We start from the raw sequence: 72089 nt of genomic DNA on the forward strand, positions 1-72089 counted from the left end.
AAGGGAAGATGTGGTGAGGATGTTTTGTATGGTGGGTGGTATCCAGAACTAAAGGGCACAGCCTCAAAATTGAGGGGCGACCCTTTAGAACAGAGGTAAAGAGGATTTTTTTTTTAGCCAGAGAGTAGTGAATCTGTGGAATGCTCTGCCACAGACTGCGTCATTGGCCATTAATTAGTCAGAGAATCAAAGGATAAGGCAACAAACCAGGTGTATGGGGTTGAGTGGAATCCTGGATCCTGGATCAGTCATGATGGAGTGGTGGAGCAGACTGGATGGGCTGAATGGCCTAATTCTGCTCCCATGTCTTACAGTCTGGGCTGCCATGCTGGTTTGGTGGCATTTATGAAAAAAAGAAATTCCAAGTCTGTGTGTAATCCATTGTGTAGTTTACTGTCAACATCTTGCAGCCAAAAATCTCAGAAGTGACATTTCTGACATGACTCTTGTAATATCTGTTATCAACAAAATTAAAGCTCATCCATTAAATAGCAGAATATTTCACCAGTTTTGCCAAGATATTGATGAAGAATTTGAATGCTTTCTTCTTCACACTGAAGTGGGTTGGCTGTCAAAAGGCTGCCGCTTAAAATGTTACTTTGACCTTTTTGACACTGTGGTGATGTGGCATACCTAGCCGATCTGTATGACCAAATGAACATTCTAAATATAAAACTACAGGGTGAGAATTTCAAATTAATCCAGGCAAAAAGTGCACCATCTGCTTTTATTGGAAAAATATAAGCAAAACATTCCAAAAAGAAAAATGTTCTCAGTTTCCCTGCATGGAAAGTATGACACTCTCTTTCAGACAATGACTTGCAAGAGTACTGCTTACATCTGCAGTCAATGAGGAAGGATTTTCGGAATCGATTCAAGGATTTGAATGATCTGGAAATTCTGGAAAGGGCAATCAATGCATTTCTTTGCAAGGTAGAAGAACAGGAAGAGAGCTTCCAAGAAGAAATTATTGAAATTCAGAATGACAAAGAAGCAAAATGTTTTTCAAAAATGTCAGCTTTTGTGGTATGTGGCACATTGTCATACAAAGTTTCCTGGTCTTTGGAGAAGAGCCAAACTGCTCTTCATTGCATTTCCATCTTCCTCCCCGTCACGGGGAGAACGTACTGATTCCTTACAGGCAACGGCAGGGATTGAATGTGGGTCACCTGTACTCCAACATTTATATCACCAATCACCGTGGTGCACCATTGGACACAGGTTACCAATCATAAATGCAATCTTCCACTGCCACACTCTGCCTCTTATTGCCGAGTCAACTTTTGACTGAAAGCGTAAACTTGCCATGGATCCTAAGTGCTCAAAGCTTTAGGACCTTCCCCCATATGGAAAGTTGTGGAATTCCTTCTTGAAGTCAATGTACACAACATCAGCACATCTACCCTTATCAACACATGTCATTAACTTATGATCCGTCTCCATGCTCCTTCAAAACTCACTTTATCTCTGTTTCCCACTCTCCCTTGAAATCCACTGGGTTTTGTTCACATCCCCCTTTTCAACTCTTTTGGCTTATTGGAAAGTCTGTTATGCTCCAGAATAATGTAGAAAACCTACAGCACAATACAGGCCCTTCAGCCCACAAAGCTGTGCGGAACATGTCCTTACCTTAAACATTACCTAGGGTTACCCATAGCCCTCTATTTTTCTGAGCTCCATGTACCTATCCAGGAGTCTCTTAAAAGGCCCCATCGTATCCGCCTCCACCACTGTCGCCGGCAGCCCATTCCACGCACTTACCACTCTCTGCGTTAAAAAAAAACTTACCCCTGACATCCCCTCTGGATCTACTTCCAAGCACCTTAAAACTATCCCCCCCTCATGCTAGCCATTTCAGCCCTGGGAAAAAACCTCTGACTATCCACACAATCAATGCCTCTCATCTTCTTATACTCTTCTATCAGGTCACCTCTCATCCTCTGTCGCTCCAGGGAGAAAAGGCCGAATTCGCTCAAGCTATTCTCATAAGGCATGCTCCCCAATCCAGGCAACATCCTTGTAAATCTCCTCTGCACCCTTTCTATGGTTTCCACATCCTTCCCGTAGTGAGGTGACCAGAACTGATCTACGAAAAAGTGAATTTAAGTTATATAAGTGGAATATTAGCCATTGGTCTAGAATATCTGACAGTCTAACATTACTAAAGTTCTGATGGCGCCAGATGATCAGTTTTTAATTATACAGCACAGAAACAGACCATTTGGCCCATCATGTTCACTGCCAGCCATCTAGTAACCATATACACTCACCAGCACGTGACAGTTCAAGTGCTTATCCTGATATTTTTTTCAATGTAGTGAGAATACCTGCCTCCGCCATCTTCTCATGCAGTTTCTCATTGCAAGTATCCTTGGGATAGCATGCCTTGAGAGATGCTGCCTGGCCTGCTGCGTTCACCAGCAACTTTGATGTGTGTTGCTTGAATTTCCAGCATCTGCAGAGTTCCTGTTTTTTGCGTTTTTAAAATCCTTGGGATAATTTTGTTTTGTCCTTACTAACTCCCTTACTCCTCACTCAAACTGCAATCTCTAGCCCCGTAATGGATGTTTGTAACTACCCTACCCTTTTAATATGAAAGATCTGAAAGAGAAGTCAGAAATGCACTATGGAAAGCTAAGGGCGGCGTCAAAATAAGTAGCAAAAGTCATAATTTTTTAAAAATTTGTATGAGTGCAGGAAGTATCAGCAACGTAGGAAAAAAAATAAGGAAGAGACTTGAGTAGGACTGAGAAAAATACTATTCCGTTATCCTGTAAGAAAAAAAATACAACTTGAGCCCATGAGTTCTCTTTGGTCTGGAGGAAGTTTGTCGAAGGAGACTTCGTTCATTATGAGGATGAGCTCAGCTAGGTGAATGAGTTGGCTGGTGAGGGAGAGAAGACCAGGACTCCACTTATTGAATGTGAATGAGGAAGACCTCCTAGGGTAGTGTACAGTTATAGAAGGATTTTATGTCCATGGTAAAGACTGGCCATAAAATTGCAAACTGGCTAAGTGATGAAGGGCAAAGTGTCACAAATGTAAGCGCAAAGGAATTGGTCTGGGAAGAAAGGAAAGAGTCATGGAATGAAGTAATAGTCTTGGTGGGGCAAAACAAGGCTGAAACATTGGCTCTGTCTCGACAGTCCTTTTTGTGAATCTTTGGCAGAAAGTAAAAACAGGCTGTGCAGGGCTGCGTACTACAAGGATTAAGTCTGTGAAGGGGAGATCCCTGGAGGAAATAAAGTCCATGACAACGTGCCAGACAAGGTCTTGGTTGGTAATGAGATCGGGTGGTATGGTAACATGGTAGTTAGCACAATGCTTTACAGTGCAGCCGCTGCCTGTAAGGAGTTTGTACGTAATCCCCATGACTGTGTGGGTTTCTTTCCTCAGTCCAAAGATGCACCAGTTGATAGGTTAATTGGTCATTGCAAATTGTCCCGTGATTAGGCTAGGCTTAAATCAGGGGTTCCGAGGCAGTGCAGCTTGAAGGGGCGCAAGGACCTATTCCACACTGTATCTCAATAAATAAAATCATGGCCTAGAACAAGGTATGAAGACGTTTCTGAAAGATGAAACAGGTCAGTTTGCAGGCTACAACAGCGCCACTTTTCCCACCATTGAGTACACTGATAGTACGTGCTCCTGAACTGGCATAGATACTATACATTATTGTCGCCAGACAATTGGTACTAGAACGTACAATCATCACAGCGATATTTGATTCTGCACTTCACACTCCCTGGATTACAATTCGATAGTAAATATTAAAAATAGTTAAAATTGGTAAATATTAAAAACTTAAATTATAAATCATAAATAGAAAATAGAAAAATGGGAAGTAAGGTAGTGCAAAAAAAAATGAGAGGCAGGTCCGGATATTTGGAGGGTACAGCCCAGATCCGGGTCAGGATCCGTTCAGCAGTCTTATCACAGTTGGAAAGAAGCTGTTCCCAAATCTGTCCATATGAGTCTTCAAGCTCCTGAACCTTCTCCCGGAGGGAAGAGGGACGAAAAGTGTGTTGGCTGGGTGGGTTGTGTCCTTGACTATCCTGGCAGCACTGCTCCGACAGAGTGCGGTGTAAAGTGAGTCCACAGACGGAAGATTGGTTTGTGTGATGTGCTGCGCCCTGTTCACGATCTTCTGCAGCTTCTTTCGGTCTTGGACAGGACAACTTCCATACCAGGTTGTGATGCACCCTAGAAGAATGCTTTCTATGGTGCATCTATAAAAATTAGTGAGGGTTTTAGGGGACAGGCCAAATTTCTTTAGTGAGGGTTTTAGGGGACAGGCCAAATTTCTTTAGTTTTCTCAGGAAGTAAAAGGTATGGATTTACTATGAAGTAAAGATAACTTCATTCACCATTACTCTGAACTAATTCCGCCTGCAGACTCACTTTCAAGGACCTTTAGAACCCCTGTTCTCAGTATTATTTTTATTTGCAGTTTGTCTTCTTTTGCATTTGTTATTTGTCAGTCTTTGCTGTTTATATATAGTTTTTCATAAAATCCTGTTGTATTTCTTTATTCCTGTATTCAAGAAATTGAATCGTGGTAGGATATAGTAACATGTAGTTTGATAGCAAATTTACATTGACTTGTTGGCTTTGATGACAATATCCGGATGAGATTCGATGGGCTAAATGGCCTAATTCTGCTCCAATATCTTATGGTCTTATGGTTTAAATCGCAATGAGCAAAGCTCTGATAGCTCAGAAGAGCGTTTACTGGGGTGAATAAAAGAAGTGGAACATTTAAAATGGTCCTCAATTCTGAAGGACAGATTCGTAAAGAGTCATAGATTTTATCTTGGAAAGGTACCTGCAAGACACCAGCAAGAAGTGCATCCAGCTGCAGCTCCTGACGAACCGCATTAGGGAACTGGAGCAGGAGCTAGATGACCTGCGGATCATTCGGGAGAATGAGGAGATTATAGATCGTAGCTATAGGGAGGTAGTTACGCCAAAGGAGCAGAGGACAGGAAATTGGGTCACTGTCAGGCGAGGGAAGAGGAAAGGGCAGGCAGAGCAGGGTTCCCTTGTGGCCATTCCCCTCAGCAACAAGTATACCGCATTGGATACTGTTGGGGGGGATGACTTACCTGGGACTAGCTGCAGTAGCAGGCACTGAGTCTGGCTCTGCAGTGCAGAAGGGAGGGGGGAAAAGAGGAGAGCGGTAGTGATAGGGGACTCGATAGTTAGAGGTGCAGATAGGAGGTTCTGTGGTCGTGACAGAGAATCCAGGATGGTTTGTTGCCTCCCAGGTGCCAGGGTCAAGGATGCCTCTGATCGATTGCATGACATTCTGAAGTGGGAGGGTGACCAGCCAGATGTCGTGTTGCACATAGGCACCAATGACATAGCAAGGAAGAGTGAAGAGGTCCTGAACAGTGAGTATAGAGAGCTTGGTAGGAAGTTGAAAAGCAGGACCTCAAGGATGGTAATCTCAGGATTGCTACCTGTGCTAGGTGCCAGTGAGGGTAGGAATAGGATGCTCTGGAGGAGGAACAAGTGGCTGAGGAACTGGTGTAGGGGGCAGGGTTTCAGATTTCAGGATCATTGGGACCTCTTCTGGGGCAGATGGGACCTGTACAAGAGAGACAGGTTACACTTGAACTACAGGGGGACCAATATCCTTTCAGGGAGGTTTGTTAGTGCTATTGGGGAGGCTTTAAACTAGATTTGCAGGGGGATGGGAACCAAAGTGCCAGAGCTGACAGTTTGGCTGGGGTGAAAATAAATGATATTGAAAGTTTAAGCAAATCCGCTGATAGAAAGGTTGTGAGTGGTGGTAAAAATCTTCTGAGGTGTATATATTTCAATGCCAGGAGTATTGCGGGGAAGGCGGATGAGTTGAGGGCGTGGATTGACACGTGGAATTATGACGTTGTAGCAATTAGTGAAACTTGGCTACAGGAGGGGCAGGACTGGCAGCTTAATATTCCAGGGTTCCGATGTTTCCGATGTGATCGAGGCAGAGGAATGAAAGGTGGGGGAGTAGCATTGCTTGTTAGGGAAAATATTACAGCAGTGCTCAGGCAGGACAGATTAGAGGGCTTGTCTACTGAGTCCTTATGGGTGGAGCTGAGAAACAGGAAAGGTATGGCCACATTAGTGGGGCTGTATTACAGACCACCCAATAGTCAACGAGACTTGGAAGAGCAAATCTGCAGAGAGATAGCAGACAACTGCAGGAAACATAAAGTTGTGGTGGTAGGGGATGTAAATTTTCCATACATTGATTGGGACTCCCCTACTGTTAGGGGTCTAGATGGTTTAGAGTTTGTAAAATGTGTTCAGGAAAGTTTTCTAAATCAGTATATAGAGGGACCAACTAGAGGGGATGCAATATTGGATCTCCTGTTAGGAAACAAATTAGGGCAAGTGACGGAAGTCTGTGTAGGGGAGCACTTTGGTTCCAGTGATCATAACACCATTAGTTTCAATTTGATCATGGATAAGGATAGATCTGGTCCTAGGGTTGAGATTCTGAACTGGAAGAAGGCCAAATTTGAAGAAATGAGAAAGGATCTAAAAAGCGTGGATTGGGGCAGGTTGTTCTCTGGCAAAGATGTGATTGGTAGGTGGGAAGCCTTCAAAGTGGAAATTTTGAGAGTGCAGAGTTTGTATGTTCCTGTCAGGATTAAAGGCAAATTGAATAGGAATAAGGAACCTTGGTTCTCAAGGGATATTGCAACTCTGATAAAGAAGAAGAGGGAGTTGTATGAAATGTATAGGAAACAGGGGGTAAATCAGTTGCTTGAGGAGTATAAGAAGTGTGAGAAAATACTTAAGAAAGAAATCAGGAGGGCAAAAAGAAGACATGAGGTTGCCTTGGCAGTCAAAGTGAAGGATAATCCAAAGAGCTTTTACAAGTATATTAAGAGCAAAAGGATTGTAAGGGATAAAATTGGTACTCTTGAAGATCAGAGTGGTCGGCTTTGTGCGGAACCAAAGGAAATGGGGGAGATCTTAAGTAGGTTTTTTGCGTCTGTATTTACTACGGAAGCTGGCATGAAATCTATGGAATTGAGGGAATCAAGTAGTGAGACCATGGCAACTGTACAGATTGAAAAGGAGGAGGTGCTTGCTGTCTTGAGGAAAATTAAAGTGGATAAATCCCCGGGACCTGACAGGGTGTTCCCTCAGACCTTGAAGGAGACGAGTGTTGAAATTGCGGGGGACCTGGCAGAAATATTTAAAATGTCGCTGTCTACGGGTGAAGTGCTGGAGGATTGGAGAGTGGCTCATGTTGTTCCGTTGTTTAAAAAAGGATCGAAAAGTAATCCGGGAAATTATAGGCCGGTGAGTTTAACGTCAGTAGTAGGTAAGTTATTGGAGGGAGTACTAAGAGACAGAATCTACAAGCATTTGGATAGACGGGGGCTTATTAGGGAGAGTCAACATGGCTTTGTGCGTGGTAGGTCATGTTTGACCAATCTGTTGGAGTTTTTCGAGGAGGTTACCAGGAAAGTGGATGAAGGGAAGGCAGTGGATATTGTCTACATGGCCTTCAGTAAGGCTTTTGACAAGGTCCCGCATGGGAGGTTAGTTAGGAAAATTTAGTCGCTAGGTATACATGGAGAGGTGGTAAATTGGATTGGACATTGGCTCGATGGAAGAAACCAGAGAGTGGTGGTAGAAAATTGCTTCTCTGAGTGGAGGCCTGTGACTAGTGGTGTGCCACAGGGATCAGTGCTGGGTCCATTGTTACTTGTCATCTATATCAATGATCTGGATGATAATGTGGTAAATTGGATCAGCAAGTTTGCTGATGATACAAAGATTGGAGGTGTAGTAGACAGTGAGGAAGGTTTTCAGAGCCTGCAGAGGGACTTGGACCAGCTGGAAAAATGGGCTGAAAAATGGCAGATGGAGTTTAATACTGACAAGTGTGAGGTATTGCATGTTGGAAGGACAAACCAACGTAGAACATACAGGGCTAATGGTAAGGCACTGAGGAGTGCAGTGGAACAGAGGGATCTGGGAATACAGATACAAAATTCCCTAAAAGTGTCGTCACAGGTAGATAGGGTCGTAAAGAGAGCTTTTGGTACATTGGCCTTTATTAATCGAAGTATTGAGTATAAGAGCTGGAACGTTATGATGAGGTTGTATAAGGCATTGGTGAGGCCGAATCTGGAGTATTGTGTTCAGTTTTGGTCACCAAATTACAGGAAGGATATAAATAAGGTTGAAAGAGTGCAGAGAAGGTTTACAAGGATGTTGCCGGGACTTGAGAAACTCAGTTACAGAGAAAGGTTGAATAGGTTAGGACTTTATTCCCTGGAGCGTAGAAGAATGAGGGGAGATTTGATAGAGGTATATAAAATTATGATGGGTATAGATAGAGTGAATGCAAGCAGGCTTTTTCCACTGAGGCAAGGGGAGAAAAAAACCAGAGGACATGGGTTAAGGGTGAGGGGGGAAAAGTTTAAATGGAACATTAGGGGGGGGCTTCTTCACACAGAGAGTGGTGGGAGTATGAAATGAGCTGCCAGACGAGGTGGTAAATGCGGGTTCTTTTTTAACATTTAAGAATAAATTGGACAGATACATGGATGGGAGGTGTATGGAGGAATATGGTCCGTGTGCAGGTCAGTGGGACTAGGCAGAAAATGGTTCGGCACAGCCAAGAAGGGCCAAAGGGCCTGTTTCTGTGCTGTAGTTTCTATGGTTCTATGGTATAGATTTTTTTTAAACAGAAGATCCTGTCTGACCAATTTGAATTAATTATTTGAACAGCTAATAAAATGCATCTCCCATAGTCTCCAAATAATCTCCAAATTTTTCCTATCCATCCAAATATCTTTTAAAGATTGTAATCATACCTGTCTAGTGCCCTCTCTGGCAGCTTCTTCTATTGTCATGTGTGACGCCAAGCAGAGCTACCAGATGGATGATGCTAATGAGAGAGATAACAGAAGACAATGGAGAAATATTCAAAATGCTAATGAGAGAGAAGAGAGAGATTAACGGGAAAGAAACACATTTCAGATGTTGACAGACCGGTTGCTTTGAACCTGAACTGTTTGAAGTTTGGTGGACAGGCGATACCCCAGCAGGGGAATAAAAGGAGCATGTTTGCTAAGGCACGACACACCACAAGACCCTGGAAAGAGGAGTGTGCCCCACAAGTTGGTGGGAGTGTGGAGGACCCGTTCGCGGGAACCGACCAGAGGCTCACAGGGTGTAAAGGTACGATCTGTGGGAACCTGGGGTGTGTGTCCGCCCTTGCCTGGGTGCCGGGTTCACCGCGGAAGAACGATCGTATCCAGAACAGAGGGGGTCACAGTCGGTGACCACAGCGGGATAGAAGACATCAAAAGGTCTGCCTGAAACCAACTGCAAGGACATCAAAAGGTCTGCCTGAAACCAAATTGCATCTCTCTCTCTCTCTCCAACGGTACAACAGCGATTACTGCGAACTGCACTAAACTGAACTGAACTCTGCTTTACGTAAGACTGATCATTTTACCCCTATACTGCGGTAGAGCTTGGTTGATTCCTATTACCCTAGTTCTGTGTATAATCATTGCTAACCTGTTACATTTATATCCTTACGATTAGTGTACTGTATTACTTATTTCTTTAATAAAACTTTATTAGTTCCTGGTAATCCAGACTTCAACGAGCGTTCCATTTCTGCTGGGTTGGCAACCCAGTTACAGGGTACGTAACACTATGTACCCACCACCTATGTGAGAATCCTGCCCTTTAGGCCCCTTTTAAATCTTTCCCTCTCACCTCAAACCCATGCAGTCCAGATTTTGATTTTACTGTATACCCTTGGAGAAACACTATGACCATTCACCGTATCCATGCCCTTCATCATTTTCTTAACCTCTAAGAGATCACTTCTCAGCTTCCTTCTATTCAGGGTAAACAGTCCAAGCTGTTCAATGCTCTCCCTATACTGTAATTCAAGCCCTCCGGTCCCAGCAATGACCTAGCGTACATTTGTTGCCCTCTCTCTAGCCTGATCACTTAGTTTCCATGTCATGGTGACCAGAAATGCACACAATGCTCTCACCAATGTCCTGAATAGCTGTACCAAGGTTTCCCAACTTCTGTACTCAGTGTTCTGACCGATGAGTGCATGTGTGTCATTCTCCCTTCTTCACCACTCTGTCTAGCTGTACCACCACTTTCAGGGAGTCATGTACTTGTACCTTAAGGTCTCTCAGTTTTACATCACTCCCTAAGATATTTCCGTTCACTGTGCATGTCTGATCTTGATTTAACTTGCAAAATGTATCAAATTACACACTTGTCTGAGTTAAATTCCATCAGCCCATTTCCTCCTCCCCATCTTCCCCAACACTCCTCTTCCTCCTCATCATCATCTCCCTGTCCCCTAGCCTCCCCTCATCAACCATTATAATGCAGGTGAAGTTTTTATATATAGTCATAGTCAAAGAACACAACAACACAGAAACAGATCCTTTGGCCCATCTAGTCCGTGCCAAACTATTAATCTACCTAGTCCCATCAACATGCACCAGACATATGCCTTCATACCCCTCCCATCTATGTGCATATCCAAATTTCTCTTAAATGCTTAAATTGAAACTACATCCACCAATGCCTTGGGAGCTCGTTCCACACTCTCACCAAACACTGAGTGAATATGTTTCCTTTAAACATTTCACCTTTTACCCTTAACCCATGACCTCTAGTTTTAGTCTCACCCAATCTCAATGGGAAAAGCCTGCTTGCATTTACCCTATCTATACCCCTCATAATTTTGGATACCTCTGTCAAATTTCCCCTCATTCTTCTATGGTCTAAGGAGTAAAGTCTTAACCTATTCAACCTTCCACTACAACTCAAGTCAAGTGCTGGCAACATCCTTGTAAGTTTTCTCTGCACTTTTAAAAATCTTATTGACATCTTTCCCATAGATAGGAGACCAAAACGGCACACCAAATTAAGCCTCACCGAAGTCTTATACAACTTCAACGTAACATCTCAACTCCTGTACTCGATATATTTTTTTTATGAATGGTAATGTGCCAAAAGCTTTCTTTACAACCCTATCTACATGTGACGCCACCTTCAGTGAATCCTGGATCTGTATTCCCAGATCCCTTTGTGCCCCCGCACTCTTCAGTGCCCTACCGCTCACCGTGTAAGGTTGGTCCTACCGAAAAGTGCTCCTCATGGCATGCACCTCAAATAGCCTCTGACAACTAAGTCCAACTCCTGGCCTTCTCGTGTGGCTTAGCCTCTAAGTCCGGCGGAACTGTTTCTACTGACAGGAGAAGGGGTGAAGGCGTGTCCTGGCGCCTTAAAACCAGTGTTTCGGGTAGATGGAGCTCGTCAGTCTGGGATGGCAGTCCATCTAAGAGAGGGAAACTCTGATTTCAAACCTCTGCTGCATTGCGGCCATACCCACTGACGGGAAAGGCTTCGGGAGTAAACCCCGAGGACAAATTCGGAGCTGGAGTCCCTAAGGCAGTCCGACGTTGCCTTCAACCTCGTTCTGGCAACTTCTTCAACACTGGTGCCAAGTTGTATCAGCCCTTGCCCTTCCCTTGGACAACATTGGTGGCATGGAGAGGGGAGACTTGCAGCATGGGCATCTGCCAGTCTTCCATACAACCTTGCCCAGGCCTGCGCCCTGGAGAAGAAGACCTTCCAGGCGCAGATCCATGGTCTTGCAAGACTAATGGATGCCACCACCACCGAAAAGTGCAACACCTCACACTTATCTGCATTAAGTTCCATTTGCCATTTATCAGTTCATTATTTCAGCAGGTCCAGATCCCTCTGCGAGCCATGATACCTTCCTCACTGTCCACTAAAGCCCCAATCTTGGCATCACCGGCAAATTTGCGGATCTACGTAAACATATCAGGATCGTTAATATTGATGGCGAGTAACGACTGACCCAGCAAACAACGACTGCGGCACTCCACTTGTCACAGGCATCCAGTCAGAGAGGGAACCATCTACCACCTCTTGCTGCTCCCACAAAGCCAATGTCTAATCCAATTTACCACCTCATCTTTAATGTCCGTGACTGAACATTCTCGATCAACCTCCCATGCGGGACCTTCTCAAACGCTTTGCTATATATGAAACAGGTAATATCCAATCCTTCCCCACACCACACCTAATAATAATTCAAAAAGAATAACTTAGAAGCGAGAAACATGAAACTCCACTTAAGAAGAAGCCCAAACGACAACTTTCTTTATTGTCGCAGGGCGTCTGCAGGGTGCGATGACGTTGTACGCAAAAGCTGGTGACGCCATGCACGGGTCCGGATGACGCTTCGCCCAAGAACTGGTGACGCGGCACGCAGAAGTGTTTGAAAGCGCGTTGTCGAGCCCTAGCCGCCTCCATTTTGTGGTCGTGTCTGAGGGGACGGTCGGCGCTTGCCATACTTTGCCTTGCCTTTCCTTTCCTTTCCTTTCGTTCCTTCAATTTGCAGCCTGACCATGGCAGAGTACATCCGTGTTGCTGAAGAGGAGTCAGAGGAGCCGATGGAGATCCCGTCGGAAGACGACGGCACGGTGCTGCTCTCTACGGTGACGGCGCAGTTCCCGGGGGCATGCGGCCTTCGCTACCGCAACCCCGACAACCAGTGTATGCGCGGGGTGCGCCTGGTTGAGGGCATTCTGCACGCCCCTGATAACGGCTGGGGCAACCTCGTCTATGTGGTCAACTACCCGAAAGGTGCGGCCTTGCCCGATGGGGGACGGCGGCGGCGCCATCGGTGGCCCCGGCACAGGCCGCGCTTGCTAGTGCTCCTAGTAAAATTTATGTTGGAAATTATCTGTAAATCGGGGAGAATCTGAATGGGAAAATATTCCTCCTTTTCCAGCCCCTTCATGAAAGATAGTTTATTTTCCTTCCATCTCTTTATTGGCTGCAGGAACAGCTTTGGTTTATGATTGTCATAGCAGCCTTTTGTTTTGCAGCAGTTCAGACAGGTCGTGCTATACACAATTACTTCGAGGTAGTATAGAACAAAAAGGGGGAAATGCAGAATATAATGTGCTGGTAATAAGTAACAGATCTCTCCGGTTCCCGACACCAGATACTGCAGATGCTGAAATCTGCAACGGCACACAAAAGTCGTGCATCGTGCAGCATATATGGAGGGATATTGATTTAAGCCAAGACCCTTTCCTTTGCACATCCCTCACACTTCTGGACGTTATCTTGCATCTATCCCAGTTGCTAGGTAATGTGACACTAACCTTAGGTTTGTGCAGTGAGTTGTTGATGTGGGGAGAAAAAAGGTAGCTTTCAATAGATGAGAAAGGGATGTTTCCTTCTCCGAAGATTCTGACTGATTTCTGGACGTTCCCAGCATTTTTATTGTAGGAGAGACGTTATTTTTTCTTTGTTTCAGATTTCCACAATCAGATTTTTGTGGATAATCCACTGTTTTCTGAGTTCTAGTATGAGGTAGACACACCAGATTGCAGATACTGTAATTTGGAGCAACAGACGAGCTGCTAGAGGAACTCGGGATTGGGTAGTGCTTGAGGGTGGAATTGTTAATGTTCCAATAGTCCTGATGTAGGTTTGAACCTGTGATGTTGAGTTCCCACCTCCCACCCCCCACCCCCAACAGATGCTGCTTGCTTCAGTTCCTGTTCAGAGGTGGTTGCTTTTGCTTGAAAGTTTTTGACCTGAAACGTTTATTCTGTCTGGATGCTGCCTGATGTCCTAGTTTCAGCATTCTGTTCCTTTGATTATTTGTTTGTCCTTTTTTGTTAAAATATAGAATGTGCTACTGTTCTTGTTGTTTGTGTCCAGAAAGCCCTTCCTGTGAGTTGTCTCCTTCCTTCTGCATCCATTGCTGCAATGTCAGACTGGCATTATGTAGCTAAACAATGGCTTGAGGTTTCTCCAACCAAGTTATCCCTTGTGGGATTTGTTAGTGTGCTCTGAGGGTGCAAGTCACAGAAACTAGGGGCCTTAGGGCACTTCACTTGATGTCAGTTGGTGACACAGTGGCAAATTCACTCATCAAAAGGGGCACCCTATTCTGCATTGAGGATTTTTGGGGATATACTTTATAGGGGGAAGTGCAGGGCAATTGGTGAGGGTTCTTATAACTAAAGGAGACTTGATTAAGCAAAGGAAGAAAGTGGGGTTTTGTTTTCATTTGACAGATTTGTTAAAACCCAACTGAACAAGTTTGCCAACAATTCAGAGCCATATGGGAAAGTGAGTTGGAGGATAAATCAACTTTTTGCAAAGGAATGCAGTTAGTTTTAAAAGAAAATGGGCACAAATGTCAGGTAGACCTTTAATAAGAATCCATCTGGAATGATACAAATGCAGGATAATTGATAAAATAACAAATTCTCTGTGCATTTGCTGCAACAGATGTGGGAAATAATTTCAGAGTGATGGAAAATACTTTTTCATTATTTTTAACTGGTAACTTATTGGAAAAAGGATATGGAACCCAGTTTAAATGCTGCACGAGCATAAATATTAGTGCTGATGTTTTCTTTACATGTGTATGTCTATAATTTAATGACTCGTACACTGCTCCATTTTCCATGATGTTTTATGATATTGAAAATGTTTTCATTCCATAGCAATCTAAAAGTTGAAATAGTCTTTTCCAATAGCAATCCAAAAGTGCTGAACACCTTCTAAACACTTAAATATTTGTCACTGTATTTAGACAACAAAAGGAAAATGGATGAAACGGATGCATCTTCAGCTGTGAAGGTGAAGAGAGCAGTTCAGAAGACATCAGACCTTATTGTTCTTGGCCTTCCCTGGAAGACAACAGAGCAGGATTTAAAAGATTACTTCAGTACTTTTGGTGAAGTCATTATGGTGCAGGTGAGATTCATGTCTCAGGTGACATTGTATTGTTCTAGTATATGTGCTTTGGCAGCAAATTTTCCTCAAACCTGTATTTCTGCTTTCTCAATGATAAGTGCCGATCAATTTAATTTAAAGTTTTCAGGGTGTTTATAAGTTTGTGATGTTGACCAGATATACCAGAAATGAACATGTGCATCAACACAATTGAAATTTTAACTCTATTTTACTGCTGTATCATGTAGATTTTGCAGTTTATGCACTTTATTGAGTTTATTCAAAACTGGGAAATCATTTCTGCTTGCAAATTTTTTTGTTATCTGGTAAGGGAGGAAGGTAGCATATTTAATTTTGAGTACTTTAAAACATTTTTTGGCCAAATTGTTTATTACGTATAAATGATATCTGAGATTTTGTTCATACTTCAGATCATAAATATTTTTTTTAGGATTTTACTGCTTTTGAAGCATCTTGGTTTTTCTAACAATGATGTAGAATGAGACTGTTGGTCCTGTCGGTCTCCACATTGACTTGTCCCATTTCCCAGCTTGTTGAACTCCAATCTTGCAATTTATTCTGTCACAGCCCATCATCCTTTTGTGTATTAATTTACATCAAAGGGTAATTTACAGTAGCCAGTTAATCTGAATCATTTACATATTTGTGGAGGGGGGGGAGAACTCAAATGATGCAGTCATCACAAAAACATGGACTTATAGCACCAAAATTTGGACGGATATTGGGTTTCTAAAGCTGTGAGGCAGCAATGTTACTTGCTGCTAGTGTTGTCATTTATTTTGATTGTATTGCAGTTTGTACAAACTCAAACATGGGTTTGTGTTGAATAGATTTTATTCTTCCTAATTGGTGTGCTGAGATTGAAATTGTTTTTGAATTTAGACTTTAAATAGAAATGATGAAATTAGTTAGTACTTGCTGTACACAGATTTCTAGCAAGTTGTCGCCTATTTATATTTTTTAAATACTTATTCTCACAGGTGAAAAGAGATACCAAGACTGGGAATTCAAAAGGCTTTGGCTTTGTCAGATTCACAGAATATGAAACTCAAGTGAAAGTGATGTCACAGCGACACATGATTGATGGACGATGGTGTGATTGCAAACTCCCCAATTCCAAGGTAGAAAGCTTGTACTTCTCCCCCTCAACTAGATTGTTAGTTGGTTTGTAGTGACATTTTTCTAGAGTGCAAAAAAAGTTGCTAACATAAAGCTGAAAGCAAATTATTTCCATGCAAACTGTCTGTCATTTTTTTTTAAAACTTCATTCTTTCAGTTTGCTATAATTGCCAGGTTCTGTCTTGCATTAAAACCTGCCATCTGTCACACATTGGTTTACTGCTTTGTCAGGGGAGTTCTAGCTTTGGGTTTCCCTATCTCTGTTTTATAGAGAGTACTGAGACTAGTTCCAGCACCTCTACATAAAGGTTTCTACTGGTTTAATTACAAATTTGCCTACATCATTTTTATTTTCATCAAATTAAATTGGCTTTTTATTTCTTTTTGAAGTGGCCAGTATCCTATTGCATTCCAATTCTAAAAGCATTAATATTAATTGGGGAAGGGAAAATTATGAGGCTATAAGGCTAGAACTTGCGGGTGTGAATTGGGATGATGTTTTTGCAGGGAAATGTACTATGGACATGTGGTCGATGTTTAGAGATCTCTTGCAGAATGTTAGGAATAAATTTGTCCTGGTGAGGAAGATAAAGAATGGTAGGGTGAAGGAACCATGGGTGACAAGTGAGGTGGAAAATCTAGTCAGGTGGAAGAAGGCAGCATACATGAGATTTAGGAAGCAAGGATCAGATGGGTCTACTGAGGAATATAGGGTAGCAAGAAAGGAGCTTAAGAAGGGGCTGAGAAGAGCAAGAAGGGGGCATGAGAAGGCCTTGGCAAGTAGGGTAAAGGAAAACCGCAAGGCATTCTTCAGTTATGTGAAGAACAAAAGGATGACAGAAGTGAAGGTAGGACCGATTAGAGATAAAGGTGGGAAGATGTGCCTGAAGGCTGTGGAAGTGAGCGAGGTCCTCAGTGAATACTTCTCTTCGGTATTCACCAATGAGAGGGAACTTGATGGTGAGGACAATATGAGTGAGGTTGATGTTCTGGAACATGTTGATATTAAGGGAGAGGAGGTGTTGGAGTTATTAAAATACATTAGGATGGATAAGTTCCCAGGGCCTGATGGAATATTCCCCAGGCTGCTCAATGAGGCGAGGGAAGAGATTGCTGAGCCTCTGGCTAGGATCTTTATGTCCTTGTTGTCTATGGGAATGGTACCGGAGGATTGGAGGGAGGCGAATGTTGTCTCCTTGTTCAAAAAAGGTAGTAGGGATAGTCTGGGTAATTATAGACCAGTGAGGCTTACGTTTGTGGTGGGAAAGCTGTTGGAAAAGATTCTTAGAGATAGGATCTGTGGGCATTTAGAGAATCATGGTCTGATCAGGGGCAATCAGCATGGCTTTGTGAAGGGCAGATCGTGTCTAACAAGCCTGATAGAGTTCTTTGAGGAGGTGACTGGGCATATAGATGAGGGTAGTGCAGTGGATGTGATCTGTATGGATTTTAGTAAGGCATTTGACAAGGTTCCACATGGTAGGCTTATTCAGAAAGTCAGAAGGCATGGGATCCAGGGAAGTTTGGCCAGGTGGATTCAGAATTGGCTTGCTTGCTGAAGGCAGCGGGTCGTGGTGGAGGGAGTACATTCGGATTGGAGGGTTGTGACTAGTGGTGTCCCACAAGGATCAGTTCTGGGACCTCTACTTTTGGTGGTTTTTATTAACGACCTGGATGTGGGGGTAGAAGGGTGGATTGGCAAGTTTGCAGACGACACAAAGGTTGGTGGTGGTGCAGATGATGTAGACGATTGTTGAAGATTGCAGAGAGACATTGATAGGTTGCAGAAGTGGCTGATGGAGTTCAACCCAGAGAAGTGTGAGGTGGTTCACTTTGGAAGGACAAACTCAAGGCAGAGTACAAAGTAAATGGCAGGATACTTGGTAGTGTGGAGGAGCAGAGGGATCTAGGGGTACATGTCCACAGATCCCTGAAAGTTGCCTCACAGGTAGGTAGGGTAGTTAAGAAAGCTTATGGGGTGTTAGCTTTCATAAGTCGAGGGATAGAGTTTAAGAGTCACGAGGTAATGATGCAGCTCTATAAAACTCTGGTTAGGCCACACTTGGAGTACTGTGTCCAGTTCAGGTCACCTCACTATAGGAAGGACGTGGAAGCATTGGAAAGGGTACAGAGGAGATTTACCAGGATGCTGCCTATTTTAGAGAGTATGGATTATGATCAGAGATTAAGGGAGCAGGGCTTTACTCTTTGGAGAGAAGGAGGATGAGAGGAGACATGATAGAGGTATACAAGATATTATGAGGAATAGATAGAATGGATAGTCAGCGCCTCTTCCCCAGGGCACCACTGCTCAATACAAGAGGGCATGGCTTTAAGGTAAGGGGTGGGAAGTTCAAGGGGGATATTAGAGGACGGATTTTTACTCAGAGTGGTCGGTGCATGGAATGCACTGTCTGAGTCAGTGGTGGAGGCAGATACACTAGTGAAATTTAAGAGACTGCTAGACATGTATATGGAGGAATTTAAGGTGGGTGGTTATATGGGAGGCAGTGTTTGAGGGTCGGCACAACAATGTGGACCGAAGGGCCTGTACTGTGCTATACTATTCTATGTTCTATATGTTTAGGTGCCAATTTTTCTTTGTTCCTGCTCTGACACTTACAGATGGTTTAAGACCTTCTGTCTAATACTATTATTTTTTGTGTATCTTTAATTTCCCTGAAATTTGCTCTTCAATAACATTCACATGTCAATTGTATGTAGAATAGTCTCTTTTTTTTTAAAAAAAAAGCTCAATACCGTATTGCCATTTCAGATAATGGCAAATCAGATAAGCCATTAGGTTGTTAAAAGGTGGTGAGAAATCAGGTGGCATGTTCTTTGAGTACAGATTATGGTGTTCTGCTGTTTATCAGTCTGGTATAAAATGCTTAATAGCTTCATACTGCATTAATATAAGCTTTCTTGAGTTTCGAACTCCTCCTTGGTCTTAAATACAAACCCATTTCCAGAAAAGTTGGGATATTTTCCAAAATGCAATAAAAACAAAAATCTGTGATATGTTAATTCACATGAACCTTTATTTAACTGACAAAAGTACAAAGAAAAGGTTTTCAATAGTTTTACTGACCAACTTAATTGTATTTTGTAAACATACACACATTTAGAATATGATGGCTGCAACATACTCAACAAAAGTTGGGACAGAGGCATGTTTACCATTGTGTTACATCACCTTTCCTTTTAATAACACTTTTTAATCGTTTTGGAAGTGAGGATACTAATTGTAATAGATTTGCAATTGGAAATTTTGTCCATTCTTGCTTGATATAAGACTTCAGCTGCTCAACAGTCCGTGGACTCCGTTGTCTGATTCTCCTCTTCATGATGCGCCGTACATTTTCAATAGGACTGGTAACAGGCCAGTCAAGCGCACGTACTCTGTATCTACAAAGCCACGCTGTTGTAGCCCGTGCAGAATGTGGTCTGGCATTGTCCTGCTGAAATAAGCATGGACGTCCCAGGAAGAGACGTTGCCTTAATGGCAACATATGTCTCTCTAAAATATACGCCTCAGAGTCAATGGTACCTTCACATACATGCAACTCACCCATGCCGTGGGCACTGATGCACCCCCATACCATCACAGATGCTGGATTTCGCACCTTTCGCTAATTACAATCTGGATGGTCGTTTTCATCTTTGGCACGGAGAACTCGATGCCCGTTTTTTCCGAAAACTAGCTGAAATGTGGACTCATCTGACCACAGCACACGGTTCCACAGTCTTTCGGTCAATCTGAGATGAGCTCAGGCCCAGAGAACTCACCAGCGTTTCTGCATAGAGTGATGTATGACTTCCTCCTTGGGTAATACAGTTTCAAGTTGCATTTCTGGACGCAGCGACAGACTGTGTTGAGTGACAATGGTTTTCCGAAGTACTCCCGAGCCCAGGTGGCTATAATTGTCACAGTAGCATGACTTTTCTGTGCACTTTTCAATCTTATTTTAACTCTGTCCCAACTTTTGTTGAGTGTGTTGCAGCCATCAAATTCTAAATTTGTGTATATTTACAAAATACAATTAAGTTGGTCAGTAAAACTATTGAAAATCTTTTCTTTGTACTTTTGTCAGTTAAATAAAGGTTCACTTGAATTAACATATCACAGATTTTTGTTTTTATTGCATTTTGGAAAATATCCCAACTTTTCTGGAAATAGGGTTTGTATTCTGCTTCAATTTTTTATTCTTCCCATGCTCATTCAATGTAAATTAATTGTCAAAGGATTGTGAGAGTTTTAAGAGTGTCAGGGCAAGTGATTGAAACCAATTATAGGTAGAAAACCTGTTGAATATGTTGCAAGAAAAGTAATTCCAGCTCACAGCAATTCTTTCTCTTTCAATCTATTTTTATTGAGTTTCAAATTGATAAACATAATGATAATGATAGAGATTGGCATTACATTAATACCAGTTAATGTATACAGACACAGACTCTGAGTAACATATTTAATTTAAACCTCCCCATCTCTTAATAACTGAACATGAAATGATTCAAAAAAAAGTTTCTACCCCCTACACTAGAAAAAAACAAAACAGAAACTGGGCTGCCATATTTCATCGGTTGAAATCATTATTTGTCATTAACTCCGCTCCTCTATACACAAACAAAAAGTTACCAAAAAGGATTTGGAAAAGGTCAACTTACATCATATGAAAATGTTAAATAAATGGCCTCCAAGTTTCTTCAAATTTAACCGAAGGATCAGTTGTACCACTCCTAATTTTTTCCAAATTTAAACATGTTATAGTTTGGGAAAACAATTGAAATATTGCAGGGTGATTAGAATCTTTCCATTTAAATAAAGTGGATCTTCTGGCTATTAATGTAACAAATGCAATCAAACGACAAGCTGAACTGGATAAATGAATAAACTCTGACATTGGTAACCCAAAAATTGCAGTAATAAGATGAGGTTGTAAATCAATACGTAAAACTACTGAAATAATATCAAAAATGTAGGGCAAGACCAGAACATATGTGTCAAGGAAGCTACCTCAGAATTACATATGTCACAGATGGGATTTATATGACCATAAAAAGGAGCTAACATCCTTAGACATACGGGCCCTATGAACCACCTTAAATTGTATCAAAATGTGTTCAGAACACATTGAAGAAGTGTTAACTATTTGGAGAATTTTCTCCCATTTCTCTCTGGGTAAAGATACCTGAAGTTCTCTTTCCCATTCATTCTTAATTTTATCAAACATACCTAAATGTATTTTTGTAATTAAATCATAAACAATTGCTATTAACCTCTTATAGGGGTTTAAACCTGAACATTTTTCTGTAATCTCAATTTGATGTGATATTGGAAAAGTAGATAAAGTAACCTCCAAAAAGTTTCTGATCTGTAAATATCTGAAAAAATATAGTCTAGGCAAATTATATTTATTAGTCAACTGTTCAAAGGACAAGACAATTATCCATGAATAAATCAGGAAAGCATATTATTCCCTTCATTTTCCATAAAAGGAAAGCTTGATCAGTTCTGGATGGTTGGAAGAAAAACATGGATATAATAGGGCTTGACAGGATAAATTTATTCAATCCAAAAAGTTTACGAAATTAAAACCATTGTATGTTTAACTATTGGATTAATCGTTTGTTTATTCAGTTTAGTAAGTGCAAAGGGAAGCAAAGCTCCTAAAATAGAAGCCAATGAGAACCCCTGTACAGACTCACACTTGAGGTTCACCCATCATGGACATTGAATTTTATCCAAATCCTGCGTCCAGAACGTTAGGTATCGAATATTAATTGCTCAATAATAGAATCTAAAGTTCGGCAATGTCAAACTGCCATCCTCTTTTGATTTCTGTAAATATTTCTTCTTAATCTAGGATTTTTATTCTGCCATATAAATGAAGAAATTTTAGAATCAATAATATCAAAAACGGATTTAGAGATGAATATTGGTACCGCCTGAAATAGATACTGAAAATTAGGTAAAATAATCATCTTAATAGCATTGATTTGACCAATCAATAATAGGGTCTGCAGCAATTGCATTCCAGACGGCTGCATCATGGTTCTGTTTTGATTCTAAATTGGGAGAAATTAACACTGTAGCTAGTTAACATACTAAGTTATGCTTGGGGTGTGTGAGGAAAATTAAGGAGCACTCATTAATGGGTTGAACAAAAATGCCACAGAATTTCAAAGAAGAGTGGGGAAGGAATTCCAGGGTCTAGTTGAAGCTATTACTGCAACTGAAGGCTTCTCTATCCACAACACTAAGGATGTGAGACTACCTGCGGCTGCTGTGTTTCATGTTGGGGGACTTTTTGCTAATATGATGAACTGAATACCGAGGCTTTGGACCGACTACGGGCTGCTCTGGGAATTTGGATCTAAGGACTCAATTTCATTCAGAGTGCTGCTGCTGTTGCTCACTTCTATTGTTTTCATGATTTGTTTTCAGTTTTCTCTCTCTGGGGGCTGGTCTCTATTTTAAATTGCGTTCTAATGGGTTCCTTGCTTTGTGAGTCTGTTAACAAACAAATCTCATGGTTGTATAATTTATACATTTATTGACTAATAAATGCACTTTGAATCATTGAGCTATTCAAAAATTCTGGTGGTTCAGCAGTTGGCTCACCAGTTGGTTTTTACTTGTCACCACTCTTTCCTCAGGGTCTCAGATCTTGCACTCTCCTTAATTAACTATTCTTAGTTTGCCAGATTTATTTTATTGTAACTTAAGTGTGTTACAGTATTAATAGCCTTGAAAATAATCTAGTCCCAACACTATTGAGGTTCCAAACCTTCTTGTGCAGTAAATTTGTTTTCACCAAGAAAGGATGCATTGTAACTAACACACAAAATACTGGAGGAACTTAGCAGGTCAGGCAGTGCTTTGGAGGAGAATAAACAATGTTTCATGCAGAGATCTTTCAGATTTCTGCTTGAAACACTGACATTTTATTCCCCTCCGGAGATGCTGCCTGACCTGCTGAATCCTCCATCATATTGTGTGTGTTGCTCTAGGTTTCCAGCATCTGTAGAATCTCTTGTGTTCAGAAACATTTTGATAACTGATTTGCAATCTTATTTTTGCAGCAAAATGCAGATGAGCCTTTAAGAAGCAGAAAAGTGTTCGTGGGTCGTTGCACAGAGGACATGAGTGCTGATGAGCTTCGTCAGTTCTTTTCCCAGTTTGGAGATGTGACGGATGTATTTATACCAAAACCTTTTCGTGCTTTTGCTTTTGTCACATTTGCTGATGACCAGGTAGGTTTTTATAAACATGAAATGCTAAACTCGTATTTTAGGTTTTCTAAGGTTTCAGTAAGTTCTCAAAGTCTGCTTTTAAAAAAATGTTAAGGTGGTTTTGAGAAAAAAGTTGGGAAAATGGACCGAAAGTTTATAGTATACTTCAACTCTGAGGCAGTATCTGATAATCTGATCACATTTGCAGACCTGAATGTGAAGTACGAAATTGTGACATGCCATGAAAGATGATGCAAAAAGTGTGTGGGGGTCACATAGTTTGTCTCTAGTGACTTTTCCATATCATTGCACATTGTATTAAATTGGTCATTAATTCATGTTTGGAGACCTACTCTTATGTGAAGTTAAAGTCCAATTTATTGCCAGTGGAAGAGCTTTAATGTTGGGCAACACACATAAAAGTTGTTGATGAACACAGCAGGCCAGGCAGCATCTCTAGGAAGCGGTACAGTCGATGTTTCGGGCCCAGACCCTTCGTCAGGACTAACTGAAAGAAGAGCTATAGCTCTTCGTTCAGTTAGTCCTGACGAAGGGTTTCGGCCCGAAATGTCGACTGTACCACTTCCTAGAGATGCTGCCTGGCTTGCTGTGTTTGCCAGCACCTTTTATGTGTGGTGGTTGAAATTCCAGCATCTGCAGATTTCCGTGTGTTTGAGCTTTAATGTTCCTTTTTTCACGTGGACCTTAACCAAACTAAATGGTGTACTTTTGACCAATTTCAGGACTTTACCAGGTGATATAGTTTACTGTTCATTGCTTTAATCTGGCATTTGTAGAAGCATTTAATATGGTCAACATTAATTTTGAAACCATAATCCTGATGTTTTTATTATTTTAGTGCTCTAGTTTTTTGCACTATAGGTGCATGTTTATGAAGGAACTTTCAAGCTGTTGGCCTTTAATTAGGCAGATTGTACAGCTATAATTGTAAGCTATTTTGAGCTATGTCATTATTTGCTATAAATCTGGGAGCAAGGTTAGGAATAATTATGTTTAAGTATTGTACGAAGGGTACTTGTCCTTTTCTTTCACTGTTAGTGCTTTCTCATTTATCTGTTTTTAAAAATGTGAACTTATTTGTTAACTTAGAGGGATTCTGTATTGCTGTGAGCTGAATAGAGTTGTGTGGTTAATGCTTATTCATTAATGATTTATTATCTTGCATAATTTCATTGTGGTTTGCTTTCTTCCACAGGTTGCCCAGTCTCTGTGTGGTGAAGATCTGATCATTAAAGGGGTCAGCGTGCATATTTCCAATGCAGAACCTAAGCATCTGAATGCTAGACAACAGCTAGATAGAGGACGATTCACAAACAGCCAGGGAGGCTTTGGCAATCAGGGTGGGTTTGGAAATAACAGAGGTGGTGGAGGATTAGGTGGCAGTCCAAATAGTAACATGAGTGGGGGTGGAATGAATTTTGGGGCTTTTAGCATCAATCCAGCAATGATGGCGGCTGCCCAGGCAGCCTTGCAGAGTAGTTGGGGAATGATGGGAATGTTGGCTAGTCAACAGAGCCAATCTGGGGCAGCTGGGGCAAACCCACAACAAAATCAGGGTAATGTACCAAGGGAGCAGAATCAGCCATTTGGAACTAATAATAATTCTTATAGTTCAAATTCGGGTGCATTAGGTTGGGGGTCAGCATCAAACTCTGGTGGTCCTGGTTTCAGCTCTGGTTTTGGATCCAGTATGGAGTCCAAATCATCAGGGTGGGGAATGTAAGTTTTATAGGTCCTTAGCAAATGTGGAGAAAGAGTAGAGATTTGAATAATGGTAAGTAAAAACAAAAGTAGGTTTTCGCAAACTTTTTCTGCTACATAATTGAAAGAAGTTTTTAGTGGTTACCTGGAATTGTCATTCAAGACACTTGAGGTGAATTTTGAGAATCACTAATAAGCAATCGAACTTGCATTTTGGAAATGCTTCTTCCTGTTCCTGACTCGTACTGTAGTATGTAGTTCTGTCATGAGTTTTAGTTCATAATGATCTGTACTTTGTATACGCACACATTTGTTAATCCTCCTGAGAACCCAACCTCCCCAGTTGCGTTAATTTGATACTATGTCCAAGTTAGTATTCACCAGCATGGGGAACCCAGTTACAGGTTATTAAGTTGTGATTTCAGCCACTCAAGTGAGGTGCAGTTTACCTCTTAAGTGACAAAGATTTCTACCTTGCTAAATTGCATATTTTTGTAGTAATGTCGTCATTGTACCAAGATGACTTTTTTTTAGATTGGTTGAATATTTTCTCCCAACCCAGGATGTACTTGGTATTTATCTGAGACAAATCTAAACTAAATTGGGAAAATGTGTTTTCAATCAAATTCTTTCCTATGATGTAGACCAAGCGCCATCACCAGTCCCCGATTATTGACTGCCGATCACAATAGCACTGAAGACATTTGCTCAAAGTGGTTGGCACTGCATTGTCTCCATTGTCAGTCTTTCTGGCACTTGACATGTATTTGAACAAAGCTGACATTGAATGTAGGTGAATTTCCCAGTCTGCTCATAGAAATTTTTTGAAATTGGCTCATAGAATTTCCATGAAGGAGGGAGTTGGTGAAAAGGCATTTCGTAGGGCCAAATGTCAGAAACCCGAGCTAAGTAGTCCATTGCATCTGGTTATATTCAATTCCCCAATTCTTCTCTTCTTTCTCTTCTCTCCCTCCCCCCACCCATGGTGGACCTTTAATGTCGATTTTGCACTTGTGGCACCTGTATCTCAGAAGGGCTATTATTTGTCTCCTTAGAAACTAATTTTCTGAGTGAAATGTCATTTTATGTTGAAGGGGCGAATGCTCTTGACCAGTTCTTTTTTACAAATGCAAAATGGCAGTTTTCAGTAGAGTTCAATCATCCAAAGGTTTGCAGATATTTAAAAAGGATATTGACTTGTAAAAAAATCACTTAGTATTTCTATTTGTATCACACATTGCATCTTTCTAGGCTTATAATTTGACCTACAGTTTGGATAATTTGCGCCTGCTTTCCATGCCTCTTTGCTGTTTCTCTCCTTGTATTAATAGCCAAATTGACATTATTCCTTCAATACAATTAGGAGTAATCCCTTCAAAGAAGCGACTACCGTACTTTGGATGATTTCCCATTGACTTGGTGTTTAAGCAAATATCTATAAGGCAGAGGTTTTGGAAAACAAATTGTATGTGACTGAGTTACGGTTTAAAAACTAGTTTTTTTTAAAGTTGGAATGTGCACCAGTTTCTTGATAATTGGATAAGTTTTGCAGGCTGTCACAATTTTAAGTATTGCCAGGTTTAAGATTCTTTGAAACGTTTTTCTTGGCTTTATGCTGGCAAATAACACTTCCGTTCATGTTATGCATATCAAAACAATTTCACCTATGAAAAGTATGGGTAAATCAGAAAAGACCTGTGCTGTAGATATCTTGTTAATCTGCGGGGTTGAATTTGAACTACTGGCATTCCAGTTTATATGATTTCTTTGCACAGAATGCTCATCAGTGTCCAGTAGTGATCTGTGTGCCCTGGGTTATTAATTACATTCTGTACTGTCCACCTTAAAAATTTAAGAGGATTAACGTTCAGTGCTGAGTGTATTCTTTACTAGCACTGCAAACCAAAGGAAGGATGTGAAAGAGTATCCACTATATCATGGTTTGGGTAGTTACAAATAGGAAATGGAGAGTGTTGTGTAGAAATCTTTTTAAATAAGAGTGCAAAATTTAGATCTTATGTTTAATGGAATATTATGTAGAGTTTTCATAAATTGAAATTTTTTTTAAGGCATGTTCTGGATTTCCGGGCATGAGCATCTACACATGTATAGAAAATGCTTTCTCTAAACCATTTCGCCACATAACTGCAGGCTGCATGGAGTTGCAGGTTGTATTCAAAGGGACCACGGTGGGTGTTCCATTTTTGTCCTCTACTGTTCTTTTCATCGATTCGTTTATCAGCCCTGTGAAACAAGATGTAATACAAAGCTGTGATGACTTAAGTTGAAGCCTGGTGTGGGATTGATGCTATGGTGGTGCCAGCGAATGAGAGGGCTAGTATGAGCGATGAAGGAGAGAGCGCATGCAGAGACTTGGTGTTGCATTATGGCGTTATTAAACATGGCAAGATGTGGCTCTCAATCCCTTGGCATGGTGAGAGAATGCAGAGGAGAAGTGGGATACAGTACGAATGATTTTCTTGTATTCACAAAGGACGTCCGTGGCTGATGAGGGAAAAGACTTTGGAGTGGTGATATTTGCTTGTAATTTGAGTAATTGGAAAATGTTGAATGTGTTCAGTGAAATAAATATTTTCAGGGGTTGAAACTAAGAAATTTTCGTTCTCCAGTTAACACAAAAACTCAGAGCATTCAGTTGTAAGTTATAGGTTAGAATTCAACCCTTTGCAAATTTATGTTCCAACTGAAGTAACCATTCTAATTATGAAAAGTGCACAATAAAATTGTTTTACTTTAAACTTGAATTAATTGTAAATTAATGTCATCCAGTCAGTCCTTAAAAGCTGTAGAGAGGACCACTAATGTTTTTACTTACGTTTTCAACCCCTGATATTTTGTATCTTTCCCTTCCCTTCCTGTTAACTGTGTGTGCCGAATGGTTGGTGATGTATTTTTGTATTACTGATTTGTAAGTGTGGAAAAGTGAAATGATGTGGTGTTATGAAGGAACAATATTCTGTGGAGTGTATTGTGGCATTGCTGCCTGCCAGAGATGACTTGGGTGAGCACAGTGTCAATCTTGGACAAGAGTGTACGTTTGTGTTTTCTGCGAGTTTATTGCGAATGCATAATAAATGACTGCTTGAGTTAAGAGTGTTTTGAAGCCCTTTTTTTTAATGTCACTAGGTAATTCTTAATAAAAAATTTAACTTGACTGAACATTCTTGTCTCTGCATTCTGACATGATAGGCAGAAAAATGAACTTAGAGCAGTACAAGATTTGATAATGATGCAAAATGGAGTTTCTACTGTTACAGGGTCTTTATAGATTATTAGCAATTAACCCGGTGCAAATACCTTTTTAGATGTTGTAGAGATCTTTGAGCTTGTGCTTAAATATTGGGTGTTTCCAATTCAGTTCTGGGCAAATTATTTGCAAACTGAATATTGAACTTGGCCATTGCCTTGTTCTGCTTGAAAGTATTTAATGCTTATTTATTATATGTATGTGAATTTTGTCATCACTTTGAAATTTTTAACTGCTTGACTGATGCTGTTGTCTTAAGTTTATTTACAAGTCTCATTTAGGGATTCTAAGTGGGAACTTTTGTCAGATTTTGTTTAAAGTTGACATTCCCAATGGAAAATTATAAGCATTTAAACTGGGGTTTTTATCTGTGGTCACAATAGTCCACCCGAAGCAAATGACTTCATTTTATAAAAGCTGTAATTCATTTGCAGCACCATCTAAAAGTTTGATTTAAGAAAACCTGGCAGATGTTTAGCCTATCTCTTATTAATTTTGACATGTTTAGGTTGCACTCATGCGTACTCCAAGAATAAAGGAAATACACTGGCTTCTAGTTCTCATTAAGTTGCTGTAGCATAATACTTCCTTCCTTTGGCAGCAAGGAGCCAAGCTGGCTTAGCCTACCAATTCAGCTAAATGTTTAACTCACTCAGAAGGGCTTTATGTAAGCTTTCACCTGTTGGAGATCCTTTGGCAAAGGTTAGACAATTCCTCTTGTTTCAAAGAAATAATTGTGACACTTGAATTCATTCAATTGATAATTATTGTCAATATATTGAGAAAATTAGATTTGTCCTTGGAATGGGTAGTAGAGGAAAGAAATGCATAAATAGTTTGCAACATTTCCAGTTAAGTATAAAGCCCAAAAGACCATTGGGACTCCAGGATAATTATTATCTGGCAGTTGCTGTTTGGTCCCATTATCCTGGCTATCGTGTATCCAACACAGAACTGCCAAAATAGGTTTAACTAGTTTATCTCATCTGTGAGATTGGCTTTGTGGTTTCCCTCTGTGTAGGGACTACATACTGAAAGTGATTCATTAGCCGTTCAGTTGAAACTTAGTGCATCAGTAAAGAGATTCTTTCCTATATCTTTACCGTGATTTAAAAAGAACACGTGTTGTACATGGTTCCACAACAACGTGAGGTTTTTGCATTTATTTTGCCTTCTATATCAAGGCACTTCCCACCATGTCATACTTCAAAAGTCGTAAAACCAATGCATGATGTAAATTTTTGGAGTACATTTTTATGGTGATTTTTCAGTCCAAGTATGATTGAACATATTTTGTATATATGTGGCACAAGCTTACACATTAAAACTTCTGGTGTTCCAGGGGTTGTTGCATTTGACTTGTACTATGATAAAATATTTTTTAATGCAGGATTACTTGCAAACCTGCACTAGGTTTTCTGCTATCTTGGTTTTCTTCACTAATACAGACCTGTGGTAAATCTTTTTGTATACAGGATTTTTGATCACAATGTGGGCTGTTTCTTTAATTTTCTTAGCTCCCAATAGACTCCCATCCTTAAATACATTCTGTTCTTTAGGCAAACTGACAAAATATGCTGTACTAGAGAAGCAGTTGCATCAATTTTATTAAAGCAGTGTTTTTGGGAAGATTTCCCCTTTTAACACCTGTTGTTTCTATTATGGTTTCTACTGCAGGATAAGCAATTTTCAGCTGCATTCCATGTTGAGATACCTACACTATTTTCAAAGTTTTCTACTGTGTTTATAAAGGAATCCAAATGCTGTAAAGATCTCCACTAAAACAAATAGGTGCCATGTCTTGGACCTTGCTGGAAAATTATGTATTAAATCTACCAAAGATATTCAAAGGTAATTTTATTTCACAGGATTTACATTAACTGCAGAGGGGCATGAAGAAACAACCATAAAAAATAACTAACTTAAGAATTGATAATTTGCTGTCTGCTATAATGTTTTTTTTAGGGTGAAGATGACTTCTCATCAACTGCTCTGTGCAGCTTGATTTTCCATTTGGTCTCTTCCTACTTTGGCTCCAGAATGATTGAAAGGCTGCTTCAAAGCACTCCCATCTATGGTCAAGGTTCTACAAAGTCTGAAATGAACTTTGGAAAACTAGGCTTATGTGCATTTGTGTAGAATTATCTCACCAAAATCTGAAAAAGAACCTTGATTGATTTCACAAAGTACCTAAACATGCGTAACCAAAGCAAATGTATTTTAGCTATTCAGAATGGGCGATGTGCTCAAAGTATCATTCACACCAAGCAATTATATTGCCTTTGTGGATGAATTTGCTACTTAGGGACAAAGATTTCTGTACCTATGGCTATAAGGTAGGTTCTTTGTGCTTATTACTTTACAGTTAAATTAAAATACACTTTTACTTCATGTAAACTAAACTTGCATGCAATATAGCTCTAACTTCACAAAATAGTTGGTTATGCAAGGGTGTGCCAGGTTAAGAATGTGGAGTGTTTGGTTCAATTAGCCACGATCTTATTAAATTGTTAAAAGCTCGGGGAGCCAAGTGACCTATTCCTAATTTATATGTATAAATGGTTTCTTTAAGAATCTTGGCCATTCCCTCAGCATACTATCCTTGGGTAGAGTAAAAGTGCATGCTATTTCAAATGTTGCCTCAGCAATGACATCACCTATATTTCAATCACAAGTACTTGTCATTAAAGACATAATTGATCATGTATAGGGGGATTAAAACCCCAACCAAAACTTGTACTACCTTTCACCATCATTCTATTAAATCCACGTTAATTTTGTTGCCGTGTTTTGGCTCTTTTAATTTGATTTTTTTAAATCGTGTGAAAACTAATTATAGACGTGGGTGCTTTGGTCTACTAATGTAAGTACCCTGTATATTTAGATTTGTCAGGATGTTTACAATTCTCATCATTCAGGATATTTCTAACTATTGGACTGGGTAAAAAAATATATTACCCACTCCAATAACAATTAGGTGGGTTTGCTGCCAGTTAAGTATCTGAAATTCATTTAACATTTCTATCTAATGTTATTAGCTCATTGAAAAAGTATTCCTTGATTGTAAGCAGTAGTTATTACAGCCAGACCAGATTTGTTTTAAATTATTTCACATTCTCAGTTTTGTGTTAAATTATACTTTTTACATGAAAGGATAAAGTCATTTCCTAATGTTACGTAGTTTGCACCCAATCTTTTTTTGTTTTAACTTTTTAGCTTTGAAGATTGTTTGGCACTTTTGTAATCCATTATGAAATTATAACTGAATTCTAACTAATTATAACTAATCATTGTAATTTGTTTAATCAAGAGATCCCTAGAATTTTCATAACTCCAGTTATATAACTGCGTTATAGATTATTTTTTTTTATCTGCTTACATTTAGGCAATTCCTCAGTTGAAGGACTGCAGGCCTTTACCCCGATCCACTGATTCCAGTTGTGAATGATAAGTGATTAATTGACTGAAGTCTGGTAGTTGGAAGAAAATTGCTATTTTCCTCTGAACGAGTTGTTTTTTTTTGGGGGGGGGGGTCCTCTGAAAACATTAGTAGGTTTCTACACACAAGGGTATTGAATAAAGTCAAAATTGAGTTAACTGTCATCCATAAGTATATGTGTACCTAAGTGCAATTTAAAAACTTGTAGTGTCCTCAGGCATGTTTGAGGTGTACATCATTCACAGGGAAGACAAATTGTATTGAGGAAGAACACAATTAGTGGGGGAAAGAGTGCATTGTAATGCTACGTGATTGTCAGGTTGCTATACTGAGGTTTATGCAGGTTTGTTCAAGAAGCCAATGGTTGAAAGGAAGTAGCTGTTCTTGAGACTTAAAGTTTCTGTACCTACTGTCTGGCAGCTGTGAAGATGGCATGGTTCTTTAGTAGGGATTGTTGATAACTTGCTGTGTCCTGAAGTTAGTGCCTTTGAAAGTTGGCTCTAGTTTTGAGGAAGTTTAGATGACCCAATGAGGCCACTAGTGTCCCAGTATGCAAATGAGCCCTTTGGACAAAAGAATCTGTTACCACTTACAGTGGTTCCAAGTGGCTGGGGTGTGAAGCACAGCACTATACTAGTGCCAGTGCTTATGTTCTATCAATTGTACCATGTGCTATATTAAGTATCTCTGGAACAATCCATTGTCCCCTCTGTTTAAGGCAAAAACCATCATTCCAATGCCAAAGGTGGCGACAGTAACCTGCCTTAAATCACTATTGCTGGTGGCAGTAACATCAACCAATAAATGCTTTGAGCAGCTAATTGTGGAGCACATTAAAACCTTTCTCCCGGTTACATTGGACCCTCTCCAGTTCGTGTACTGCTCAAATTGATACACTGATGATGCAATGGCCTCTGTTCTGTCCCACCTGGAAAATTGGGTCTCATATGCCAGATTGCTGTTATGTTATAGACCAGTTCAGTGTTCAACTCCATCATACCTCAAACTGGTGGGTAAACTGTCCTCACTAGGTCTCAGTACTTTCCTCTGCAACTGGATATCAGTCTTTAACAATAAGGCCATATTTTGTGTGGGCAGCACCATCTTCAGTCCCATTACACTGAACACTGGCCCTCCCTAAGACTGCTCAGCCCACTGCTGATGCAGAATCCAGCTCAAACCCTGTCATCAAGTTTGTGGATGATACAACAGTGGTTGGCCTTATAAATAACAATTTCAAGGCAGTTTAGAGAGGAAGTGGATTGGCATGAGAACACCTAAGCCTGAACATGGAGAAAATGAAATTGTAGGCTTAGGAAGGTGGAGATGAACCAACCACCCCCCTCTGAGTACATGGCTCCTCCATGGAGAGTGAAGGACACCAAGCCATGATATCACCTCCCTGAGCCTGTGCTTGCTTGCTCAGGGAGGTGATATTGAAAGCAGGTGAGGACACCTGTGAACTCCCAGGTACTCCCAGCCAATCAAGATTGTAGTTTGTGAGAGAAGGTTCTGGAGAGCAGGGGTTAAGAGTTTTCTGAAGGACGGTTATCTTTTGGCGGGAGATGTGGAGAGAAGAACAGGGAAGACAGCTGGAGAATCCCATCCAAAGGGAGACCCAATTGCAAGGAATGCTTTGAGGTGGAGGATCCCAAGAAGGGAAGTCCTACCACTGGTGATGAGAATTCAGCGGCTTGAGTAAAGCAATATACCCAGCTGATACAGGAATGAGCTCCATTAACTGTAATGGGCTCTTATCTATCTATATCTTTATCTGTTAACTGGTGAAGTTGAACATTGTGCACCTGCATAAAAGCATATTTACCAATCTCTCATTTCTGGGCTACTGATAACTAGGCAGTGTTTGCACGGCCTTCGATCAAATGGAGGTTCCTTTAATTGGAAAATGACATTCCTGTTTGGTTGTACCCCAAATCATACTGACCCAATGATGTATTGCTTATGAAAGGCGGAAGGCGGTCTTCTCACTGAGTCATGTGGCTGTTTGCAGAGTTAGTTAATAAGCCAAGTTGGGGTACGAGCCCCAGTGAGGGTTACATTTGTGGGGGCTTGTCCAGAGTACCAGTGCTGTTTAAGATTGTTGAAGCAGTTTGGAGAAAATGGGATGTGTTGTCTTAAGATACTTTATTATGGATGCCATTGATTAAGGTTTGGTGTGATTCTAAGCGGTTATACATAAGTCATGCTTGTGTTCTGAGCTGGGGTGGATATTAGAATTCCAAGTGAACTTAATTAATGCTGAGTTCTATAAAAGTATTGGGGAAAGTTAAGCTGGTTGAAAGATGATTTGACCACTCGGCAGGTAAGGTTCAATGTCACTGATATGTCATGAAATTTATTGTTTTGTAGCAGCAGTACAGTGCTATACATAAAAATACAAATTATAAACATTTAAAAAGTGGTGTAAAAGTAATTCATTGGCAGAAAGGACAAAGCTGTTCCTAAAACATTTGAGTTTGTCTTCAGGCTCTTGTGCCTCCTTTCTGTTAGTAGTAATAAGAGCGTGTTCTGGGTGATACTAGTCCTTCAGTTGCTGTTTGTTTATTTTGAAGTGTTGCCTTTTGAAGATGACCTTGAAGTTGGGGAGGCAAGTGCCCATGATGGAATTGACTGAGTTTGCAACCCTCTAACTTTTTTCCCTATCCTGTGCAGAGGCCCCTCCATACCAGACACTGATACAACCGGTTAGAATGCTCTGCACTGTACACCTGTAGACATCTGTTAGTCTTTGACATATCTCATCTCAAACTAATGTAATATAGCTGCAGATCTAACTTTGTAATTACATCAATATGTTGGGCCTGGGATAGATCTGCGATGTTGACACCCAGGAACTTGAGACTGTTCACTCTTTCTATTGCTGACCTGCCAGTAAGTAGAACCCTTGATAGATTACTTTGTCCTTGGTGGTCATGAACTCCATATGTGCTAGAGACGCAAACAGGAGGAAATCTGCAGATGCTGGAATTTCAAGCAACACGTAAAAATTGCTGGTGAACGCAGCAGGCCGGGCAGCATCTTATAGGAAGAGGTACAGTCGATGTTTCGGACCGAGACCATTCATCAGGACTAACTGAAAGAAGAGATAGTAAGATTTGAAAGTGGGAGGGGGAGGGATGGAGCTAAGAGCTGGAAAGTTGATCGGCAAAAGGGATATGAGAGGATCATGGGATGGAAGGCCTAGGGAGAAAGAAAGGAGGAGGGGGGATTCCCAGAGGATGGGCAAGGAGTATAGTGAGAGGGACAGAGAAAAAAGTATTTATAAATAATGGATGGGGTACGAAGGGAAGGTGGGGCATTAACGGAAGTTAGAGAAGTCAATGTTCATGCCATCAGGTTGGAGGCTACCCAGACAGAATATAAGGTGGTGTTCCTCCAACCTGAGTGTGGTTTCATCTTGACAGTAGAGGAGGCCATGGATAGACATATCAGAATGGGAATGGAACGTGGAATTAAAGTGTGTGGCCACTGGGAGATCCTGCTTTCTCTGGTGGGCAGACACTTCACCTGTGAGTCGGCTGGAGTGATAATACTGCGTCTGGTGCACCCGATGTGGCCTTCTATGTATATGGACGAGAGCTGACGCAGGCTGGGAGAGCGTTTTGCTGAATACCTATGCTCTGTTGTCCATCTCTTACTCGGTTAAACATAGAAAATAGGTGCAGGAGTAAGGCATTCAGCCTTTCGAGCCTGCACCACCGTTCGGTACGATCATGGCTGATCATCCAACTCAGAACCCTGTACCTGCCTTCTCTCCATACCCCTGATCCCTTTAGCCACAAGGACCATATCTAACTCGCTCTTAAATATAGCCAATGAACTGGTCTCAACTGTTTCCTGTGACAGAGAATTCCGCAGATTCACCACTCTGTGTGAAGAAGTTTTTCCTCATCTCGGTCCTAAAAGGCTTCCCCTTTATCCTGAAACTGTGACTCCTTGTTCTGGACTTCCCCAACATCGGGAACAATCTTCCTGCATCTAGGTTGTCCAATCTCTTTAGAATTTTATACGTTTCAATCAGATCCCCCTTCAATCTTCTAAATTCCAGAGAGTATAAGCCTAGTCGATCCAGTCTTCCATCATATGAAAGTCCTGCCATCCCAGGATTCAATCTGGTGAAGCTTCTTTGTACTCCCTCTATGGCAAGAATGTCTTTCCTCAGATCAGGGGACCAAAACTGCACACAATACTCCAGGTGTGGTCTCACCAAGGCCTTGTACAACTGCAGTAGTACCTCCCTACTCCTGTACTCGAATCCTCTTGCTATGAATGCCAGCATACCATTTGCCTTTTTCACCACCTGCTGAACCTGCATGCCCACTTTCAATGACACCCAGGTCTCGTTTCACCTCCCCTTTTCCTAATCGGTCACCATTCAGATAATTGTTCTGTTCTTGCCACCAAAGTGGATAACCTCACATTTATTGACATTAAATTGCATCTGCCATGAATTTGCACACTCACCTAACCTATCCAAGTCACCCTGCATCCTCTTAGCATCCTCCTCACAGCTAACATTGCCACCCAGCTTCGTGTCATCCACAAACTTGGAGATGCTGCATGTAATTCCCTTGTCTAAGTTATTAATATATATTGTAAACAACAGGGGTCCCAACACTGAGCCTTGCGGTACCCCACTTGTCACTGCCTGCCATTCTGAAAAGGTCCCATTTATTCCCACTCTTTGCTTCCTGTCTGCCAACCAATTCTCTATCCACATCGATACCATACCCCCAATACCGTGTGCTTTAAGTTTACACACTAATCTCCTGTGTGGGACCTTGTCAAAAGCCTTTTGAAAATCCAAATATGCCAACTCTACTAGTTAATTCCTCAAAAAAATACTGAGATTCATCAGACATGATTTTCCTTTTGCAAATCCATGCTGACTTTGTCCGATGATTTCACCGCTTTCCAATTGTGCTGTTATCAGATCTTTGGTAACTGACTCTAGCATTTTCCCCACCACTGATGTCAGGCTTACCAGTCTATCATTCTCTGATTTCTCTCTCCCTCCTTTTTTTAAATAGCGGGGTTACATTAGCCACCCTCCAATCCTCAGGAACTAATCCAGAATCTAAAGAATTTGGGAAAATTAATTACTAATGCATCAACTATTTCTTGGGCCACTTCCTTAAGCACTTTGGGATGCAGACCATCTGGCCCTGGGGATTTATCTGCCTTTAATCACTTCAATTTACCTAACACCACTTCCCTACTAACATGTATTTCCCTCAGTTCCTCCATCTCACTAGACCCTCTGTCCCCTACTATTTCCAGAAGATTATTTATGTCCTCCTTAGTGAAGACAGAACCAGAGTAGTTATTCAATTGGTCTGCCATGCCCTTGTTCCCCATGATCAATTCACCTGTTTCTGACTGGAAGGGACCTACATTTGGCTTAACCAATCTTTTTCTTTTCACATATCTATAAAAGCTTTTCCAGTCAGTTATTAATGTTTCCTGCCAGCTTTCTCTCATATTCTTTTTTCCCTTTCCTAATTAAGCCCTTTGTCCTCCTCTGCTGAACTCTGAATTTCTCCCAGTCCTCAGGTGTCCTGCTTTTTCTGGCTAATTTGTATGTTTCTTCTTTGGAATTGATACTATCCCTAATTTCCCTCATCAGCCACAGGTGCACTACCTTCCCTGGTTTACTCTTTTGCCAAACTGGGATGAACAATTGTTGTAGTTCATCTATGCAATCTTTAAATGCTTGCCATTGCATATCCACTGTCAACCCTTTAAGTATCATTTGCCAGTATATCTTAGCTAATTCACATCTCATACCTTCAAAGTTACCCTTCTTTAAGTTCAGAACCTTTGTTACTCAATTAATTATATCACTCTCCATCTTAATGAAGAATTCCACCATATTATAGTCACTTTTACCCAAGGAGCCTCGCATGACAAGATTGCTAACTAATTGCTCATTGCTCAATACCCAGTCTAGAATGGCCTGCTCTCTAGTTGGTTCCTCGACATGTTGGTTCAGAAAAGCGTCCTGCGTACATTCCAAGAAATCCTCTTCCTCAGCACCCTTACCAATTTGGTTCACCCAATCTATATGTAGATTGAAGTCACCCATTATAATTGCTGTTCCTTTATTGCACGCATTTCTAATTTCCTGTTTAATGCCATCCCCAACCTCACTACTACTGTTAGGTGGCCTGTAAACAACTCCCACCAGCGTTTTCTGCCCTTTAGTGTTATGCAGCTCTACCCATATCGATTCCACATCCTCCGGGCTAACGTCCTCCTTTCTATTGCATTAATCTCCTCTCTACCCAGCAACACCACCCCACGTCCTTTTCTTTCATGTCTATCCCTCCCAAATATTGAATATCCCTGAATGTTGAGCTCCCATCCTTGGTCACCCTGGAGCCATGTCTTTGTGATCCCAACTATATCATATTCATTAATAACTATCTGCACATTCAATTCATCCACCTTGTTACGAATGCTCCTTGCATTGACACACAAAGCCTTCAGGCTTGCTTTTACAACACTCTTAGCCCTTATACAATTATGTTGAATAGTGGCCCTTTTTGATTTTTGCCCTGGATTTGCTGGCCTGCCACTTTTACTTTTCACCTTACTACTTTTTGCTTCTACCCTCATTTTACACCCCTCTGTCTCTCTGCACTTGTTCCCATCCCCCTGCCACATTAGTTTAAATCCTCCTGAACAAGAGTAGCAAATGCTCCCCCTCGGACATTGGTTCCAGTCCAGCGCAGACCGGTCCCACCTCCTCCAGAACTGGTTCCAATGCCCCAGAAATTTGAATCCCTTCCCCTTGCACCATTTTTCTAGCCACGTATTCATCTGAAATATCCTCCTATTTCTACACTGACTAGCACATGGCACTGATAGTAATCCAGAGATTATTACCTTTGTGGTCCTACTTTTTAGTTTATCTCCTAACTCCCTAAATTCACCTTGTAGGACATCATCCCGTTGTCCTACCTATATCGTTGGTACCTATGTGCACCACGACCACTGGCTGTTCACCCTCCCACTCCAGAATGTCCTGCAGCAGCTTAGAGACATCCTTGACCCTTGCATCAGGGAGGCAACATACCCTCCTGGAGATTCATTTGCGGCTGCAGAAATGCCTATCTATTCCCCTTACAATCGAATCCCCTATCACTATAGCTCTCCCACTCCTTTTCCTTCCCTCCTATGCCACAGAGCCACCCATGGAGCCATGAACTTGGCTGCTGCTGCTTTTCCCTGATGAGACATCTCCCCCCAACAGTATCTAACACAGTATATCTGTTTAGGAGGGTGATGACCTCAGGGGACTCCTGCACTACCTGCCTACTGCTATGCTGTTTAGTGGCCACCCATTCCCTTCCTGTCTGTGTAGCCTTTACCTGTGGTGTGGCCAACTCACTGAACGTGCTATTCATGACTTTCTCAGCATCGCGGATGCTCCAGTATGAATCCAGTCGCAGCTCCAGCTGCTCAAAGTGGTCTGCCAGAAGCTGCAGCTGAACACATTTCCTGCACACATAGTCGTCAGGGACAATGGAGGTATCCCTGATTTCCCACATGCTGTAGGAGGAACAAACCACGGGGCCAATCTCAGCTGTCATGACCTACCCAATACACTACAGCCTCGCTGCCTTCCTTGCTTCAAATAAAATACCGCTACAGACTGTTCTCCTTTTAAAGGAACTTAAAGGAGTGAAGCTCATCCTCAGCCTCTGCTTGCCAAAGCCTCTTGAGACAAAGCCTTCCTACTCTGTCTCCTTCTACTCCGTCGCCCGCTCTATCAAACCGCTCTCTTTTAAATAGTCCTGCTGCCTCACGGACTGACTTGCACACACTTGCGCAGTCCTGTCCCAATCAACCGTCGAGAAAATACGATATTCTACACTTAATGCAATCTTGAATCATTACTCTTCTTGCAAAATGTTTTACTCCTGATGTACTCCATCCAAACAGCTGCATAATGGCACCCGAGTTGAGTAGCCCAGTTCCTGCGGAAAAATTCAAAGTTTTGAGGCTTTCTTCAGGAAAACAACGGTACCAAAACTGTAGGGAGAATGATGCTATCTCCAAACTTGCTGCAGACCTTATGAAGATCTGCATTCATCGGCAAGCTGCAATGGTGAAAGTGCAACTGAGCCAACACTTTCTTCAGGCCCAATGTCAAACTGTTTACCAAAGAGAAAACATGGAGATGCAATCAAGAAGAACCATCGACGAACCATATTAAGGATCAGATGCCAATTGGCAATCCGCTGAAGAGGGACCCATAACTCAGCAAATGGTGGTTGCTGCTACCCAAGTCATAATATACATTCCTTCTGTCAGTAAAGAGGCTCATATGGGTTCATCATTGAACAGTTCACCAATTCTATGATTGGACTACTGATAGTTGAAGCCATATTTATTTGAATAATCAAGCCTACAAAAGTGGTTTGAAAGCCTCGCCTTACTGGGTTCTTCCTAGCTGACAGCATAGCTGAAAGACAACTGGGAATGTTGGTGTGACTGTTTTTGTGTCTGAATTACAGGTAACAATAAAGGAACACTTTACTAACCACTTTTTAGTATATACAGCAGAATTGGTTGCCGCCATTTTGAGTTTACAATGGGTGGAAGAAATTTGTCCTTCCTAAATTGTAATTTATTTAGATTCTTTTTTGGTTTTTGTTAGTGGTAAAACAGGGCATTCTAGCAGTAGGCCAGATTTACTGCTGGAAGCCCTTCAAACTTAAATTCATATTCAAAGTATTGACCTTGTGGGGTCCCTGCACATAGAGGTGCTGAGGGAAATGAGTGGGCTGATTGTTCAGCTTTTTAAAAAAAAAAGCTGTTAAAAGTCCAGCTGTGGATATAGACCATCCACTTAGCAATTCAAAAGCTAAGTGGTTGGTGGGGGTGGGGTTAAGAATTAGGGGATTATGGCAAAACTGGTGGGATAATGGCACAAGGGGAGAAACTTCTACAGAATACATAAAACCTTTGGGTTGATAGAAGAAGGGAGTAACATTGTATTCGCTTGACTTAGAATTGGGCATACCATGCCTAATTATTCCTTGTATCTTGTTGGAAAACACTCTGCATTGTGTAGATTTTATCATGTTACGTACCCTGTAAGTGGGTTGCCAAACCAGCAGAAATGGAATGCTTGGAGTCTGTGATTACTAGGAACTAATAAAGTTTTATTAAAGAAATAAATAATACAGTACACTAATCATAAGGATATAAATGTAACAGGTTAGCAATGATAATACACACATATTCACAGAACTAGGGTGGTAGGAATCAACCAAGTTCTATCGCAGTCCAGGGGTAAAATGATCAGTCTTAAGTGAAGCAGAGTTCAGTTCAGTTTAGTTCAGTTCGAAGTAGTTGCTGTTGTTGTACCGTTGGAGAGAGAGAGTGGGAGATGCAGTTGGTTTCAGACAGACCTTTTGATGTCTTCGCAGTTGGTTTTGGGCCGACCTTCTGATGTCTTCTAATCCCGCTGTGGTCACCGACTGTGACCCCTCTGTTCCGGATACGATCATTCTTCCGCGGTGAACCCGGCACCCAGGGAAGGGCGGACACACACCCCAGCTTCCCACTGATCGTACCTTTACACCCTGTGAGCCTCTGATCGGTTCTCACGAACGGGTCCTCCAAACTCCCACCACTTGTGGGGGCACACTGCTCTTTCCAGGGTCTTGTGGCGTGTCTCGTGCCCTAGCAAACCTGCTGCTTTTATCCCCTGCTGGGGTATCACCTGTCCAACAAACTTCAAACAGTTCAGGTTCAAAGCAACCGGTCTGTCAATATCTGAATTGTTTCTTTCCCGTTAATCCCTCTCTTCTCTCTTATTAGCATTTTGAATGTTTCTCCATTGTCTTTCATTATCTCTCTCATTAGCATCATCCGTCTGGTAGCTCTGCTTGGTGTCACACATGACAATCATCATTAGGAAACAGTTGACGACTTACTATTACAATGAAGCATATAAACTTGAAATTAAATGCAGGCTTCACTACTATCTTTGAGGGTTGATAGTTTTCATTTTAAAAACTTTAAGTTATGCAAGTCACTTTACTTCAGTATTCTTCTCATTATTTGCAAACTATAGGGCTTTTTGGGGTACTTTAGTTTTCATTTGATAAAGGACTAGTAGAGATTTTATTTCCTAACTCTCTGCACCCCACTCCAGTCCAATTGGTGGTGGTAATGCACCTTTAAGTTGGACTGCCAACCACCACTAAATTCAGAAGGACAATATATTGAACGCTGAAGAAATATGATTACTGACATGCGCTAAATGCATTACCTGAATCGCTACATTACTCAATAGAAAACTAATATATAAAATGTCAGCAACAAATGTCAGTAATAGAGCACACAGCTCATCCTTGAGTTATCATCCTTGAATAATCTTCATTTCCACCTAACAAGATACCAAAAGGACAAGGAATCCCTGCAGTTAAATGCCAGATGCATTCTCCCTTGTGAAATGGTGCTTTACTAAGACAGAGTAGCAACTGGACTTCCACCATCCAATAGAGATGCATGAGCCGTAGAGATACAGTTCTCCTTGAGCTAACCCTATCAATTCTATTGCAGGTTGGGATATCATACACCCTGCATTAGTTTGCCAATACTTCTCTGAACAATAATGATTTTCCTTAATAATGATACTCAGTTAATGAAGTAATGTATTACATAAATGCACGTTTTTTTTTAAACTCTACCCATTTTTGCATGGTTCTCAGTGAGTCCAGACTGAAGTCCTCCTAGAATATTCTTAACTCTTAACACCATGCATCCTGCAGGAATGATGAACGTCTGTTGCTCCAGAATCTAGTTTTTTTTAAAAAGCCTTTAATGTTACTTGGAGCAGCACATGAAAACAAAGAAAATAAGAGCAGGCCTTTCAGCCCTTCGGGCCTACTCCACCATTCATTCTGACTATGGTTGGTCATCCACTCAGTACCCTGAAGCTGCTTTTTCCCTGTTTTCATTGATACCAATAGCAACAATCAATACATCCACCACCTTCCTGAATATATTTAATGACTTAGCCCTCACTACTTTCTGTGCTATAGCTCCACAGGTTCACCACCTTCTGGGTAAAAAGTTTTCACTGAATTTGACTTTTACTGCATACCTGTGGTTCCTTGTTCTGAAGTCTCCATCCATCAGTAATATTCTTCCTATATTTAGTCTTGATATGCCTGTTAATATTTTACAGATTCTGTCTAATTCTTCTCAGCTCCAATGAATTAGGAATTCCATCAGTTCAGTTCCTCATACATCAATGCTTCCCTCCAAGAACCTATCTTGTAAATCTTTGTCGCAGTCCCTTCATAGCAAGAACATTCTTCAGATGAGACCAAAGCCATACATACAGCTTGATGAGGTTTCACCCAAGGCCTTGGGCAGTTGCAGCAAGACATGTTGCTTCTGTAAAAATCATTTGCAATAAAGGCTAACAGACCAGTTACCTCCTTAACTGCTTGCTCTTCAACTGCTGCACAAGGACCTCTAGATCTTGTTGTATCTGCATTTTCCGAGTCTACCACAATTCAAATAATAATCTTGATTTTTAGAACAGAAGTGGCTGACTGCATTGAACCTTGTGAAGGCTGTGCATTTGTCCATTCACCCAACTTGCCCAAGTCCTACTAAAGCTTCTTTCTTAATCCTCACAAGTCACACTTCCTCCCAAATCTGTGTTTACAAATGTGTAAATTTTACTCTTTCTTATCTCATTCAAATTTTTGATATTTATTTGATTTGTTTAGTGATGCAGTGCAGAACAGACCTTTCCCACCCACCAATTTAACCCTTATCACAGGACAATTTATAATGACCAATTAACCTACTAACTAATTAATCTTTGGACTGCTGGAGGAAACTGGGGCACCCAGAGAAAACCCACAGGTGCACATGGGAAGAATTTGCAAACTTCTTTTTACAGAGAATGCTGGAATTGAACTGCAAACTCCGATGCCCCAAGCTGTATTAGCGTAAAGCTAACTGCTACACTACCATGGTGCCCCAATATGTGTTATGGATAGCTGGAGCCCAAGCACTGATCCCTGAGGGAATCCATGCCAAAACGGACCCCTTATTGGATGCACTCAGCAGGTTGCGCAACAAAGCTTATGCAACAAAGAAAGAGTTGATGTTTTGAGTTGAAACACTGAATCAGTATTGGTGACCTCACAGAAAGCTTAAAATATTTAACAGAGCAAGTACAGCTATAATAGAACTTTGAAGATTGTTGCAGCAGTTAACTTTAGCTTCAGTGTTAGTAAAATCTCCTTAGCCTACAAGTTAAAGAAGGTAGATGATGGCCACTGGGAGGCAGCATTGTCCTGTTTTCTTGAAAAAACAAACAATTCCCGCATTCTCTGCTTAAAAAAAAGTTTGCAAATCAAGGCCAGCTTTAGTGGTTTCAATAGTTTAAGGAAAGGGGAGCGAAGCGCAGAAATTGCAAAAAGAGAATGATTTATTTGGGGTGTGTGCATGTGTGTTAAATCAAGACTCAGGTTTTCTATGTTGGACCCAAGGCTAAGGTCAAATAACTTCTATCACAAGCTCCACTGATCCTGAAACAAAAACTGAAACACTAATTTTCCATGTGGTCACTTGGAGATCCTGCTTTCTCTGGCGGACAGGCACTTCACCTGGGAGTCGGCTGGGGTGATATACTGCGTCCGGTGCTCCTGGTGTGGCCTTCTATATATTGGCAAGACCCGACTCAGGCTGGGAGACTGTTTTGCTGAACACCTACGCTCTGCCTGGTTGCATTGGAATTTTCATGGAGTTTTGTGTGGAACAACTAAAAGTTCAGGACTTTAGCACAGAACAAGCAGTCCTTTCAGTACAATGGCAATTGTTGGGACATGTACAAAAAAATTTAGGAATAAATTGTGTGTGTTTGCTTTAATGTTTTGAGTTGGTTAAAACTGTTACTAGTGATTTTTATTTAAATTTAAGTTTTTATTTTTACTTGTTTGTGCTTGTATGTATGTTTCCATACCAGGCTGTGACGCAAGCAGTTTGATTACTCTCAACTGTGCATCTATAGAAGTTTGTCAAAAGTGTACTGCAACATTCTGAATCTGTGCAAACTTGTTAGAAAGTGGTGGCACTGTAGTACCGTCTGGATGATGGCACTTGCATGCTGGTCCCTGGATAGATCTCCTAAAATGATAACGCCAAAGAATTTTGAAGGAATTTAAACTACTGACACCCCCCCCCCCCCACCTCCAACACTCTAATGATGACTGGCCCGTGGACCTCTGGCCTTTTCCTCCTGTTGATAATCAGCTGTTTGGTTTTGCTGACATTGACTGGAAGGTGGTTGTTGTGGCACCACACCTTCAATCTCCCTCCTATATGCGAATTCATCAGTACCTTTCATTCAGCCAACTTCAGTGGTGTCATCAGCAAATGTAAATATGGCATTGGAACAGTACTTAATAACACAATCATAGCTATAAAGAACATAGAACATAGAATAGTACTGCACAGTACAGGCCCTTGGGCCCACAATGTTGTGCCAACCTTCAACCCCTGCCTCCCATATAAGCCCCCACCTTAAATTCCTCCATATACCTGTCTAGTAATCTCTTAAACTTCACTAGTTTATCTGCCTCCACCATTGACTCAGGCAGTGCATTCCACGCACCAACCACTCTGAGTAAAAAAAACCTTCCTCTAATATCCCCCTTGAACTTCCCACCCCTTACCTTAAAGCCATGTCCTCTTGTATTGAGCAGTGGTGCCCTGGGGAAGAGGTGCTGGCTATCCACTCTATCTATTCCTCTTATTATCTTGTACACCTCTATCATGTCTCCTCTCATCCTCCTCCTCTCCAAAGAGTAAAGCCCTAGCTCCCTTAATCTCTGATCATAATGCATACTCTAAAGTAAGCATTACTTACTTTCTATAAAGTAAGAAAGACAGGTGCTTCTGTGCTGATGGTGGATGTAGAGAAGATGTTAACAATTCATACTAACTGGGATCTGCCAAGGAAATTCGGGGTCTGGTTGCATAAGGAGATTCTGCAATCTAGCACTTGAAGCTTAGAGATGAGTTTTGAGGGGATGATTAGATTATGAGAACACTCAGTCCTCTTTTATTGTCATTTAGAAATGCATACATGCATTAAGAAATGATACAATGTTTCTCTGGCGTGATACCACAGAAAACAGGATAAACCAAAGACTAACACCGACAGAACCACATAATTATAACATATAGTTACAGTAGTGCAAAGCAATACCATAATTTGATGAAGAACAAACCATGGGCATGGTAAATAAAGTCTCAAAAGTCTCCGCGTCAATCGACTCCCGAGTCCCCGATAGCAGGCGGCAAAAGGGAGAAACTCCCTGCCATAAACCTCCAGGCACCGTCAACTTGCTGATGCCTTGGAAGCAGCCGACCACAACCGACACGGAGTCCATCTGTCTGAAAACTTCGAGCTTCCGACCAGCCTCTCTGATACAGCCTCCCAAGCACCATCCTCTGCCGAGCGCCTTCGACTTCACCCTGGCCGCTGAACACGCAAAGCTGAGGATTTCGGGGCCTTCTGCTCCGGAGATTCCGGTTACCACACAGTGGCAGCGAAGCGGGCATTTCAGAAGTTTTCCAGATGTTCCTCCATACTCTCATGTCCGTCTCCATCAAATCAGAATTGTGCACGGTCCCCTACTTGACATGATGGTGTCAAATGCTAACTTTAATCAATGAAAGAGTATAAGATATATGCATCTTCATTGTTAAGGTGAGAAGAGCTGTGTGATGGGCCAATGAAATGGTATCTGCTGTTGACTTGTGATGATAGGCAAACTGGAGAGAATCCAGGTCACTCCTCAGACAGGAGTTGATGTGCTTCATGACCAAGCTCTTGAAGCACTTCATTCATAGTGGATGTAAGTGCTACTGAATCGTCATTGAGGCAGGTTACCACATTCTGCTTGGGCACCACTATACTGGAAGCCTGCTTGAAGCAGGTAGGTAGCTCAGACAGCTGAAGCGAGAGGTTGAAGATGTCTGTAAACCTATATTAACCACATCCAGCCTCTTGATTAATACAGGTCTTTACTACTCGACAGGGCAACATTGGCCAGATACTTTCCATGGATCCACTCTCGTGAAGGATGCTCTCACAAACGCTTCAGAGAGGGAGTTCACAGGGTCGTCAGGGTTAGTAGGGTCCTGTCAGTGAAAAGCTTGTTTTTGTTGATGTCGCTTGGTTTGTTCTTTGTAGGGGGTGATGGCATTCAGGTCCTGCCACGGTTGTCAAGCATCCCTCTGTGATTTGAATTTAGTCTGGAATTGCCACTTTGTTTGTCTGACAGCTTTCTGGAAGTCATGCCTGAACCTCTAGTGGTTTCCTGGATTGCTAGTCGTAAATGCCATCATTCCAGCCCTCAAAAGATTTCAAATCTTGGTTCATCCATGGCTTTTTGTTGGGGAAGACATTGAATGATCTTATGATACTCACTTGTCCATGAGTGTCTGCGACAACCGTAGTGATTCATTTGGATCTTCTGAGTCCTTGAATATGGCCAGTCTACTGACTCAAGGCAGTTCATGAACCAATCCTCTGCCACTTGCGACCATCTTTTTGTTGTCCTTGCCTCTGGTGCCTTGGTCTTTAGTCTCTGCCTTTATGCAAGTAGGAGGACAGCCAGATGGTCAGATTTCTGGAAATACGGTTGGCATGTTAGATGGTAGTGTAGCAGTGGTTAACTGTGTTGGGTTTTCTGGTGCCTCAGGTGATGTGCTGATGGCATTTGGGCAGAGATTTCTTCAAGATTGTGAGTTGCAAGTGGGACAAAGCAATGTCAAGGTGATTTAGAGAACTGGGTGAATGGGAAAAATACATGATGAATCCAATATAATGCAATGAACTGTGATGTTATCCATTAAAGTAGACAAATCAACAAGACCGAGTATTATTGAAGGAATGGTAGATGAAGAAACAATGATATTTTTAAAAAATGCAATAAGTATCACCAGCCACTGAAAGTAAGCTCACATGCATATAAAAAGATAAGTAGTATGTTGGCCTTCACTAGAAAATGGGTCGTGAGTACAGGGTCAGGGATGTCTTACTACAATTAGGCAGGGTCCTGGTGACACCTGCCTAGGACTGGAGGAAAAAAAGGTGAGAAGTCATAAGGGTCTGTGCCCAAAACATTGACTGTTTACACTTTTCCATTGATGCTGTCTGGCCTGAAGATTTACCAGACTGATTTCTGGAATGGCAGAACCATTGTATGAAGAGAAATTCAGTTGATATAGTACAGAAGAATAAGAGATGATCTAACAGAAATATGTAAATTTCTGACATGGATCAACAAGCTGAATGCAAGGAGGATGTTTCCCTGGCTGAGGATCAAGAACCATAAATCACAGTCTTATGATACAGGATATGTCATTCAGGATGAGCTGAGAAGTTTCTTTACTCAAAAGGCAGTAAATCTTTGGGAATCTTGTCCAGAATGTTTCAGTCTCCATCTCCGTCCCTCCCTATGTTTAATTGCCACGGTTAGCAGATTTGGATTCTAATTCAGTTTACGATCTATTCTGGTTACTCCTTTTTCTTGCTACTTTTGGCCTACAGATAATTTGAACTGAAATATGCCTTTTGATTTTGTTTTCTGTGTTTTGACTTATGTTTTTTTAGGTTGCCGTTTGCACATGGGATGGGGGCTTTGATGGTTTGATGTTTTTCTTTAAACATGGTTCCATGGTTCTTTGTTTCAGGTCTGTATGCAGAGAGGATGAATTTCAGGATTATGTGCTGCATACATACTTCGATAATAAGTAAGTGCTTTGAATCTTAAACTCTGAATCCATCAATGCCCACCACATACCTGCATAGATGATTACATAGGCAGAAGGTTCAAGAATCAGTATAGAGTGAAAATGGTTGCTAAAACAACCAAAAGTTGTGATAATCTTTTTAATATAGTACATGATTACAATTCAGCAAAAAGAGCAGAGAAGGCAGTGAGATTCAATTGTAATATATGAAGGGAGCTGAATTTTTATCTGAAAAGAATTTACTGGCTACAGTGGGAAAAATAGGGAAGTAGCTCTTACCAGCTTAACAGTAATCCTATGAAAGGGGAACATCAGACTGCTTTTATTTTGGAACAATATTTTTTTAAAGATTGTGTCAAATTGCTTCAAAATTACAAATACCACCAACTTAGTTGATCAATGTCGAGCTTGTTTATGAGCTTAGGTCACATATCTGAAAGACACTGCAGTGCATCAGGTAGCAGGAACAGGAAGTAAATCAATGGACAATGCATGATATAAAATGGAATTGTTGGATCTTACTGAGAAATTTTATTAAATGGCCAGAGTAATTAATAAGAGGAATAACAAACACTTTACAGCACTTGAAACTTCTCTTCACATTTTTTTTTTCTGTGATAAGCCTCTAGTTCGAAAACAGTAATCTGATGGTGAGTTCATATCTTCTTCAGGCACCTTAATAACAATAGATTTATTCTGTAAATCAATACAAATAGTAAGGCGTCAAAGGTTTCAAGTGTGATTAAACTATCAAGAGGCCAACCAGGTTGGATCCATATTCTGTAGAGTTTAGGAAGGTGAGGAACACGTACATCCTAAGGGTGAATAACAGTGGTTTTTGAGATTTTTCCACCTGTTTGGAGACTTAAACAAAAGAAGGTAGTTAGTAGAGGTATTCTGAAATTTATTTTTTCCAAGGGTGATGAACCTTTAAACACTTTGCCCCAGAGAGTTGCAAAGATCAGCTCATTGAAAGTATTTAAAATGGAGATGGATAAAGGTTTCAACAATTGGATGATGGAGGCTGGTGAGAATGTGGCACAGACGGGTTGCTGAGGCCTGGTTATACCAACAATAGTTGTATTGAATTATGGGGCTAAGTGGCCTACTCCTGCTCCTATTTTCTTGACCCTAGAGTGTTCTGTCAGAAGCCACTGACTCACAGTTATAAAAGCCAAAACCAGACACTCATAAGAAAGGATGTACTAATATTGGAGAGGGTTCAAAGGAGGTTCACGGAAATGATTCCAGGATTGGAAGCCTTATCATATGAAGAGCATTTGATAGCTCTGGGCCTGTACTGACTGGAATTCTGAAGAATGAGGGGTGACCTCGTTGAAACTTATCAAATGTTAAAAGGTCTCAGCAGAGTGGATGTGGAGAAAATGTTTCCTATGGTGGGGGAGTCAAAGACCAGAGGAGACAGCCTCAGAATAGAGGGGCATCCTTTTAGGACAGAGATGAGGAGCAATTGCTTTAGCTAGAGAGTGGTAAACGTGTGGAATTTGTTTATATAGGAAGACATCTCACCTCTCCTGGAAGTTCCAGGAGTCTCCCACATATCAATGGCAGCTCCCTGATGCCTGGAAATTATACACAATATCCCAGATATCGATTTTTTTTGTTTTGGAGAGAGGGAGAAGGAGCATCCTGATTGGTCTCTCTTCGTGCTAAGTAGACCTATCAGTTTTCTCTGTGGGCGGGCTTTACAGTCAACATCAAAAATAGTAACAGTGTTGCTCGCTGCAGTGTTTGCAACAGTGACTTTTCTATTGCCCATGGTGGGTTAAAATGTAAAAGATATGTTGAGGTGAGTTTAACAGGTGTCATTCATTTATTAGCATAGCTAACGTTATTTAACCTAGCTGGCTAGCTGCTAAGGAGCTACTCTATTGATGCCCTACATGATGAGGCCAAACTCCCTGTAGACTTGCTTAAAGTTGTAATAGAATAAACATGATAATATAATATAAGTACATATTTTAATGTCACATTTTCTGTGTATACCCAACTTGGTTTACAGATTAGACAAAATCACTAAACAAAGTATTACATACATCCTTGGAGGTCGACGGGGGGGGGGGCGCGGAATATGGGGTTGCGGGGGGGCGCAGGGGTGCTACCTCCCTGAAATGGTGGTACTACCTCCCTGAAATGGTGGTACTACCTCCCTGAAATGTGTTTTTGCAGGGTGGGATGTCTGATATAGGTGCCTGTGCAGACCAAGTCATTGGGTATATTTAAAGCAAAGGTTGGTAGATGCTTAACTAATCGGGGCATGAAAGGATACAAGGGTGAAGGTGGGAGATTAGGACTGAGAGGGAAAATGATCAGCCATGATGAAATGACAGTGCAGACTCAATGGGCCAAATGACCTAATTCTGCTCTTGTATCTTATGGTCTTAAAGCCTGAAGGGCTTAACACCAAGATGTAAAACATTTTGTGGACAGTGTATGGAATTGTAAAGCTTAACTTGGATCTGAAAACAACACAACTAAGATCTGCGGAAATCAAGCTAAAAACAAAAGCAACTTGGAGTAAAGTCATGGAGTCATTGAATGATTTGCCAGACATTTGTTGAAGAGCCTTCTCTCTGTTCTAAACATCACATTTTAAAAACAGGCAAAACATAGTTATTTTAGATACTAAATGGAGAAATTTCACAATAACAAATTGGCATATTATCACTAATATTTGACAACATAACTTTTTTTTCCCATTATTAACAACTTCTGCATTCTTCTTTCCATGTAGTGTTGACTGGTTCTCTGTTGAATACTCTTGATTTAGCAGCTTAATGGGATGTCAGCTTTCATTTTGGACCTGTTAGGTGGAATTAATAGCTGCTAATTGCCTGCAGTCCAGTTTTCAATCACTCTAGTTCATCGAAAATACTTTTGAAGCTGACTTGAAATAACTTGAATGGCCAGCTGAGTTTTTGTACCACCTGGTATGTTTGCAGCAGGTGGTGATTTAATTTCCATCCACTTGATTATATGAATGCAGTGATATCCACAGCAGCCAGAATAGGAGGGAAAAGTTGGAGGTATAAATTTATTCAGATATTCCAAACCTAAATCCTAAACTTCAGTTTTTTTTTCCAATGTTTAGCATTTTGGAGATAGTGATCACAATTCTGTCTCCTTTACCATAGCATTGGAGAGGGATAGAAACAGACAAGTTAGGAAAGCGGTTAATTGGACTAAGGGGAAATATGAGGCTATCAGGCAGGAACTTGGAAGCATAAATTGGAAACAGATGTTCTCAAGGAAACATACAGAAGAAATGTGGCATATGTTCGGGGATATTTGTGTGGGGCTCTGAATAGGTACATTCCAATGAGGCAGGGAATGGATGGTAGGGTACAGGAACCATGGTGTACAAGGGCTATTGTAAATCTAGTGAAGAAGAAAAGAAGAGCTTTCGAAAGGTTCAAAAAGGTAGGTAATGATAGAGATCTAGAAGATTATAAGGCTAGCAGGAAGGAGCTTAACAATGAAATTAGGAGAGCCAGAAGGAGCCATGAGAAGGCCTTGGTGGACAAGATTAAGGAAAACCCCAAGGCATTCTACAGGTATTTGATGAGCAAGAGGATAAGAGGTCAGAGAATAGGACAGTGTGACAGTGGAAAAGTGTGTAAGGAACGGGAGGAGATAGCAGAGGTACTTAATGAGTACTTTGCTTCAGTATTCACTATGGAAAAGGATCATGGCAATCGTAGGGATGACTTACAGTGGAGTGAAAAGCTTGAGCATGTAGATATTAAGGAAGAGGATGTGCTAGAACTTTTGGAAAGCATCAATTTGGATAAGTCACTGGGACTGGAAAAGATGTACACCAGGCTACTGTGGGAGGCGAGGGAGGAGATTGCTGAGCCTCTGGCATGATCTTTGCATCATCAGTGGGGACGGGAGAGGATCCAAAAAGGAGTAGAGATAGCCCAGGAAATTATAGACTAGTGAGTCTTACCTCAGTGCTTGTTAAATTGATGGAGAAGATCCTGAGGGGCAGGATTTATGAACATTTGGAGAGGCATAGTATGATTAGGAATAATCAGCATGGCTTTTTCAAAGGCAGATCATGTCTTACGAGCCTGATTGAATTGTTTTGAGGAAGTGACTAAACACATTGAAGGTAGAGCAGTAGATGTGTTTATGGATTTCAGCAAAGCATTTGATAAGGTACCCCATGCAAGGCTATTTGAGAAAGTGAGGAGGCATGGGAGCCATGGGGACATTGCTTTCTGGATCCAGAACTGGCTTGCCCCCAGAAGACAAAGAGTGGTTGTAGACGGGTCATATTCCGCATGGATGTCGGTGACCAGTGGTGTTTCTCAAGGGCCTGTTCTGGGACCCCTACTCTTTGTGATTTTTATAAATGACCTGGATGAGGAAGTGGAGGGATGGGTTAGTAAATTTTCTGATGACACAAAGGTTGGGGTGTTGTGGATAGTGTGGAGGGCTGTCAGAGGTTACAGCGGGACATTGGTAGGATGCAGAATTGGGCTGGGAAGTGGTAGATGGAGTTCAACCCAGATAAGTGTGAGGTTGTTCATTTTGGTAGGTCAAGTATGATGGCAGAATATAGTATTAATGGTAAGACTCCTGGCAGTGTGGAGGATCAGAGGGATCTTGGGGTCAGAGTCCATAGGACACTCAAAGCTGCGCACAGGTTGATTCTGTGGTTAAGAAGGCAAACGGTGCATTGGCCTTCATCAATTGTGGGATTGAGTTTAGGAGCGGAGAGGTAATGTTGTAGCTTTCTAGGACCCTGGTCAGACCCCACTTGGAGTACTGTGCTCAGTTCTGGTTGCCTCACTACAGGAAGGATGTGGAAACCATAGGGTGCAGAGGAGATTTACAAGGATGTTGCCTGGATTGGGGAGCATGCCTTATGAGAATAGGATGAGTGAAATCTGCCTTTTCTCCTTTAAGCAACAGAGGATGAGAGGTGACCTGATAAATGTGTACAAGATGATGAGAAGCATTGATCGTGTAGATAATCAAGCTCTTCCCCAGGGCTGAAATGGCTAGCAGAAGAGGGCACAGTTTTAAGGTGCTTGGAAGTAGGTACAGAGGAGATGTCAGGGGTAAGTTTTTTTTTACGCAGAGAGTGGTGAGTACTTGGAATGGGCTGCCGGTGACAGCGGTGGAGGCATATACGTTAGGGTCTTTTAAGAGACTCCTAGATAGGTACATAGAGCTTTGAAAAATAGAGGGCTATGGGTAACCCTAAGTAATTTCTAAGGTAAGGACATGTTTGGCACAGCTTTGTGGGCTGAAGGGCCTGTATTGTGCTGTAGGTTTTCTATGTTTCTATTGAAACTTGGCTTTGCAAATACTTTGAGGGACTTCATAATATTTGAGTCTGTACAGCAGATATTGCTCGTTAACTGGAGCTATTTTTTTCAACTGAAAAGGTGCTCACTCGAGGGTCAGAGGCCAAATTAATGTCTGTAAATGAGGTTTCAGTAGTGTCACCGGTAATTCAATGCCATTCCGATGAATAACTGGTGTAAACTACTGCACTTTGATGGAAGTCAAAACACTGCAGATGTAACACTGCAAATTCTGAAATAAAATCAAACTGGAAATAGTACATTAGATGGCATCTGGGGTGGGGCGGGGAAGAATATTGGAGTTTCGGTTTTTGTTTCAGGATCAGTGGAGCTTGGAATAGAAGTTATTTTGACCTTAGCCTTGGGTCCAACATAGAAAACCTGAGTCTTGGTTTAACACACATGCACACACCCCAAATAAATCGCCCTCTTTTTGCAATTTCTGAGCTCCTCTCCCCTTTTCCTTAAATTACTGAAACCACTAAAGCTGGCCTTGAATTGAAACTTTGATTATAAGACCATGCACGTAGACGTGGAATTAATCTATTCAGCCCATCAAGTCTGCCATACCAGTCAAAGATGGTTGATTTATTTTACTTTTCAACACTATTCTTCTGCCTTCTCCCCTTAACCTTTGATGCTAATCAAATCTATCATACTCAGTTTTAAATATACCCAATGTCTTGGCTTCTACAGCCATCTGTGGCAATGAATTCCACAGATGCACCACCCTCTGGCTAAAGAAATTCCTCATCATTTCTGTTCTAATGTGACATCCTTCTATTTCTGAAGCTATGCACTCTGAATGTTGCCTCTCCCAGTATTTCAAACATCACCTACATCCACAATATCCAGGCCTTTCAATATTTGGTAGGTTTCAATGAGGTCAACCCTTGTTCTTCTAAACTCCAGCAAGTACAGGCCCAGAGCCATTAAACACTCCTTGTATGTTGACCTTTCCATTCTTAGGATCATTCTCATGGACCTCATTTGTACTCTTTCCAATGCTAGCACATCCTTTCTTAAATATAGAACCCATATTAGTTTGGGTGATTTGCTGTCTGGTGGAAAAACATGTGCAGCCAGAGTTAAAAATACTTAAGACTTTGAACTCATGATGTTGGTGTATTTGACCCTCCCAGCACCAATTACCCTACACACTCAACATCTGTGTAGTGTCAGAGCAAAAATCCTACCAATGTATTAATTCACATTTTGCAACCAATCAACAGATGATGCACAGCCACAGCACTACACACTGACCTTTCTCATTTGGAGAAGAAGGTTGCTTATGTTAGAATATTGTTCTTAGGCTACAGTTCAGCATTCACCAACATAATTTTCCCCCACGCTCAACGAGAAGCTCAGAGACCCCGGCCAGCACCCCACCTTGTGTACCTGGACTCTGAACTTCCTGTTGGATCGCTGGCATGTGGTAAGGATGGGCACCCTCACCTCTGCCCCTATGACCTTGAACACAGGAGCCCTGCAGGGCTGCGTCCTGAGCCCTCTCCTCTACTCCTTACATACCCACAACTGTGTTGTCACGCACAGCTCCAATCTGCTGATCAAATTTGTAGATGACACAACATGGGTAGGCCTTATTTCCAACAATGATGAGGTAGCCAACAGAGGAGAAGTCAACTCCTTGACACAGTGGTGCCAAGATAACAACCTCTCCTTCAACGTCGATAAAGGAGTTGATTGTGGATTACAGGAGAATCGGAGACAGGGTAGTCCCTATTTTTGTCAATGGGGCTGTAGTTGAGAGGATGAGTAGTTTCTAGTTCCTCGGTATACACATCACTGAGGATCTCATCTGGAATGTACATATTGGCTGTGTGGTGAATAAAATACAACAGTGTTTCTTTGACCTCAGACAGCTGATGAAGTTTGGCATGAATCTCCAAATCCCCAGGATTTTCTACAGGGGCACCATTTAGAGCATCCTGACTGTCTGTGTCACTGCCTGGTACGGAAACTGTGCTACCCCCAATCTCAGGGTAATGCAGAGAATGGTGTGGACAACCCAGTGCATCTGTGGATGTGAACATTTACAGCAGCAGGTGTGTAAAAAAGGCCTGGAGGATCATCAGGGATTCCAGCCACCCCAACCACAAACTGTTTCAGCTGTTTCTGTCTGGCTAGAGGTGCCAAAGCATTAAGCGCCAGGACCAACAGGCTCCGGGACAGCTTCTTTCACCAGGCAAGAGAAAGTCTACAGATGTTGGAAATCTGAGCAACACTCACAAAATGCTGGAGGAACTCAGCAAGCCAGGCAGCATCGGTGGAAAAAAGTGCTGTCGGCGTTTCGGGCTGAGACCCTTCGGCAGGAGGGGAGAGAGAAACACCAGGTGATAGGTGAAACTTGGAGGGGGAGGGATGAAGCAAAGAGCTAGGAACTTGAATGGTGAAAGAGACAGAGGACCCTGGAAAAAGAAGTAGTGGGGGGGGGGGTGAGCACCAGAGGGAGGCGATGGGCGGGCAAGAAGATAACATGAGAGAGGGACAAGGGGGATGGGAAATGGTGAAGGGGGGTGGTGGAGTCATTACTGGAAGTTTAAGAAATTGACCTTCATGCTATGAGTTTGGAGGCTACCCAAATGGAATATAAGTTGTTGTTCCTCCAACCTATACTAGAATAAGGCCACACTTGGGTTGGAGGAACAACATTGATCTGATTGCATGTCTGCCTGTACATACATGTATGCAAAACAATTAAGTATACTATCTTATAGTGTTTGGGCAATATCCTCCCACATTTCCCTTCCTTATTGCTGGTACATAATGATGGAGACACAACATAGAGAGATAGATGTAAAAAATAAAAGATTCTAATTCTTATCATTGTGGGCTGAAGGGCCGGTTTATGTACTGTACTGTTCAATGTTCTGGAATCTCACATGGGATATAGTTCATCATCCTCAGTCGTCATGAAAGAACAACTCTACATTAGACTTGCCATCTAAGAAGAACTGAGTTAACAGTGGTTTTATCTAATTCTCATGGATTATGGAGCCAAGAGACTAAAACAATAGATGTGTGGGGTTTCTAACTGTCAAGAACTGGTAGTGCAAATCACGATTTATTAGATTAGATTCAACTTTATTGTCATTGTGCCGACTACAGATACAAAGCCAATGAAATGCATTTAGCATCTGACCAGAAATGCAAAGAATAGTGTTATTTACAAAATAACTGCGAATAAAAAAAAAAGTGCTACAGCACACAAATATAAAAGTACTGAGACAGTACAATATGGATGCAATACTGCTTAGCGCTGTGATGAGAGCCTCAGGGAAGCTCTTCCTGTGCCTGCTGGTGCGGGAGCAAAGGTTCCTGTAGCACTTACCGGATGGGAGGAGAGTAAAAAGTCCATGGTTAGGGTGAGATGCATCTGCAATAATGCTTTTCACCCTGCCCAGGCAGCGTTTATGGTAGATGTTCTCAATGGTGGGCAATTGGGTGCTAATAATCAGCTAGGCAGTTTTCACCACATGCTGGAGTGCTTTGCGGTCCGATACGGGACAATTGCCATACCACACGGAGATGCAGTTGGTGAGTATGCTCTCAATAGTACAGCGGTAATAGTCCGTCAGTATCCTGGGACAGAGGTGAGCTTTCTTCATGCTCCGCAGGAAATAAAGGCGCTGTTGCACCTTTTTGATCAGGATGGAGGAGTTCAGGGACCAGGTGAGATCCTTGGAAATGTGGACACCAAGGAATTTGAAGCTTGATACACGCTCCACTGCAGTTCCGTTGATGTAGATGGGGACGTGAGTGTGACTCCTGGCATGCCTGAAGTCCACAATAATCTCCTTGGTCTTCTGGGTGTTAAGGGCCAGATTGTTGTCGGCACACCACACAGCCAGGTGCTGGACCTCGTCCCTGTAAACCGTCTCGTCATCTCTGATCAGACCAACCACCGTGGTGTCGTCTGCGAACTTGATTATGGAGTTAGAGCCATGTACAGGAATGCAGTCATAGGTGAAAAGGGAGTACAGAAGAGGGCTCAGCACACAGCCTTGAGGCACGCCGGTGTTCAGGGTTAGAGTAGAGGAGGAGAGGTTGTCTAACTTAACTGATTGGGATCTGTTATTCAGAAAGTCCAAGCTCCAATTGCAGAGTGATACACTGATACCAAGCTGGCGAAGTTTGGTGATCAGCTTGGAGGGGATCACAGTATCGAATGCCAAACTAAAGTCAATTATCTATTGGGGAAGATTTATTAGGAACTTGAGGGTTAGCCTTTTACACAGAGGATGGTATATATGTGGAATAAGCTGCCAGAGAAAGTAGTTGAGGCAGGTTAAAACACATCTTTTGAAAGCCAGTTGGACAGGTGTATGGATAGGAAGATTACAGCAAATAGGACTAGGTTGGTTGGGCATCTTGGTCAGCATGGATCAATTGGCCTAAAGAACCTTTTCCAATGCTGTGTGATTGACTCAATGGACCCTACTTTAATATGCAGACAGAAATTTCCTGGGCAAATCCCTTTGGAGACATGGAGAAAACGTCTCTCTGTTATTACAGCCAAATACAGCTTGCTCCAAGTAAAGTTTCTGGAGTGGCAAGAGGGGAGCTACATAGTCATCCGAAACAATGCGAGAGTGAGAGACGTTGATCCCCTTTACAAGGGACCAAATGGCATTGATGTAGGCTATGCTTGAGCAGGCAAATAGTACAGGTTTAGGTAGGCATCTTGGACAAGTTGATTTGAAGGGTCTGTTTCCATGCTGTATAATTCTTATGACTTTATAAGGCACTGTATGTCTAATGGGAATGTCCTGCAATTGTCTACAAGAGCTAATTGCTTACATTGACCAGATGAAGCTTTTTTTCACCCACCTGTAGTTCAAGAAGATGACAGGTTATGAAAAGAGTGCAGTGAGTTAGATTTTCCATCTTCAAAGCAATGAAAGAGAAAGGTACCTCACTGGATGCTCTCACCTAATGATAATGTGTTATGCGGTTATGCATCTTCAGGTGAAGCACGTCCAGCAAGAAGGAATCAGAATCAGGTTTAATATCACTAGCATATGTCATGAAATTTGTTGTTTTGCGACAGAAGATCATTGCAATACATAATAATAAAAACTATAAATTACAACAAGAAATAGATCTAAAAATTAAAGTATATAAAAAAAGCAAAAAAAGAAAAAAATAGTGAAGTGATATTGATGTGTTCACTATCCATTCAGAAGTAGGATGGCAGAGGGGAAGAAGCTGTTCCTTAAGTGTTGAGTGTGTGTCTTCAGGCTCTTCTACCTCCACTTTGCTGGTAGCAATGAGACACAGGTCAGCACAGCACAAGAAACAACCTCCCCTCTATGGATTCTGTCTTCTCATTGCCTCCATAGAGCAGCCACCTAATCAAAGACCCCACCCATCCCAGACATCCTCTTTACTCCCTGGACAGAAAATAAAGGCTTGAATGCACATAACAGCTTCTATCCCACTGTTAATCAGAGTTTTGAACAGACCACTTGTACAATAAATACTCTTGACGTTGTCATCTACTTCGTATGATGTTACATGTCATTGTTTAAACTAGAAGACCATAAGACCACAATTTTTCTGTAGCTTTTACACTGTATTCCTGTATTGTTGTTGTTTTACCTTGTTCTAGTTCAATATACTTGATCTACGTGAATACTATTCAAGACAAGATTTTTTTTTAGATTAGATTTAGATTATGAGGACACACAGTCCTCTTTTATTGTCATTTAGTAATGCATGCATTAAGAATGATACAATATTCCTCTGGTACGGTATCACAGAAACACAAGACAAACCAAGACTAAAAAAATTGACAAAAAACACATAATTATAACATATAGTTACAACAGTGCAAAGCAATACTGTAATTTGATGAAGAACAGACCATGGGCATGGTAAAAAAAAAAGTCTCAAAGTCTTTCAAAAGTTCCATCACCTCATGCAGACAGTAGAAGAAAGAAAAGCTCTCTTCCTGCCATGAGCTTCTAGTGCTGCAAACTTGCTGATGCAGCGCCCTGGAAGCACCTGACCACAGCCGACTCTTGAGTCCGTCTGAAAACCTTGAGTCTCCAACCAGCCCTCCGACACCGAGCACTGAGCACGATCTCTGCTGAGCGCTTCGAGCCCGGCCCTGGCAACAGGTAAAACCGAGGATTTGGGACCTTCCCCTCCAGAGATTCTCGATCGCACAGTAGCAGCAGCAGCGAAGCGGCCATTTCAGCAGTTTCTCCAGATGTTCCTCCGTGCTTCTCACAGCTGTCTCCATCAAATCAGGATTGTGCATGGCATCCTGCTTCACAAACACGATATCATTTCGGAGCGGCCGTGAAATGATATCGTATTTGTGAAGTAGGATGCCGTCATCTTCTCCTCTCCTCAGTATTTCACAATATTTCACTGTACATGTGACAATATTGAACCAATACCATCGCCAATACCAATGTGAACTGCCTTCTGAAACAGCATCAAGTCATTCAGTCCAAGAGTTCCTGGGCATGGAAAACAGGGACAACAATACCAATATCCTGTGAATAAGTAAGAACCTATCTACTGACTGATTAAAGAAATTTCTCCTGAATTCCTATTTGGCTTTGTTAGTACCCTTGTCAACTTGCATCCTCAAGTTTGGATTATGTCTTCTCTAAAATTATCTTATCAGACCCTTTATGATTTTATGGGCATAAATTTACCAAGGCTTTACTGGAGAAATAGTTTCAGACTTCACTGGCCTCTCCGTTGTTTCTGGTGTTACCCCTCTAGTTCTCTTCTGGAGCTTCTCCACATCTTCAAGCCATCATTAAACAGCTTCAGCAATTCCCCTATTTTCACTTTTACATTCCCTTGTTCAGTATCAGGAGGAGACTTGAAGCATTCTGGAAGTATGTATTGAACAATTTATTGCAAAAGGTTAATGGATGGTAGCTTGTTCTTTTAAATCTTACCTTGCCCACTGCACATATTGGAATTGTGCTGATTCTGGTAATTAGACTGGAAATGGTTGACAATACTACGGGGGTTGACAAATGGAAATTGAATGCAATCTAAGACACAAACATCTGCAGGTTCTCCTGTTCTAGTTGTGTGGTAACAGGGCAGAAATCTGAGATCCAACTGCGGTTATAAGAGAATCAGCTGAAGAGGATTTAGTTCTGTTCGTGAACTACAGTGCCTCTCAAAGTCAAACTCTATGTCCCCATCGTGAGAGGTGGAAACAGATAAGGGCAGTCAACATGAAGCTGCTAGGCTAATCTCCTGTACAGTGGATGCAATGGACTGCAGAAGCATTGATAAACTCCAACCATACAATCAACTTCAGAGGACAATGGAGTTGGGAAGTCATCAATGGCCTATGTTCCACTGGGAGCTAAGGGCCCAAGTAAGTACAGTGTCTATAAAAAGTATTCTCCCCATTGGACGTTTTCATGTTTTATTGCTTTACTGGATTTAATTTGCCTTTTTTGACACTGATCAACAGAAAAAGACACTTCTGTGTCAAAGTGAAAACAGATCTCCACAAAGTGATCTAAATTAATTGCAAATGTAAAACACAAAATAATTGATTGCCTAAGTATTCACTCCCTTTAATATGACACACCAAATCATCACTGGTGTAGCCAATTGGTTTTAGAAGTCACATAAGTCACATAATTAGTTAAATGGAGATCACCGTGTGCAGTCAAAGTGTTTCAATTGATTGTAGTAAAAATACACCTGTATCCGGAAGATCTAACTGCTGGTGAGGTAGTATCCTGGCAAAAACTACACCATGAAGACAAAAGAACACTCCAAGCGACTCCTCAAAAATGTTATTGAAAATCGCAAGTCAGGAGATGGATACAAGATAATTTCCAAGTCACTGAATATCCCTTGGTGTACAGTTAGATCAATCATCAAGAAATGGAAAGAATATGGCACAGTTGTAAATCTACCTAGAGCAGGCTGTCCTCAAGAACTGAGTGACCGTGCAAGAAGAGGGTTAGCGAGGGAGGTCACCAAGAGACCTATCAAAACTCTGGAGGAGTTACAAGCTTCAGTGGTTGAGATGAGAGAGACTGCACATACAACAACTGTTGCCTGGGTGCTTCACCAGTTGCAGCTTTATGGAGAGCAGCAAAGAGAAAGCCACTGTTGAAAAAAAAAACACATGAAATCTCAGCTAGAGCTTGCCAGAAGGCACGTGGGAGACTCTGAAGTCAGCTGGGAGAAGGTCCAATGGTCTGATGAAACCAAAACTGAGTTTTTTTGGCCATCAGACTAAATGCTATGTTTTGTGTAAGCCAAAAACCGCACACCATCAAAAACACACCATCCCTACTGTTAAACCTGGTGGTGGCTGCATCATGCTGTGGGGATGCTTCACTGCAGCAGGCCCTGGAGGGCTTATAAAGGAAGAGGGTAAAATGAATGCAGCAAAATACAGGGAAATCCTGGAGGAGAACCTGATGCAGTCTACAAGAGAACTGCAACTTGGGAGAAGATTTATTTTCTAGCAAGACAATGACCCCAAGCATAAAGCCAAAGCTACACAGTAATGTCTTAAAAACAAGAAAGTTAATTTCCCGGAGTAGCCAAGTCACAGTCCAGACCTCAATCCAATTGAGGATTGTGGCTGGACTTGAAATGGACAGTTCACTCATGATCCCCATACAATCTGACAAAGCTTGAGCAGTTTTGTAAAGAATAGGGGAAAAATTGTAGGGTCCACATGTGTAAAGCTGATAGAAACCCATCCATATAGACTCAAGGCTGTAATTGCTGCCAAAGGTGCACCTACTAAATATTGACTTGAAGGGGGAAAATACTTGTACAATCATTTATTTTGTGTTTATATTTGTAATTAGTTTAGATCACTTTGTGAAGATTTCCTTTCACTTTGACATCAAAGAGTCTTTTTCTGTTGATCAATGTCATAAAAAGCTAAATTAAGTCCAATATGATTCAATGTTGTAACGCAATAAAACATGAAAATTACCGGGGGGGGGGGGGGTGTGGTGGTGGTGGTGAGTACTTTTTATAGGCACTGTAAGTATGAACCACCATAATCAATGTTGTACAGAATGCCCTTTGGACGACAATAGGCTCCAGGCTCTCCAATGTCATATTGTATCTCAGACTCGACATGTCTCACTTCACATTGATTGACCGAACAATAGACTCAGCTCTCCAATGTCCAGCTGTATAAAGGTTGTATTAAATGAAAAATCTTCCACTTCTTTATCTTCTTCCTGCATTTTTTTCTTAGTTAACCTCTTCCAGAGCTGCTAATGCAAACAGCAGGATAAGCCAACTCTTCAGTCCAGTGATTAGGCAAATTATTAGATCCAAGTAATTTTATCTTGAACATGAGACCTGATGTATAGAGGGTTATTTGACTCTCACTGTCAATCCCAATGCTAGCTCAGTCCAGAGGTTGCTATTCAGTGGAACGAGCACCAAGTTTACTTGTATGTTCTTCCTCTCTAACCAGGACACCAAAGGTTAACTGTAAGTGTGGCCCCAATGCCACAGTCGTCTCACCTCTCTACAACGTAGGTGAAGCAATAGCAGGTTATGCATTAACCTGTCAGCTCTTACTCCTAAATTATTTGCTGTATGCTTAGACTTCCTGTTTATACTGAGTCAGAGTGAAATCATTGAAGGATCTAATCTGGAACATGTGCATCAAGACCATGGAAATGCTGGTGGAATAAAGCAAGAATTTTTAAAATTCACCCCAACAAATCAAAAATGCTGGGAAAACTACTGAAAGGTCTATGTTTGATTGGAGCTCTGACAGAGTTTCTAACTTTGGGTTGTTGTCAAGTTTTCCAAATCGTCTAGCCCAGGTACTTACACTCTAACATCTGCAGAGGCAGAAACCTTTACCTTGCATCCATGGATGGAGAAGCAGTTACTTCCAAAGTTTTATTTGTATTAAAAGTTTATCTTCTTCCTGTACCTAATAAACTGGCTACTGAATGTGGTCTTCTGCTGCTGTAGCCCATCCACTTCAAAGTTCAATATGTTGTGCATTCAGAAATGTTCTTCTGCACACCACTATTGTAACATGTGGTTATTTGAGTTACTGTTGCTTTTCTATCAGCTTGAACCGACCTGGTCATTTTCTCTGACCTCACTCATTAACAAGGCATTTTCACTCACAGAAATGCCATTCAGTGCATTTTTAAAAAAAAATTCCAATGATTCTCTGTAAACTCTAGTGACTGTTTTATGTGAAAATCCCAGGAGATCAGTAGTTTTTCAGATACCCAAATCATCCCATCTGCCACCAGCAATCATTCCATGGTCAAAGTCACTTGGACCACATTTCTTGCCCATTCTGATGTTTGAACTGAACCTCTTGACCATGTCTGCATGCTTTTATGTATTGAGTGTTTAGACATGATTGGCTGATTAGATATTTCCATTCACGAGCTGGTGCACAGATATACCTAAAAAAGTGGTCACAGAGTGTATTTTCTAATCTGTATTTAGAGACTCCTGCTACTGTGTGTGTGCGTACATTTATGTGTATGTGAGGATAGCAAATGGTGACAGTTTTAGGATACAGGAGAAAAGAATTCTTCAATGAGAGGCAGTAGAAGCAAAGTTGTTTAAGAAGGTCAAAGAAAATATTTTTGATGTCAAACATTTGAAAAGGGTGGGAATATGGTGTTCAGACAAAGTTCAAAGATCAAAAAGTTGAAAGTAATTGTCAAAGGACATGTATGTCACCATATACAGATTCATTTTCTTCCTCAATAAATCCAAAATACAATAAGCATAGTTTATTTGTTTATTTATTGAGAGACAGTATGTAATAGGCCCTTCTGTCCATTTGACCAAATTCCTCCAGCAATTCCCAACTTAATCCTCACCTAATCACTGGCCAACTTACAATGGCCAATTTACCTATCAACCAGTACTTTTTTGGACCACGGGGGGAAGCCGGAGTACCCAGAGGAAACCCGTGCAGTCACGGGAAGAACATGCAAATTTGTTAGAGGCAGCGGCAGGAAGTTCATCTACCTCCTGTACCCAAATGAAGTGTACAAAATAACAGAATCAATAAAAGACTGCATGAACTTGTGTGTTCAAACAATGAGCAACAGCCAAGCTATTCAAGTAGGAAGTGAAAGAGATAATAAATAAACAAACAATAAATATTGAAAACATGAGATGAAGAATCCTTGAATGTGAGGCTATAGACTGTGGCTGAAGCCATCATTTCAATGATGGGGCAAGTGAAGTTATCCCCCTTGGTTCAGGAACCTGATGGTTGAGGGAGTGATCAGCAATCAAATCATTTGACCAGTCATCCAATCCTTGACTGATCAAACGATCAGTTGTGATTGCATTGGGTGGAGGAGAAAGCCGACAGGAATGAATGAGATACACCTGACTGAATTTTCTATATTTCATACAAACACTCTCCATGTTTATAGAAAGTTAAATATGTGAGATTCTCTGGTGAGGAGGAAATGAAAACTGAAATAAGGAGTGACTTAGCAGTTGCATCCCTATGATGTGGTAGTTTCCAATGAGGAGGATACAGAAAGATGGAACACCAACCCGCAATCATACTCGCCACAGACATCAGTCCACAGGATGATCCCTATGGTTACATTAGAAGTGCGAGTAACATGAGATCATCTGTGTGAAATTTGACACATTAGAAAAATCTTCCAAGAAACATCGAGAAAAAAATACTGTATGTTCAGGATGCTAGCAAGTATTCAAGTTCAACTTTAATTCCTCCAGGGCCAAGGTGCAAACTGCAGTACTGACAGTGACGCACTGCACCTAGTACATATAGCACATACAGTATATATTTACAATAGCAGGAAAAAAAATTAGGCAGAATCCCTGAGTGGCAGGGCCTGTAGATTGAAGGTGCATGGGATGTTGTCCCGGAGCCATGTTTCTGCAAGAAAAAGCATGCATTGCTTCCTCATCATGTGCTAATGCAGCTGCAGACAAAATCATTCCAGCTTGTCTTCCTCTGGAGGGCAGCATGAATGGCAGAGGTGAGTCCCCAGTCCAGCACAGATTCCAGTGCTCTCTCCCGCATCACTTCCAACGTCTCTTCTCCTGGGCAGCTGCATCAGGCGACATCTTGAAGGTGTTTCTGCTGTATTATGGGAAGCGAGTTCCATGATATATACCCAGTGGTGATAAGTACTATCAATTTCTTGGCAGTCACAATTGATCACAAACAGGACCAGTTACATAAGCACCATGGCTAGAAGAGCAGTGTGTCCTGTAGTCAGTGACTCATCTCCAGGCACCTCAAGGTCTTTCCACATATCTCCAAGGCTAAAGTCAAGAGTTTGATTAAGTATCCTTCGCCAACAACAAGAGCAACACCATGCTGTATAAATCTGCACTGCATTAACAACCCTAAGCTTACTTTTCATATTTCTATGCCTGGATGTCATGTGAACTGAAGGGGTATCTACAAGTTGTGGAAGCCTGGATGGTACGTGAACTGAAAGGGGATCTAAAAGAGGTGGTATTCCCATGTAGCAGCTCTCATCCTTCTTGCTGGCAGCGGTCACAGGTTTGAGAATTACTCTCAGAGTAGTTACGTCAATTAAAGGCAGTGCATTTTGTAGACTGAATACACTGCTGACACTTTGTATTGGTGGTGTATGGAATGAAAATTTAGGGGAGTTTAATGGGGTGTCAAACCACACTGGACGATGTTGAGCTTATTGTTCTTGACAAACTGAGAATATTCAAACAGTCATTTGATTTGTGCCTTGGAGACGCCTTTGGTCATGGGGCATCAAGAGACGACTCGCCTACTACAGAATAGTCTGACTTGCTCTTGTAGCCATGGTATTTTTGTGACTGGTCGAGTTGATTCTGTGATCAGCCATTACTCTCAGGAAGCTGATAATGGTGGTGGGTGGAGTTTGCCGATGGTAATACTGGTGAATGTCAAAGGTAGTTTGTATGTCTTTGTCTTGATGGGAATGGCCATTGCCCAGCAAGAATATTCTTGTCCCTTTTCAGCCCTTACCTGAATGTTTTCTAGACTTTGCTGCAGGCAGGAATGAACTGTTAGTTGGCCGAGGAGTTGAGAATGAAATTGAAACTTACTCAGAAATGAAGGTCATAAATGAGGCAGCTAAAGACAGATTGTCAAGGCTACTTCCCTGTGGAATTCCTGCAGAGATGTTTGTAACCGAATTGATTGGCCTCTAGTTGCCACGACCTAAATTTCTTTAAGTGAGCTGTGATTCCAATAATTGGACTGTTTGCAATTAAATGCCTGTTGTCTTCAGTTTGACCAGAGCACTTTAATACTATTTGTCAAGGGTGAATCAGTCTCGCCTCTGTGATTCAGTTTCATCCGAGGCAATGTATTCATGTAATTCCTATCCACCCACTCCAGTGCTCCAACAGCAGCCTAACCAACGCTAGTGTAAGAATGTTGCATAAAGTTAAATTATATTCTCCTTCCTCTCTTATTTGATCCACTTTTGGATTAAGGCTGTGAGAATTGGAGCAGAATGGCAAAAGCTAAACTAAACACCGGACAGTAAATAGTTTTTGAGTAAATGTTGTGCAGTACTCTGTTGATGATTGAGATTAGATGATTAGATAGTATTTGGAAGAAAAAAAATATGTTCCAATTTTTATAAGCAGCACAAATCTGGGCGAAATCCTACATTGTCAGGCAGATGCTAGTGCCGCAACTGTACTGAATAGATTGGCTAGAGGTGTAACTACTATTAAGTTTGGAGTATAGGTGTTTAGTACCACTGGGATGTTGTCTGATCCAGTAGCCCTTGTTATTTCCAGTGCTCTCACATTCCCCTGATATCACATGGAGTGAATCAGACTGGCTTCTGTAATGGTGAGGATGTTAGGATGAAGCCAGGATGCATCCCTTCTCAGTACTTTTGTGTGAAGGTGGTTGCTAATGATTCAGCCCACTCATCTGCTGAAGCAAGGGATGGAGGTGTCCTAGAATTCTCTTCCTCACCTTAGTTATTTAATAGTCCTGTGCCATATATAGTAGGAGAGCAAATCTTAGATCTGATTTGTTGGTTGTAAGATTGATTTTTTTTGCTGCTTAGCACACACATACGAGGGGTGATTGATAAGTTCGTGGCCTAAGGTAGAACGAGGTGAGTTATCCGGCTCTCGTTACATGCACATGCAGCTCAACTCTTTGCGTGATTATGCAGAAAGTTTGAAGTTATTAACTCATTCCTTCTACCGTAGGCCATGAACTTATCAATCACCCCTGATGAATTATTAACTGATGAGGTATTAACTTTCTGCATAATCAAAGAGTTGAACTGCATGTGCATGTAAGGAGAGCCGTATAACTCATCTCCTTCTACTGTAGGCCACAAACTTATAAATCACCCCTGCTGTGGACACTTTCTGGAGGTCCAAGATCCGTATGCTCCTTGACCGCTGGACTACGTACGTAAATGCAGGAGGGGACTATGTTGAGAAAATAAATGTGCTAGGTTTTCTAAAATTGACTCCTTCTACCTTAGGTCACGAACTTATCAATCACCCCTCGTAGGTCTAAAAGCAATTCACAAAACAGACCTATAACAAAATGACAATGCTTGATACTGCTCCTAATATGCTCTCCTTCCCTCTTCATTGAAACAGACTGACCTTATGTCTTGATTGTTAGCCCAGACCACCGTGTTACTGCTCCACTATCTTAACTACTGCATGACTATTTGTTACACTTACTTGAGAGTGTAAATGCTTCACCTTAATGACCATGGCTCTGGTAATGCAAAGCACACAAAGGTGAAATGAGAAAATCTTTGCCCAAGCTATTTTCTCAACATAAGCATTACACAGTAAATGCCTGGGTCAATAAACATGTTTTATTTCTGACCCTGCACTTGTAATTTCATACCACAAGATGTCGGTAGAAGCAGCCAAGAGTGTAGATCAGAATCAGGTTTAATGTCACTGGTATGTGTCGTGAAAATGGGTGTTGGGCGGCAGCAGTACATTACAACACATAATAATAAAAACTGTGAGTTGCGGTTTTGTGTGTGTGTGTGTGTGCGTGCGCACGCGCACGCCACAATTTTGAGTCATTGTTCCTTGAGGATGTTCTGGATGCTGGGGAGGCTGGTGCCCATGATAGAGCTGACTAAGTTTGCAACTTTCCACAGTTTATTTCGATCCTCTGCGATGGTCCCCTCAAACCAGATGATGATGCAGCCAGTTAAATGCTCTCCAGTTAAATACACCTGTAGAAATTTGCTAAAGTCTTTGGTAAAATACCAAATCTCTCAAACTCCTAATGAAATATAGCTGCTGTCATGCCTCCTTTGTAGCTGCATTGTTACTTGTTCATCATCCAGCGCCGCAGGCCATTGATATTTAAGTATGGTAGGTCTCTCTTAGATCAAAGATTGAGCAACACAGACCAAATTGGAGGAACTCAACATGTCATAGCAGTATTTATGGAGGAAAATGAACAGAAGACTTTTAGGAATGGATCCTTCGTCAGGACTGGAAAGCAAGGGGGCAGTAGCAGAATAAGAAGGTGGCAGCAAAGGGGAGTTCAAGCTGGCAGGTGATAAGTGAGACCAGGCGAGGAGGAAGATGGGTGGGTAGGGGGAGAGGGGATGAAAGAGAATAAAGTGAGAAGCAAAAAGTGTTAAGATTACCTGACATAAGATATTAGAAGGAGGTGAGCAAATTCCCTCTGAAAAAAATTATAACATTATTTGTACACAACATGTTTATCATTTTGATCTAGTAATGAAATAGTCATTTTTGGAGGGATTGTGTTTGCCTGAGGTGCCACTTCAGTAAATAAAATTTTGGCTTTGTATCTCAACCTGCATAAACTAAAAAAAAACTATGTATTTTGTTTTGTCTGTGAGCTAGTTGGGACAAGACATGCTTCAACTTTGGAACAAAATTGGTTGATTAAAAAAACCAGATGCCAACTTTGTAGTCCTCTTTGCACATTGTACTGATGCAAGACAAATGGAGCAATAACCTGCAATATCTGAACCACACACAAGTTTGTGATCATTTATTGGCTCAAATCACATTTAGAAGCCCATGGATGGTGCCAAATAGGCATTAGTTTTCTGACATATGTTAATGAAAGACCGACCTCTTGATGATCCCGCATGAGTTCAATAGAACTGGGTAGAGCTTGATAGATAAGGGTTTATCTGATATGATGTGCACCACCTGTAATTGTGGTCTACCACAAGCAGAGCTGAAAACATTTGCCTTGCTTCATTTCCCAAACATTTACCTATATAAAAAATCCTTGTATCATTGCTTTGTTCACAGAGGCTTTGTAATCTAATTCTGGAACTTCTGAAGCACCTGTTCTGCTTTGTTTGGTTTAGACTGGCATCCTTTGCACATTTGACCAATTTTTATGATGTTTTTAAGTAAATGTCAAAAACTGTATTGAAATCATGGCCAGCATATTACATGGACCCTCTAAAGTACATTCACTAACACAATTCCTTTTCAACTGCGGGAGAAGGTAGAACACAAACAGCAACAAGCCTGGCAGCAGTGCCTCACATCTCTGGAGCATTGGTTAATATTAAACCAGCTATTTCAGAAACTCATCGTACTGAGGAGACAGAAAATAGATAATGTGGCTAAACCTACAGTAACTCTCCTTTCACCTTCTCCTTCACCAATTTCATTTATCTTCGATGTAAGGACTGGACATTTTGGGCAGAAGTGACCAGCTGATATGCACTGTGCGCTTCTACAGATCTACAGTTAGATATATCCTGATTGATATATCAGTTTGAACATACAGGAATGTTAGAAGCTGCAGGAAGTAGTGCATTCAGCACAATACATCACTGGCACATCCCTCCCTACTAGTACCATGCACAATAGGCACTGCCACAAGAAGGCAACATCTGTTATCAAGGCAGGAGGTACAGAAGCCTGATTTTCCACACTAGCAGGTTCTTTTACACCAACTTTCCTCCAAGTGTTTCGTTCTCCACAATCCGAATCACTCCCTCAGCATAACAACACTATTATCACCTTACATTGGAGCAACACACACAAAATGCTGGAGGAACTCAGCAGGCCAGGCAGCATCTGTGGAAAAAAAGTACAGTCGAGGTTTCGGGCCAAAGGATCAACTGTACTTTTTTCCATGGCTGCTGCCTGGCCTGCTGAGTTCCTCCAGCATTTTGTGCATATAGCTCGGATTTCCAGCATCTGCAGATTTTCTCTTGTTTGTGACTTTACAATGGACTTCGATTTTGATCTAATTGTGTTACTTCTAGTGTAATTTTGTATAATTTATGCAGTTTATCTCTCTATGTGCCTGTGATGCTGAATTAAGTTTTCCTTTCCACCTGTGCATACACGTACTTGTGCATTGACAATGAACTCGACTTCGATTTTGAGATGATGAGCTATGCAGTGGATGGTGTGGGCAACAGTTTCTTGCAATTCTGCTGCAGAGAACTCAAGAGAAGTTGTTGATGGCATGAAATGTTTGAATGCCTTGACAAGCCAGCTTGTTAATGCGCTGCAAGGCCAACGAACATGGAGAATGTTAGTGATAGCCAGTAGCACCCTAATACACGTAGAACCTACCATCATGAAGCTTCTAATGCCTATTGTTTCATTTGTATTTTAGCACACAAGGAAATCATCCAACGTCAAGTTGCCTCTGCAGAAGCTCTCATGTACGCATGTGAAAGTAGACTGTTGCCATCTTGGTTCTGGAGGTCAATATCCAAAGGGACATTAAGGGTATCAAGACATTTGAGCAGTACTTCCTCCCTCCTGCAGCCCACAAAGATCGAGGATATACTGTTCCTGCAGAAGGCCTCCTTGGTACATGAATCTGCAGTCATCATTCATTCAGTCCACAGCTAAGACTCCCTGGAACAATACCTGGCAAAGGCTATGCTCCAGAGAATCTTTAACCAACCCCATCACTCTCGCACAAATCACATTGCAGCCAGAGCGAGATTAGATTAGATTATAAGGACATTCATTCCTTGTTTATTGTCATTTAAAAATGCATGCATTAAAAAATGATACAACGTTCCTCCAGAATGATATCACAAGAAAACATAGGACAAACCAAGACTAAAACTGAGAAAACCATATAATTATAAACAAGTGCAAAGCAATACTATAATTTGATAAAGAGCAGACCATGGGCATGGTAAAAAAAAGTCTCAAAGTCCCAATAGACTCATCATCTCATGCAGATGGTAGAAAGGAAAGACTCTCCCTGCCATGAACATCCAAGCGCCGCCAACTTGCTGATGCAGCACCATTGGAAGCACCCGACCGCAGCGGACTCTGAGTCCAT

At 41.4% G+C, this 72089-nt stretch overlaps 1 protein-coding gene across 4 annotated transcripts; it reads left to right on the plus strand.

Moving 5' to 3' along the window:
- Positions 1 to 12325: 12325 nt before the first annotated feature.
- tardbpa (TAR DNA binding protein a) lies at positions 12326 to 30950 on the plus strand. 4 transcript variants are annotated; one of them, XR_011883315.1, is made up of 8 exons: positions 12326 to 12687; positions 14663 to 14826; positions 15807 to 15947; positions 23032 to 23202; positions 24398 to 24542; positions 26973 to 27092; positions 29924 to 30022; positions 30137 to 30950. XR_011883315.1 is itself a non-coding variant. In XM_072244698.1 (6 exons), exons 1-6 carry the CDS (start codon positions 12450 to 12452, stop codon positions 27029 to 27031), a joined length of 918 nt encoding a protein of 305 aa, XP_072100799.1. In that variant the 5' UTR covers positions 12326 to 12449; the 3' UTR covers positions 27032 to 28015. The 4 variants fall into 4 exon arrangements, 2 of the variants coding, with proteins under 2 accessions (XP_072100799.1, XP_072100798.1); XR_011883316.1 differs by lacking the exon at positions 30137 to 30950 and having other exon boundaries at positions 29849 to 29938; XM_072244698.1 differs by lacking the exons at positions 29924 to 30022; positions 30137 to 30950 and having other exon boundaries at positions 26973 to 28015.
- The last annotated feature ends 41139 nt before the right edge of the window (positions 30951 to 72089 follow it).

Source organism: Mobula birostris, chromosome 27, assembly GCF_030028105.1.
Source record: "Mobula birostris isolate sMobBir1 chromosome 27, sMobBir1.hap1, whole genome shotgun sequence".
NCBI lineage: Eukaryota > Metazoa > Chordata > Chondrichthyes > Myliobatiformes > Myliobatidae > Mobula > Mobula birostris.

Excerpts from the sequence above, each read along its gene's own strand:
- tardbpa (XM_072244697.1), top strand. The coding sequence starts at position 12,450 with ATGGCAGAGTACATCCGTGTTGCTGAAGAGGAGTCAGAGGAGCCGATG. Across the intron at positions 15,948-23,031 it reads GCAAACTCCCCAATTCCAAG|CAAAATGCAGATGAGCCTTT; the intron begins GTAGAAAGCTTG and ends TTATTTTTGCAG. Across the intron at positions 23,203-24,397 it reads TCACATTTGCTGATGACCAG|GTTGCCCAGTCTCTGTGTGG; the intron begins GTAGGTTTTTAT and ends TTTCTTCCACAG.